The sequence below is a fragment of the Anarhichas minor genome, unplaced genomic scaffold, assembly GCF_050575085.1.
Source record: "Anarhichas minor isolate MPS153535 unplaced genomic scaffold, ASM5057508v1 ptg000010l, whole genome shotgun sequence".
NCBI lineage: Eukaryota > Metazoa > Chordata > Actinopteri > Perciformes > Anarhichadidae > Anarhichas > Anarhichas minor.
In genome coordinates this window covers 16,930,587-16,996,211 of record NW_027466456.1, presented here as the reverse complement: position 1 = coordinate 16,996,211, position 65,625 = coordinate 16,930,587, and the positions used below count along the sequence as shown (strand labels likewise).

The following is a 65,625-nucleotide window of genomic DNA, read 5'->3' as shown; positions in this document are numbered from 1 at the left end:
CAAGGTTATTGTTACCAGTGTTTATGTGAAACGTTTCCTCATTCATGATGAGAGTGCAGTGTTTCCTGGCAGCTCCTCCTCCAGTTACAGAGCATGGAAATTATTGACACCTGTTTGAAACCTCTTTGACAGATCAGATTGCTTGGTTTGAGCTTCCTACTGTGCACATTCACTGCACATCTTCAGTTCTTGAGGATATTGTTCAGGGATTATAGAGTGAAAATGGTTCCTCATGTTGACCCAAGAGTTTGACAATAATAATGATAAAGATGCAGAAGAAGGGAGTAAATCTAAAATCTAAGCCTCTGTGTTTAATCAAAAAACCTTTTTGTTCAAACACCTGGAGCAATCAAGGTAATTCTGATAATTTTGAGATATTGGTTGTAGATCACCGCAACACAGTGGAGTACAACGACATTTGATATGTTATGCTCAAATTATCGAAAGACTCTTTCCAGATTTGAAGAAACAACGAAGGTGAACTACCAGTTGACGTTGTGTTGAAACAATTCTACCAGCATAACCGTGAACCGCTGTCTTTAAACTTCAACATGAAGCTTCTATTGGGCAACTCTAGCCCTTTGAATGTTTGCCACGTTGATTTTGTGAGCTGTTCCATTCGGGAGCTGCTTTTCAAAGAACTAAATTAAGAGAAAACACAGAGAATATAGATTACATCAGGAGATTCATCTCATTCCCGTCACCCCACCATTTATCATGTGTGAATGCATTATCATTGATAATGTTAGCTGAAGATCCTTCACAAAACGGTTAATTTACACACTCTGTTTTACATACCTCTTTAACATGTTCAATGATGGTTCCATTGCTAACCTCTCCAAAGACAGTTATCTTCATCTGAAGGGCCAGCAATACAAAGCCTGTAGGTATTAAAAAACATTGCATGTAGAGATTAATTTTCTACTTAGCTTATAAAACTTTACACAATTTATTTTTCTCAAATTAGTTTTAATATGTGTTAACAGTCTATCCCCAAAGCCTCTTTCCATATACATCCAAAGACAAGGCAGTAACTAAGTAACGATTAGCATGGTGAATGGCAACTGTAAAATACCACACTGTAGATTTAAAGGGCTGTCAACCCTGGAACACTTTACCAAATGAAATAAAATTAATACCAGATAAAAAAATATTTTACAACAAAGGTTCATTGCTAGCAAAAGGAAAACCAAGGCTGTACCCAATTCTAGCTGATTGAAATGTTATTAACCTTGGTGTGTGTTATATGCATTTGTCTACTGTGGTATGTGAAATGTGTGATCTGAGTTACTGTATCTCCGTATTTGTATTGTAGTATTGTTTTAATGATAGTGAAGCTTTATGTTTTAGATACACTTTACTTGTAAAAGCCCAACTAGATATCTGAAGATTACTTACGCGGCATAGTTGTTGGAGTCACAGTTGGGGCAGCTGTTGTGGGAGCAGCAGTTGTGGGAGCCGCAGTTGTGAGAGCCGCAGTTGTTGGAGCCGCAGTTGTTGGAGCTGCAGTTGTTGGCGAGGCTGTTGTGAGAGCCGCAGTTGTCGGAGCCACAGTTGTTGGGGCCGCAGTTGTGGGAGCAACAGTTGTAGGGGCAGCTGTTGTAGGAGTCACAGTTGTGGGGGCCGCAGTCGTTGGAGCCACCGTTGTTGGAGCTGTAGTTGTGGGAGCCGCAGTTGTGAGAGCAACAGTTGTTGGGGCAGCTGTTGTGGGAGTCGCAGTTGTTTGGGCGGCAGTTGTTGGAGCTGTAGTTGTGGGGGCAGCAGTTGTGGGAGCTGCAGTTGTTGGAGCCACAGTTGTGGGAGCAACAGTTGTTAGAGCCACAGTTGTGGGAGCAACAGTTGTGGGACCCAGAGTTGTGAGAGCCGGATTTGTTGGAACCACAGTTGTTGAGGCAGCTGTTGTGGGAGTCGCAGTTGTTGGGGAGGCTGTTGTGAGAGCCGCAGTTGTTGGAGCCGCAGTTGTTGGGGCCGTAGTTGTTGGAGCTGCAGTTGTGGGAGCAACAGTTGTTTGGGCCGCAGTCGTTGGAGCTACAGTTGTGGGGGCAGCAGTTGTGGGAGCAACAGTTGTGGGAGCAACAGTTGTGGGAGCAACAGTTGTGGGAGCCGGAATTGTTGGGGAGGCTGTTGTGAGAGGCACAGTTGTTGGGGCCACAGTTGTTGGAGCTGTAGTTGTGGGGGCAGCAGTTGTGGGAGCCGCAGTTGTTGGAGCCGCAGTTGTTGGAGCCGCAGTTGTTGGGGCCGCAGTTGTGGGAGCAACAGTTGTCAGGGCAGCTGTTGTGGGAGTCGCAGTTGTTGGGGAGGCTGTTGTGAGAGCCGCAGTTGTTGGGGCCGCAGTCGTTGGAGCCACCATTGTTGGAGCTGTAGTTGTGGGGGCAGCAGTTGTTGGAGCCACAGTTGTGGGAGCAACAGTTGTTAGAGCCACAGTTGTGGGAGCAACAGTTGTGGGACCCACAGTTGTGAGAGCCGAACTTGTCGGAGCCACAGTTGTTGGGGCCGCAGTTGTGGGAGCAACAGTTGTAGGGGCAGCTGTTGTGGGAGTCACAGTTGTGGGGGCCGCAGTCGTTGGAGCCACCGTTGTTGGAGCTGTAGTTGTGGGAGCCGCAGTTGTGAGAGCAACAGTTGTTGGGGCAGCTGTTGTGGGAGTCGCAGTTGTTTGGGCGGCAGTTGTTGGAGCTGTAGTTGTGGGGGCAGCAGTTGTGGGAGCTGCAGTTGTTGGAGCCACAGTTGTGGGAGCAACAGTTGTTAGAGCCACAGTTGTGGGAGCAACAGTTGTGGGACCCAGAGTTGTGAGAGCCGGATTTGTTGGAACCACAGTTGTTGAGGCAGCTGTTGTGGGAGTCGCAGTTGTTGGGGAGGCTGTTGTGAGAGCCGCAGTTGTTGGAGCCGCAGTTGTTGGGGCCGTAGTTGTTGGAGCTGCAGTTGTGGGAGCAACAGTTGTTTGGGCCGCAGTCGTTGGAGCTACAGTTGTGGGGGCAGCAGTTGTGGGAGCAACAGTTGTGGGAGCAACAGTTGTGGGAGCAACAGTTGTGGGAGCCGGAATTGTTGGGGAGGCTGTTGTGAGAGGCACAGTTGTTGGGGCCACAGTTGTTGGAGCTGTAGTTGTGGGGGCAGCAGTTGTGGGAGCCGCAGTTGTTGGAGCCGCAGTTGTTGGGGCCGCAGTTGTGGGAGCAACAGTTGTCAGGGCAGCTGTTGTGGGAGTCGCAGTTGTTGGGGAGGCTGTTGTGAGAGCCGCAGTTGTTGGGGCCGCAGTCGTTGGAGCCACCGTTGTTGGAGCTGTAGTTGTGGGGGCAGCAGTTGTTGGAGCCACAGTTGTGGGAGCAACAGTTGTTAGAGCCACAGTTGTGGGAGCAACAGTTGTGGGACCCACAGTTGTGAGAGCCGAACTTGTTGGAACCACAGTTGTTGGGGCAGCTGTTGTGGGAGTCGCAGTTGTTGGGGAGGCTGTTGTGAGAGCCGCAGTTGTTGGAGCCGCAGTTGTTGGGGCCGTAGTTGTTGGAGCTGCAGTTGTGGGAGCAACAGTTGTTTGGGCCGCAGTCGTTGGAGCCACCGTTGTTGGAGCTGCAGTTGTGGGGGCAGCAGTTGTGGGAGCAACAGTTGTGGGAGCCGCAGTTGTGAGAGCCGGAATTGTTGGGGAGGCTGTTGTGAGAGGCACAGTTGTTGGGGCCACAGTTGTTGGAGCTGTAGTTGTGGGAGCAACAGTTGTGGGAGCAACAGTTGTTAGAGCCACAGTTGTGGGAGCAACAGTTGTGGGACCCACAGTTGTGAGAGCCGAACTTGTTGGAACCACAGTTGTTGGGGCAGCTGTTGTGGGAGTCGAAGTTGTTGGGGAGGCTGTTATGAGAGCCGCAGTTGTTGGAGCCGCAGTTGTTGGGGCCGTAGTTGTTGGAGCTGCAGTTGTGGGAGCAACAGTTGTTTGGGCCGCAGTCGTTGGAGCCACCGTTGTTGGAGCTGCAGTTGTGGGGGCAGCAGTTGTGGGAGCAACAGTTGTGGGAGCCGCAGTTGTGAGAGCCGGAATTGTTGGGGAGGCTGTTGTGAGAGGCACAGTTGTTGGGGCCACAGTTGTTGGAGCTGTAGTTGTGGGGGCAGCAGTTGTGGGAGCCGCAGTTGTTGGAGCCACAGTTGTGGGAGCAACAGTTGTTAGAGCCACAGTTGTGGGAGCAACAGTTGTGGGACCCACAGTTGTGAGAGCCGGAGTTGTTGGAACCACAGTTGTTGGGGCAGCTGTTGTGGGAGTCGCAGTTGTTGGGGAGGCTGTTGTGAGAGCCGCAGTTGTTGGAGCCGCAGTTGTTGGGGCCGTAGTTGTTGGAGCTGCAGTTGTGGGAGCAACAGTTGTTTGGGCTGCAGTCGTTGGAGCCACCGTTGTTGGAGCTGCAGTTGTTGGGGCAGCAGTTGTGGGAGCAACAGTTGTGGGAGCAGCAGTTGTGGGAGCCGCAGTTGTGAGAGCCGGAATTGTTGGGGAGGCTGTTGTGAGAGGCACAGTTGTTGGAGCCACCGTTGTTGGAGCTGCAGTTGTGGGGGCAGCAGTTGTGGGAGCAACAGTTGTGGGACCCACAGTTGTGAGAGCCGAACTTGTTGGAACCACAGTTGTTGGGGCAGCTGTTGTGGGAGTCGCAGTTCTTGGGGAGGCTGTTGTGAGAGCCGCAGTTGTTGGAGCCGCAGTTGTTGGGGCCGTAGTTGTTGGAGCTGCAGTTGTGGGAGCAACAGTTGTTTGGGCCGCAGTCGTTGGAGCCACCGTTGTTGGAGCTGCAGTTGTGGGGGCAGCAGTTGTGGGAGCAACAGTTGTGGGAGCAACAGTTGTGGGAGCCGCAGTTGTGAGAGCCGGAATTGTTGGGGAGGCTGTTGTGAGAGGCACAGTTGTTGGAGCCACCGTTGTTGGAGCTGTAGTTGTGGGAGCAACAGTTGTTTGGGCCGCAGTTGTTGGAGCCACCGTTGTTGGAGCTGCAGTTGTGGGGGCAGCAGTTGTGGGAGCAACAGTTGTGGGAGCCGGAATTGTTGGGGAGGCTGTTGTGAGAGGCACAGTTGTTGGGGCCACAGTTGTTGGAGCTGTAGTTGTGGGGGCAGCAGTTGTGGGAGCTGCAGTTGTTGGAGCCACAGTTGTGGGAGCAACAGTTGTTAGAGCCACAGTTGTGGGAGCCACAGTTGTGGGACCCACAGTTGTGGGAGCCGGAATTGTTGGGGAGGCTGTTGTGAGAGGCACAGTTGTTGGGGCCACAGTTGTTGGAGCTGTAGTTGTGGGGGCAGCAGTTGTGGGAGCCGGAATTGTTGGGGAGGCTGTTGTGAGAGGCACAGTTGTTGGGGCCACAGTTGTTGGAGCTGTAGTTGTGGGAGCAACAGTTGTTTGGGCCGCAGTTGTTGGAGCCACCGTTGTTGGAGCTGCAGTTGTGGGGGCAGCAGTTGTGGGAGCAACAGTTGTGGGAGCCGGAATTGTTGGGGAGGCTGTTGTGAGAGGCACAGTTGTTGGTGCCACAGTTGTTGGAGCTGTAGTTGTGGGGGCAGCAGTTGTGGGAGCCGGAATTGTTGGGGAGGCTGTTGTGAGAGGCACAGTTGTTGGGGCCACAGTTGTTGGAGCCGCAGTTGTTGGGGAGGCTGTTGTGAGAGCCGCAGTTGTGAGAGCCGGAGTTGTTGGAACCACAGTTGTTGGGGCAGCTGTTGTGGGAGTCGCAGTTGTTGGGGAGGCTGTTGTGAGAGCCGCAGTTGTTGGAGCCGCAGTTGTTGGGGCCGTAGTTGTTGGAGCTGCAGTTGTGGGAGCAACAGTTGTTTGGGCCGCAGTCGTTGGAGCCACCGTTGTTGGAGCTGCAGTTGTGGGGGCAGCAGTTGTGGGAGCAACAGTTGTGGGAGCAACAGTTGTGGGAGCCACAGTTGTGAGAGCCGGAATTGTTGGGGAGGCTGTTGTGAGAGGCACAGTTGTTGGAGCCACCGTTGTTGGAGCTGTAGTTGTGGGGGCAGCAGTTGTTGGAGCCACAGTTGTGGGAGCAACAGTTGTTAGAGCCACAGTTGTGGGAGCAACAGTTGTGGGACCCACAGTTGTGAGAGCCGGAGTTATTGGAACCACAGTTGTCGGGGCAGCTGTTGTGGGAGCAGCAGTTGTTGGGGGGGCTGTTGTGAGAGTCGCAGTTGTGGGGGCAACAGTTGTTGGGGCCGCAGTTGTTTGGGCCGTAGTTGTTGGGGCCGCAGTTGTTGGGGAGGCTGTTGTGAGAGTCGCAGTTGTGGGGGCAACAGTTGTTGGGGCCGCAGTTGTGGGTGCAGCAGTTGTTGGAGCTGCAGTTGTTTGGGCAGCTGTTGTGGGTGCAGCAGTTGTTGGGGCAGCAGTTGTTGGGGCAGCAGTTGTGGGAGCTGCCGTTGTTGGAGCCGCAGATGTGAGAGCATTTGTTGTTGAGCCTGCAGTTGTGGTTGATCATTTTGTATGAGTAATATTAAGAATTTCCAAAAACCATATCAAATTAAATACCTCAGTAATTCATATATTATGTCATGTTCAACTTGTAAGGAATGGATAATGGGATCTGTTGTTTGTCAGGTTGTTAGTTTGTACAACTGTTATCAAACATCTGAGGAAGTATTTGCATAAATTACTGTGTGAACATCCATATTGTCAACAAGAAGATCCTAGTGTTTTAGTTGAAACTACCACCTTTTCTTGACCACGGACCATCAGGCCAAACCTTATATAAGTTGTCTGTCTTCTTCATAATTCAATACTGTCTTCAAATGCAGTGTCTAACTCAGAAATGGTTAAACCTTGACAGAGGGTAATGAGTGCTTCATTATTATATATGTGCTTTTTTAATGCAGCTTTAATTTGGAATGAATGTTTTTTGGGGTTAAATGTTAATCACAATCACATATAATGTTTTGCAATATCAAAATTCCAATGTAGCAATGCTATTAATACAATACTGCTCTAAAGTACAGATAACTTTTAACCATGTTTTTAAATTTTTTTTTACTAACATTTAAAAAGTGAGACAGCGGCACCTGATTCTTTCTGCTAGCCAGGATTTATGTGGATGCTCTTGTTTTTATTCTTCAACGTCCTTGACAGAAGACCATTCAGGCAGTAAATGTCATCTTGGAAGTTAATCAGCTACAAAACAGCATTTTAATTACAAAACTACTAATGTTATTCTTATATTTGAAGACTATTCAGTCAAACTAAACAATATATAATTTGAACAGTTACCTTGTGCAGAGGATGCATGTAAATATCCAAACAAAAATATCCAACAAAGGATGTGTCTTTCCATGATGACTGAGACAAGTGTTTTGTCTGTGATCGCATGTTGCGCTTAGTTTGTGAATTACTCCTCCCTCAGCTATGGAGGAGGAGACAAGGCATTGGAGACAGAGGCTACTTTCATACAACCTGAAAAACCAGGTAAGTCACAGACACACATGTTTACAAAATAGTGCCCACTCCAAACTAAATCACAAATTACATCATACAATGACCTTACACCATGCTGCATTAAGCTGACAATCCAGATTTTTAAAAGAAAATGTTTTGATTAGTTTAACTACTGTATTAATCAGTTTCTAGTGGGTCATGATTTGCATATTTGGGTTTTTGTTTGAATGTTTTTCATCAGTGGAATTACTCTTTTCACAAAGGATGACAATTCACATTCTAAGCAAGCCGAGTCCCTTATTAGGGGTCCAAATGGCGGAAACCCTATTGTTTGGTGCTGATGAACCTTCATTATTATTGCTATTATTAATTGTTGCTATTATTATTATTATTATTAATAATGATAGTATTAATAATGATAATTATAGTATTATTAATAATAATAATAATAATAATGACTGTATTAATAATAATAATAATGTATTTTTATAAAGCTTCTACATCAGAAATCTTGATTGGAAGTTGTGTGCAAATGCTGCTCAACAAATATGCCCTCAATCGTCCAGATGGTGGCACTGCCTCTCTCCATTCATAAACTATTTTGTTAATCTTGGTGGAAGTAATTTTATAAATTAAATCATGGCCTCATATCTCATCAAGTTAAACACACATATTTCATACTTTCTCTCTTTGTTTCCAGCTTTAGAAGTTATTCTCTCCTTTTCTGAGATTTCCTCTAGTTACCTTCCATCTTTGAACTTTTGGACTTTTTAACTAATTCCTAGTTATTTACTTCATGACTGCGATTCTGTGTGTTCTGGGGAGGATTTTCCTACTGATTTTCTATTCAGAAATCCTTATATCCTTGTATTTTTTGACAGAGTTTTTGATTACCTTTGATTTTTAATCACAGAATTAAGAATGAACGTAGTCCTTTCAATTGTACATAATCCTTTTTGTCTTTTCAGTGTTTTATGGATATTGGTATGGATTCTCTCTCGATTGAAAGCCACTTTGCTTCTGCTCTGTCCTTCAACCATATCCTACTGTAAATGTATTTGTTGCATTAAAATAGCTCTGCAGGTTAGGAATGGCTGACAACACATTTTTTTTGCTTTGGTTAATTTTCCTTTCATTGTTTTATATAGAGTTCATTGTTAAGATATTCATCTGTTTAAAATTATCACAGCCCATGTATTTCAGAGGGCTCGTCCTCTAATAGGAATAGCTTCTGCTATCAGTGTATGAATGTGTGTGTGAATGTTGACATGTATGTTTCAGCGCTTTGAGTGGTTGGACGGCTAGAAAAAAACGCTATATAAATGCCATATCCATAACCGTTACAAACAAAACACACTAGTCCCTATTTATTATATTTGGCATTATTTCTTTTGACCTCACTGCTAATATTAAAGAATTTTTCATATTGCAATATTCGTGTGTATGATGAACACTCAGTTAAATCCTTGCCTTATTTAGGGATGACTGTGATTACTGATGAGAGGTCGGTGCCCAGGTTCCCAAATCTAATGCAAAATTCTTTGGTGCCAGTATTACATTGAACCTGGAAATATTAGTTTGTATACCCATAATTCCCTGGAGTCTTACCATTTTTAAGTTTCTTTATTTGTCTTGACATTCCGACTATTGATTACGTTTTTATGAAGGACACGTTCTGATGTGAGGAGGCTTGCTTTAGTTTAAGTAAGTTTGGTACCCGTAGTAATGTTTAATTTTTTTTAAATGTAAATGATCTCTCTATTTCTGCTGATAACAATCTTTTTAAGATGTTTTAAGTCTTTTTAAGTTGTGTGGCAATTGAGGTATTTTAAGGCTGTGCTTATCCTCCAGTTTAATATGTAATTCAAGCTCATTTTTAACTTGCATTTTTTTTTCAGATGCATTAGCTATTATTTATCTTCTTGATACAGCTTCTGCTCCTTCACATTAGGTGATCTCAGTGATTTCCCCTGTGTTGTTCAATTCAAAGTAGTTGTTTAGGCTTTGTTTATAACTTAATTTCACATTTAGGGTATTGGTTTACTATTTACGAGTACATTGTTTGCATCTTGTAATAAATATTGATATGTTCTTCATCACTTTATGTTTTGTCAATTTGCCTTTTCTGTTGAGAAGATAACTGAGACTTTTGTGGGTTTTGAGGCACTGATGGCCTTTCAATGTAATTAATAAATGCTTTGTAAGGCATAGATAGTCCTCACTTTAGATGAGGTAACACAAAACACTTTACTAACGAGTAGTAACTACCTGAATTAATCATGAACTAACCATGAATTGCAGTATTAATACGCGTTTATAAAGCATATATTAACATATTCCCTAACCATTAGCGCATATCTAAATCATTATATAAATGAATGGATGAATAATGTACATCTAAATACGTTCTTAAAATGTACTTACAGTTTATAAATGGTCTTATTAATCATCTACAACTCCTTAACCTCTTAGACCCTAGCCCTATTTTTAGCCCTCTCCTCGAAAATTGCATACACATACCCATAGAGAGTCCAAGCTCTAACTACAAGGTCTATTTTAATAATTTTTATGCTAGAATACTGGTAACACTTGTGAGATGTGTTAAATTGTGTAAATATTGTGTATATGTTACTGGTTAATAACTGATGTGACTTATGGCACAGCTCAAATGGAAAAAGTTCCAAGTTCGCCTGGAAAAAAGCACTTGCATTGAACCTGTGTTTTTAAAATAAGGCCTTGGCTGGCCTAAAACCATGCTAAAGTCATAGAACAACACGTGTTACATGTCCCCACAACATATTTTACTTCGATTGAGTGAAGCAGGCCAGCATAAATGGTCATAAAAATCCAAATTATGATTTTCGGAACCAGCTGTTGCATTGCTGTATACTCATTTTATATACTATATAACTACATATTAACTATATATTCACTTTTCTTATCACTAAGAGTGTTCAATAATCCTAATTGGTTTGTAATATATATAATACTTAATTTACAAATGGGGAATCCATCATTTATAAAGTATGAAAACACAATAATGAAACACATAATAAACGAGTTTATTAATCCAGAATAAAACATTTATAACTGTTATGAATTGCAAACTAATGAGAGTTAATGTAGGAACAATGCTTTATTAAGGATGAATTAAGTGTTTACTCATACTTAACTAATACTTCATAGTGAGTAGTTATTATAAAGTGTTACTGTAGTTCTTTATGTCGTTGTGGAGGTTGTAGATGCTGTGGTATTTGCGGGTGTCGTGGTTATTGGAGGTGGAATTAAAGTTGTGGTAGTTGCAGATATGGCCGGGCCGGCAGTCGTTGTCGTTGGGCCGGCAGTCGTCGTTGGGGCGGCAGGCGATGTTGTTGGGGCTGCAGTTGTTGGGGCCGCAGTTGTTGGGGCCGCAGTTGTTGGGGCCATAGTTGTGGGGGCCGCAGTTAATGGAGCCCCTGTTGTGGGAGCCGCAGTTGTTGGAACCGCAGTTGTGGGGGTAGCTGTTATTGCAGCAGCAGTTGTGGGAGCTGCAGTTGTTGGAGCCGCAGTTGTTGGGGCCGCAGTTGTTGGGGCCACAATCGTTTGGGCCGCAGTCGTTGGAGCCACAGTTGTTGGAGCCCCTGTTGTGGGAGCCGCAGTTGTTGGAGCCGCAGTTGTTCGGGATGCTGTTGTGGGAGCCACAGTTGTTGGGGCCGCAGTTATTGGGGACACAATTGTTTGGGCCGCAGTCGTTGGAGCCGCAGTTGTGGGAGCTGCAGTTGTGGGAGCTGCAGTTGTGGGAGCAGCAGTTGTGGGGGCTGCAGTTGTTGGGGCAGCTGTTGTGGGAGCCATGGTTGTTAGGGCTGCAGTTGTTGGGGCAGCTGTTGTGGGAGCTGCAGTTGTGGGAGCTGCAGTTGTTGGGGCAGCTGTTGTGGGAGCAACAGTTGTGGAAGCTGCAGTTGTTGGAACCACAGTTGTTGGAACTACAGTTGTTGGAGGAACAGTTATTGGAGCCGCAGTTGTGGGGGCAGCAGTTGTGGGAGCTGCCGTCGTTGGAGCCCCTGTTGTGGGAGCCGCAGTGGTTGGAGCCGCAGTTGTGGGGGCAGCTGTTGTTGGGGAGACTGTTGTGGGAGCCGCAGTTGTTGAGGCCGCAGATGTTGGGGCCACTGTCGTTGGGGCCGCAGTCGTTGGAGCCATAGTTGTTGGAGCCGCAGTTGTGGGGGCTGTAGTTGTGGGAGTCGCAGTTGTTGGAGCCGCAGTTGTTGGGGAGACTGTTGTGGGAGCCGCAGTTGTTGGGGCCGCAGATGTTGGGGCCACAGTTATTGGGGCCGCAGTCGTTGGAGCCACAGTTGTTGGAGCCGCAGTTGTGGGAGCTGCAGTAGTGGGAGCAACAGTTGTGGGGGCAGCTGTCATTGGGGCGGCACTTGTGGTCGTCGGGGCTGCACTTGTTGTCGTCGGGGCGGCACTTGTTGTCGTCGGGGCGGCACTTGTTGTCGTTGGGGCGGCACTTGTCGTTAGGGCTGCACTTGTCGTTGGGGCTGCACTTGTTGGCGTTGGGGCGGTACTTGTTGTCGTTGGGGCGGCACTTGTTGTCGTTGGGGCTGCACTTGTCGTTGGGGCTGCACTTGTTGTCGTTGGGGCGGCACTTGTTGTCGTTGGGGCGGCACTTGTTGTCGTTGGGGCTGCACTTGTTGTCGTTGGGGCGGCACTTGTTGTCGTTGGGGCTGCACTTGTTGTCGTTGGGGCTGCACTTGTCGTTGGGGCTGCACTTGTTGTCGTTGGGGCTGCACTTGTTGTCGTTGGGGCTGCACTTGTTGTCGTCGGGGCTGCACTTGTTGTCGTCGGGGCTGCACTTGTTGTCGTTGGGGCGGCACTTGTCGTTGGGGCGGCACTTGTCGTTGGGGCTGCACTTGTTGTCGTTGGGGCTGCACTTGTTGTCGTCGGGGCTGCACTTGTTGTCGTCGGGGCTGCACTTGTTGTCGTCGGGGCGGCACTTGTTGTCGTTGGGGCGGCACTTGTCGTTAGGGCTGCACTTGTCGTTGGGGCTGCACTTGTTGGCGTTGGGGCGGCACTTGTTGTCGTTGGGGCGGCACTTGTCGTTGGGGCTGCACTTGTCGTTGGGGCTGCACTTGTTGTCGTTGGGGCTGCACTTGTTGTCGTTGGGGCGGCACTTGTCGTTGGGGCTGCACTTGTTGTCGTTGGGGCTGCACTTGTTGTCGTTGGGGCGGCACTTGTCGTTGGGGCGGCACTTGTTGTCGTTGGGGCGGCACTTGTTGTCGTTGGGGCTGCACTTGTTGGCGTTGGGGCGGCACTTGTTGGCGTTGGGGCGGCACTTGTTGGCGTTGGGGCGGCACTTGTTGTCGTTGGGGCTGCACTTGTTGTCGTTGGGGCGGCACTTGTTGTCGTTGGGGCGGCACTTGTTGTCGTTGGGGCGGCACTTGTTGTCATTGGGGCGGCACTTGTTGTCGTTGGGGCGGCACTTGTTGTCGTTGGGGCTGCACTTGTTGTCGTTGGGGCTGCACTTGTCGTTGGGGCTGCACTTGTTGTCGTTGGGGCTGCACTTGTTGTCGTTGGGGCTGCACTTGTTGTCGTCGGGGCTGCACTTGTTGTCGTTGGGGCTGCACTTGTTGTCGTCGGGGCTGCACTTGTTGTCGTCGGGGCTGCACTTGTTGTCGTCGGGGCGGCACTTGTTGTCGTTGGGGCGGCACTTGTCGTTAGGGCTGCACTTGTCGTTGGGGCTGCACTTGTTGTCGTTGGGGCTGCACTTGTCGTTGGGGCTGCACTTGTTGTCGTTGGGGCTGCACTTGTTGTCGTTGGGGCGGCACTTGTCGTTGGGGCTGCACTTGTCGTTGGGGCTGCACTTGTCGTTGGGGCTGCACTTGTTGTCGTTGGGGCTGCACTTGTTGTCGTTGGGGCGGCACTTGTCGTTGGGGCTGCACTTGTTGTCGTTGGGGCTGCACTTGTTGTCGTTGGGGCGGCACTTGTTGTCGTTGGGGCGGCACTTGTTGTCGTTGGGGCGGCACTTGTTGTCGTTGGGGCGGCACTTGTTGTCGTTGGGGCGGCACTTGTCGTTGGGGCTGCACTTGTTGTCGTTGGGGCTGCACTTGTTGGCGTTGGGGCGGCACTTGTTGTCGTTGGGGCGGCACTTGTTGTCGTTGGGGCGGCACTTGTTGTCGTTGGGGCTGCACTTGTTGTCGTTGGGGCTGCACTTGTTGTCGTCGGGGCTGCACTTGTTGTCGTTGGGGCGGCACTTGTTGTCGTTGGGGCGGCACTTGTCGTTGGGGCTGCACTTGTCGTTGGGGCTGCACTTGTCGTTGGGGCTGCACTTGTTGTCGTTGGGGCTGCACTTGTCGTCGTTGGGGCTGCACTTGTTGTCGTTGGGGCTGCACTTGTCGTTGGGGCTGCACTTGTTGTCGTTGGGGCTGCACTTGTTGTCGTTGGGGCTGCACTTGTTGTCGTTGGGGCGTCACTTGTCGTTAGGGCTGCACTTGTCGTTGGGGCTGCACTTGTTGTCGTTGGGGCTGCACTTGTCGTTGGGGCTGCACTTGTTGTCGTTGGGGCTGCACTTGTTGTCGTTGGGGCTGCACTTGTTGTCGTTGGGGCTGCACTTGTTGTCGTCGGGGCTGCACTTGTTGTCGTTGGGGCGGCACTTGTTGTCGTTGGGGCGGCACTTGTCGTTAGGGCTGCACTTGTCGTTGGGGCTGCACTTGTCGTTGGGGCTGCACTTGTCGTTGGGGCTGCACTTGTTGTCGTTGGGGCTGCACTTGTTGTCGTTGGGGCGGCACTTGTCGTTGGGGCTGCACTTGTTGTCGTTGGGGCTGCACTTGTTGTCGTTGGGGCGGCACTTGTTGTCGTTGGGGCGGCACTTGTCGTTGGGGCTGCACTTGTCGTTGGGGCTGCACTTGTCGTTGGGGCTGCACTTGTTGTCGTTGGGGCTGCACTTGTTGTCGTTGGGGCGGCACTTGTCGTTGGGGCTGCACTTGTCGTCGTCGGGGCTGCACTTGTCGTCGTCGGGGCGGCACTTGTCGTCGTCGGGGCTGCACTTGTTGTCGTCGGGGCTGCACTTGTTGTCGTCGGGGCGGCACTTGTTGTCGTCGGGGCGGCACTTGTTGTCGTTGGGGCGGCACTTGTCGTTGGTGCGGCACTTGTTGTCGTTGGGGCGGCACTTGTTGTCGTTGGGGCGGCACTTGTTGTCGTTGGGGCGGCACTTGTCGTTGGGGCGGCACTTGTCGTTGGGGCGGCACTTGTTGTCGTTGGGGCTGCACTTGTTGGCGTTGGGGCGGCACTTGTTGGCGTTGGGGCGGCACTTGTTGGCGTTGGGGCGGCACTTGTTGTCGTTGGGGCTGCACTTGTTGTCGTTGGGGCGGCACTTGTTGTCGTTGGGGCGGCACTTGTTGTCGTTGGGGCGGCACTTGTTGTCGTTGGGGCGGCACTTGTTGTCATTGGGGCGGCACTTGTTGTCGTTGGGGCGGCACTTGTTGTCGTTGGGGCTGCACTTGTTGTCGTTGGGGCTGCACTTGTCGTTGGGGCTGCACTTGTTGTCGTTGGGGCTGCACTTGTTGTCGTCGGGGCTGCACTTGTTGTCGTCGGGGCTGCACTTGTTGTCGTCGGGGCTGCACTTGTTGTCGTCGGGGCTGCACTTGTTGTCGTCGGGGCTGCACTTGTTGTCGTCGGGGCGGCACTTGTTGTCGTTGGGGCGGCACTTGTCGTTAGGGCTGCACTTGTCGTTGGGGCTGCACTTGTTGTCGTTGGGGCTGCACTTGTCGTTGGGGCTGCACTTGTTGTCGTTGGGGCTGCACTTGTTGTCGTTGGGGCTGCACTTGTTGTCGTCGGGGCTGCACTTGTTGTCGTCGGGGCTGCACTTGTTGTCGTCGGGGCGGCACTTGTTGTCGTTGGGGCGGCACTTGTTGTTGGGGCTGCACTTGTCGTTGGGGCTGCACTTGTCGTTGGGGCTGCACTTGTTGTCGTTGGGGCTGCACTTGTTGTCGTTGGGGCGGCACTTGTCGTTGGGGCTGCACTTGTTGTCGTTGGGGCTGCACTTGTTGTCGTTGGGGCGGCACTTGTTGTCGTTGGGGCGGCACTTGTTGTCGTTGGGGCTGCACTTGTCGTCGTCGGGGCTGCACTTGTCGTCGTCGGGGCTGCACTTGTCGTCGTCGGGGCGGCACTTGTCGTCGTCGGGGCTGCACTTGTCGTCGTCGGGGCTGCACTTGTCGTCGTCGGGGCTGCACTTGTCGTCGTCGGGGCGGCACTTGTCGTCGTCGGGGCTGCACTTGTCGTCGTCGGGGCTGCACTTGTCGTCGTCGGGGCGGCACTTGTCGTCGTCGGGGCGGCACTTGTCGTCGTCGTCGGGGCTGCACTTGTCGTCGTCGGGGCTGCACTTGTCGTCGTCGGGGCTGCACTTGTCGTCGTCGGGGCTGCACTTGTCGTCGTCGGGGCTGCACTTGTCGTCGTCGGGGCTGCACTTGTTGTCGTCGGGGCGGCACTTGTTGTCGTCGGGGCTGCACTTGTTGTCGTCGGGGCTGCACTTGTTGTCGTCGGGGCGGCACTTGTTGTCATCGGGGCGGCACTTGTTGTCGTCGGGGCTGCACTTGTTGTCGTCGGGGCGGCACTTGTTGTCGTCGGGTCGGCACTTGTTGTCGTCGGGGCGGCACTTGTTGTCGTCGGGGCTGCACTTGTTGGCGTCGGGGCGGCACTTGTTGTCGTCGGGGCGGCACTTGTTGTCGTCGGGGCGGCACTTGTTGTCGTCGGGGCGGCACTTGTCGTTGGGGCGGCACTTGTCGTTGGGGCGGCACTTGTCGTTGGTGCGGCACTTGTTGTCGTTGGGGTTGCACTTGTTGTCGTTGGGGCGGCACTTGTTGTCGTTGGGGCGGCACTTGTCGTTGGGGCGGCACTTGTCGTTGGGGCGGCACTTGTTGTCGTTGGGGCTGCACTTGTTGTCGTTGGGGCGGCACTTGTTGTCGTTGGGGCGGCACTTGTCGTCGTTGGGGCTGCACTTGTCGTCGTTGGGGCTGCACTTGTCGTCGTTGGGGCTGCACTTGTCGTCGTTGGGGCGGCACTTGTCGTCGTTGGGGCTGCACTTGTCGTCGTTGGGGCTGCACTTGTCGTCGTTGGGGCTGCACTTGTCGTCGTTGGGGCTGCACTTGTCGTCGTTGGGGCGGCACTTGTCGTCGTTGGGGCTGCACTTGTCGTCGTTGGGGCTGCACTTGTTGGCGTTGGGGCGGCACTTGTTGTCGTTGGGGCGGCACTTGTTGTCGTTGGGGCGGCACTTGTTGTCGTTGGGGCGGCACTTGTCGTTGGGGCGGCACTTGTCGTTGGGGCGGCACTTGTTGTCGTTGGGGCTGCACTTGTTGTCGTTGGGGCGGCACTTGTTGTCGTTGGGGCGGCACTTGTCGTTGGGGCGGCACTTGTCGTTGGGGCTGCACTTGTTGGCGTTGGGGCGGCACTTGTCGTCGTTGGGGCTGCACTTGTCGTCGTTGGGGCTGCACTTGTCGTCGTTGGGGCGGCACTTGTCGTCGTTGGGGCGGCACTTGTCGTCGTTGGGGCTGCACTTGTCGTCGTTGGGGCGGCACTTGTCGTCGTTGGGGCGGCACTTGTCGTCGTTGGGGCGGCACTTGTCGTCGTTGGGGCTGCACTTGTCGTCGTTGGGGCGGCACTTGTCATCGTTGGGGCTGCACTTGTCGTCGTTGGGGCGGCACTTGTCGTCGTTGGGGCTGCACTTGTCGTCGTTGGGGCTGCACTTGTTGTCGTTGGGGCGGCAGTTGTCGGGGTTGTTGTTGTCGGGAGTTTTGTTGTCGTCGGGGTTGTTGTTGGGGGAGCAGTAGTTGTCGTTGGGGCGGCAGTTGTTGTCGTTGGGGCCGCAGTTGTTGTCATTTGAGCCGCAGTTGTTGTCATTTGAACCGCAGTTGACGTTGGAGGAATGGTTGTTGTCGTTGGCGCAGCAGTTATCGGTATTGTGGTTGTTGTTTGGGCTGCAGTTGTTGTCATTTGGGCCATTGTTTTCATTTGGGCCGTTGTTGTCATTTGGGCAGCAGTTGTTGATGTTGGGGCCCCAGTTGTTGTCATTTGGGCTGCCGTTGTCGTTGGGGCGGCAGTTATTGATGTTAAGGCAGCAGTTGCTGTTATTTGAGCCGCAGTTGTTTGGGCGGCAGTTGTCGTTGGAAAAATGGTTGCCGTTGTGGGAGCCGCAGTTGTTGGGGCCGTAGTTGTGATTGTTACTGTGTTAGTTCCAAGCTTTTGGATCTTTTTCACACTGACTGTTCCATTCAGGAGCTGTTGTCTAAAAATCTAAATGGAGAGAAAACTGAAATTTGTATGTTGTGTATGCATTGCCGTTGAGAATGTTAGCTGTAGAGCCTTCAAGAAATAGCCATTTTACACAATCTATTTTACATACCTGTTCCACATGTTTAATGATTGTTTTATTGCTGAACTCTCCAAAGACGGTTATCTTCATCTGTAGATATACCAAGCCTGTAGGGATAAAAAACAGTAAATCTGGAAATGAATAAAAGACAAACAATTTACAAAATGTGACTTGAACTTTTAAAGATAATTATGTGAATCATTGATAATCTCTTTTGGTTAATTTTATTTACAACTAGCCTTGGGGTCAGTTAGTTGTAAATACAATTTAAAAAAATTCAGGATTGATTTTGTCTTCAGTCCAATACAATTAATTGAAATAAACCTTTCTTTGACCATTACAATATCACTTGAATTCTAATGTCCTAGTTCAACGTCTAAGGTATTTTTTTCCTGCCATATCTTACCTATATAGATATCTGTCCATAACCAGATTGTATTGCTTCCATTTTTGGCTGTTCATTACATTTGGTAGAAGATTTTTGCAGTCATGTATTTTAAAATGTTGAACCAAACTATCCAATTGGCCGAAAGCAAATCTTGGAACCCATCAGCTATCGTCTGACTATTTACTTTTTTATTAGCTGAAAATTAACCTTTCCACTGACTACGTGTACAATAACATATATTTCGAAAACATTAGAGGCGAGAAAAAGGCAAAGCAGTCACAGAATCTTGATTCATATTTGACCCGCACTGCCTCGATTGACTTTTTGATCGGAGTTCACGAACAGTGATTGACACTGTGTTCTTAACTCATCAGTGCTGATCTTTTATTGCCAGCTCGGTGGTATCTTGTGTAATGTCATGAGAGGTCAATATGGCCGGCTAGGGTAGGGCGGTGCAAGGAAATTCGCAAAAACATCAAGATTCCCATGAAAAAGGTCACGCTTTATTCTGTTGTTACAGGCAACTCAGGTACTTCTCTTTATCAAACTCAAAAAAGTCCAAAATAAACAAAAAGCATCCAAGAGGAGATAAAGCTTTGTTCCACAGAACGGTATAACACAAACTCAATTTAGGGAGTCCTCGGTTTCACCAGGTCTTCTTCCTTTCAATCCTCCTCAGTCTGGCTCTGTCCTTTTCTTTACGCCGTTCTCCAGTCCATGTTCGTTTTGGCTCTCCTTCCAACCATGTACTCTCTCTCCCCTCTCCTCCTGCAGCTCTTGAGTCCCGTCTCAATCAGGTGGCTTAAACACCCACACCTGGGTGAGTGGTGAGGCCTTCTTGGATCTGTAGTTTGTGCATTGGCGGCCATCTTGTGGTGTGGCTGCTGATTATTAAAGGGGAAGTAGCACCCATCTACCACCTGGCCCCTGGTGATGCCACATTTGACATGCCATTAGAACACTAGGAGGAAACCGAGGAACCTGACTTTTTCACAGATTATCGGTTTCATGCACTACTGTCAGGATATAGTGAAAGTTTCAGCAAATATAACAAAAAGTAATTTTGTATACAAGTTACACACCGAACCTTGAAGCTCACCTCAATCCCAAACCCAACCATTAGCTATTTGTTCCAAGATTGGGGTGAGCTTAATTTATCCCTCACTTATTGCTTCCATCTCCGTTTGTGGTGGTTGAAGCTTCCATTACGGTCATTGGGGCTGCAGCTATTGTGGTTGGGACAGCAGTTATGCTTGTGCGTGTAGTTGTAGTAGAAGTTGTAGTTGTTGTTGTTGGGGTTTCAGTTGTGGTAGTTGTAGCTGCAGCTGCTATAGGGTTATTAAAACCCTCTGGTTTTAATAACATTTTTTTCCCCTCAATACTGAGTTCACTTTTTCAAAACATATCACAGTCAGCACAACAGAAGTCAATGTGGACTAAACGTGGATAACTTTTCATTGTGCTGACACAAAATGCATTCAACAACCAAATCTTTCAAAATGTATGAACTGTTTTATCACTCAAAATCAAACACTACCAAAACGTTGTGTATACTCGATGATCAAAACCATACATACAACATAACACAAACTCATTGTAAATTAAACTGCAATTTGTTTACATTTTGCTACATCTGCATGTAATAAATAAAATGCATAAACTCCTAATTGGGACATCCAACACAGGGTGCCTCATTTCTTTTCTTAATGACCTCTATGAAAGACTTTTATGCCGGATGACGTTTCACTGTTCTGTTCTGGAGGATCGTCACTTTTCCTTACACCTCTCTATTCCTCAACTCAATAGAGGAATTATTTCCCTTATGAAGGTGGAGAGTTTATGATCGTCAGCCATGTGATCCAATGGTCCTCTAACATGAAATGAATGATGGATGTCTGAACATATCTTGAGAAGATTGCCATGGATGTATCAGGCATGCAAAACCATTCGAAACCAGAGCCTTCAACCAAGAATGGACCGACTCTTAAATGTTCATTCTTCCCACGGGCAGTAAAACCAGTATCTCATTTGTTCAGAGACCGTGACAATTATTAAAAGCAGCAATGTGAAGCACCACTACGAGACAAAGCACACATCTTTTGAGCAAATGCACCCACTCAAATCCAAAATAAAGGCACAGAAAATATACAATCGTAAAGCTCAATATGATCAGAATCCTAACACATTCATTCACTGCCCAACAATGATGTTAACAGAGAGGAATAGAGCTGAAACAAGTGGTTTCAATAACCACAGATAAAGTCCCTGCAGTAGCGCCATATATACGGTATATACTGATCCCTGGAGTGGTATGCCACTTCTTTTCCACCGGCATATACCGTTTCCTGAAGGCAGGTGCCGCTTGAAAGTGGAAGTCCATTATCAGACAGACATACCAGTGAAGCTCTTGAAGCAAATGTAATGCAAATTGGTCTGATTCATGAACAGTGATGCCTTAAATGTATTTTTCTGAATTTATTGACAAAGTAGCGCAACACAGCATCTTAAAGGTTAGGTAAAGTTAGAAAGATATTGACAGATTCGGACTTCCCGGTTCAATAAATCGTTAACGAAATGTTGCTAAAATACAAACGATACCTCCTTGTAACCGTAGTGAGGTAGACAACAAGCTACAACCTTAATTTAATTAAAACGGGCCGCCTTACGGGTTCCTCCGGGCTGGACAATCGGCATTGGTCTCAATGAGCGGCCGGCTACGAGACGAGTGCGCAGGGACCGTCTACAAAGTGCAATGCGGAAAATACCTACTACAACGATATTCAATAGCTTCACTGTCATGCAATGTAATGTAACCAAAATCACTTCACACATCAATTGGCTCCTCATTGTTGTACTACAAGTGTTATTTTGAAAAAATATGATTTAGATTAATTTTAGTGAATATTTATTGAAAATAATAATCAATAGCTTTACTGTTGATAAGTGTAGCATGACCAAAATCACTTCACACATCAATGGGCTCCTCCTTATTGTACTACAAGTGCTATTTTGAAAAGAAATGATTTTGATAATTTTTAGTGAATATTTATTGAAAATAACAATCAATCATGCTACACTTATCAACAGTAAAGCTATTTATTATTTTCAATAAATATTCACTAAAAATTATCAAAATCATTTTTTCAAAATAGCAGTTGTAGTACAACAAAGAGGAGCCCATTGATGTGTGAAGTGATTTTGGCCATGCTACACTTATCAACAGTAAAGCTATTGATTATTATTTTCAATAAATATTCACTAAAATTAATCTAAATCATATTTTTTTCAAAATAGCACTTGTAGTACAACAAGGAGGAGCCCATTGATGTATGAAGTGATTTTGGTCATGCTACACTTATCAATAGTAAAGCTATTGATTATTATTTTAATAAATATTCACAAAAAATTATCAAAATCATTTCTTTTCAAAATAACACTTGTAGTACAACAAGGAGGAGCCCATTGATGTGTGAAGTGATTTTGCTTACATTACATTGCATGACAGTGAAGCTATTGAATATTGTTGTAGTAGGTATTTTCCGCATTGCACTTTGTAGACGGTCCCTGCGCACTCGTCTCGCAGCCGGCCGCTCATTGAGACCAATGCCGATTGTCCAGCTCGGAGGAACCCGTAAGGCGGCCCGTTTTAATTAAATTAAGGTTGTAGCTTAATTTGCAACGTTTCGTTAACGATTTATTGAACCGGGAAGTCCGAATCTGTCAATATCTTTCTAACTTTACCTAAGTCATCTTAAATAAAATAAAGAAATGTATCGTATCCCGTGCGTTAACCTTAAGTGGTTGACATGATCAAAGAACCACCGTGGTGAGATTTTGTCGGAATGGCAAGATTGCCCACTTCACCGTGTCACCACCCAAACACAACCACTCATACAAGCAATGACGAAGACCAGATGAGCAAGTTTTGGGCATTGTACAACATCTTTGTCGCACCAAAGTCAAGTTATTTTAAGTCAGAACATACCAAAATCCGGACCAAAGTAAAATACAAACAATCAAAGCCATAATAGTATCACTAGAATATGTACCTTGTCCAGAGGATGCATGTAAATATCCAAACAAAAATATCAAACAAAGGATTTTTCTCTCCATGATGAGTTACAGGTGCAGACAAGTGCTTAGTCAATGAGTTGTTGTTGCATAGTGTGGATTACTCCTCCCTCAGCTAAGGAGTGGCATGGTATTGATGACGGAAGATACTTTCATATAACTTGAGAAACTAAGTGATGCCTACAACACCTAACAATTTAAATGCCATTGCTCCAAACAAAGCCATTACTGGAAACCCTCATCAAAGTTGTCAAACAGGTTTCATGCAATTCCTTTCTTCATCTTCTCTCTCCATTTTATGTGAATTCAAACTCTACTATTCTATATTAGTACTTTATATCCATGGTCTTGGTGAATACTCGATTCTCATTGGCTGCAGGGTGTACATTAATTCCTGATAATCTCTTTATACTGATGGACACTAGTTCCTGTTAAACTGTCTGTTCACCAGTCTAAATGAATGCGCTGGTAAGATTAGATTAATAAATATATACATTTAAATATCTCATTTACAACACTTTACACTGCCCCACTGAACCTGAACTTAGTGACACATATCGAAAATCGTCTCACATCCCATTCGCTATTCAACTTGCTACTTCAGGCTGCGGCAGACAAATCATATGGCCTCTCATTTCTTCTTGAAAAAATAATATTGATTTATTGATTTAGAGAGAAGTTGGTGTGACTGTAGCTGTCATAGTTACAGCCAGAGTTGTGGTGGCTGCAGTTGTGGTTGTTGTAGGCGAATTTGTGGTCGTTGCAATTGTGGTGTTCCTTGCAGGTGGGGTAGTTTGAGCCACAGTGGCTTCAGCTGTGTGTGTTAGAACTACAGTCGTGGTGGCTGCAGTTGTGGATGTTAAAGCCAGAGTTTTGGTCGCTGCAGTTTTTGTAGTTACAGCTGGAGTCGTGGTGGCTGTAATTGTGGTGGTTGGAACTACAGATGTGGTTGCTGCAGTTGTGGTGGTTCTAAATGTGATAGTTTGAGCAATAGCTGTGGTGGCTGCAAGTTTGGTAGCCGCCGTTGTCTGGGCTGTAGATGTTCAGGGGCGCAGTTTTTAGAGGCCATGGATGTGGGGCCACGGTTGTCAGGGCTGCAGTTGTGATAGTTTGAGCAATAGCTGTGGAGGCTGTCACATCAGACAAATTTCCTCCACTGGCAGCCAGGATGATCCTCTGTCCTACTTCCAGATCAGGGACTTCATCGGAAGTTAGCATCTTATTAAACAACCACCTCTGTGCTGACTTTCTCTGACAGCCAGACCATAGGCGGGTTTTCTCTCAAGCTGTTACAAGGCTTTAATTCTCACCAGGTTGACTTTTGAATCTTGAAATCAAAACAACAGGGTCGTTGGAGAGAAAAGTTATAGCTGGCTCAATATTTGCTGCAACACAATTTTATTTTATCTGACATTACAGTGCATTTGTTAAATTAAATGGCGGAGGATAAAATGATTGCCATTGTAATAACTTATAAGAATTGTTCAGTGCTTCCTCAAAGTATTATATACCACTGTTATGTACAACTACCGGTAAAGTAGAGATTGTTTCAGGTATTATCTACATTTTGAGTCAATTGTATCTTTAGAGTTAGTATTTTGTGGAAACATTACATTATAAGTACTAGAGCAGGGGATTCAATTAATATTCAACGAGGTCCAGTTAGAGATTATATCCTCACACAAAGGTCTGGAACATCACAATAATGTCTAACTTGTGTTTTATTTAGTGCCCTGATTATGAAAGTAGCTTAGCAGTTGTATTAACGTCAATATTTTTTAAGGAATAATAATAATTTTTAGGAATAATGTCAATTCAATATTATTTAAAATCAAACGGTAAGCATTTTTTTGTGGTCGAATTTCACAATTAGGAAGATTAGAGATAAACTTTAATGTCATATTCACCTCGCCTTGAATTTTCCAGGACGCGAGCATGTCAGGTGTGCGGCTGCCGAGGGGAGCAGCAGGGGCTGCAGACCTGTTGACGCTGCTGAGCAGAGCCGTGCGTGAAGGCCTTGGCTTCACACATTTCCAGACAGAGGGAGATGGAGAGGGTGGCTGCATAGTTTATGAAGTGGATGGATTATTGAGGTCCTGCTGAAATTGACTTTGTGGAGCTCAAAGATTTCTGTAAACTACGAACGATGTGACTGTAAAGAAAGCCAAGCATAGGTGCTGGTCTGTGAACAGTTGGTCACTATAACTCACCCGACCTGATTAGTAAGCCTAGATCAATGTTTGTATGTTGAAGGCTTTATTCATTCAGAGTTAGGCGTATAATAGCAGCTGTTCACATTCTTTCATTTGTTTTGTTTCATGGGAAAATTGTCTTTCAGAAGAACAGGAAGGAATGGTTTGTGAGTTTTGGCTGTTGATCAGATATGATGAATTGTGTCAACATACTGTACTCAGTTGTTGACACAGAAAAAGGAAACTCCATAGATGAATTCTTCAAGTTAAGACTGTCATCAATGTTTTGTTTTAATCTTTAAGATAAAGATTGCACCACACTGCATCTTTTGACATCTTACAAATAGCTAGTTTCTTGCCTTGTCTCTCTGCTGATATTTATACATTGATATATTGAGGAAATGTTTTACAAAGTTAATGGCAATTAATTAAAAACATTATGTTATTTTTGTATTTTCACATAATGTTTTGAAGCAGATCTGGACAATGGATGTGTATTTATAATCATATTTGCTTTAAAATCAATGGTTTTGTTAGGGCTGGTTATGCTGGACCCATGACCTGACACAGAGATGGCAGAGTAGGTGAAGGAATGGGTTTTGATAGGTAATTGTTGGCGGGGAAAAAGGGAGGCAGATGATAGCTGGAGGACCAGCTGGCTGAGGAACAGGCTGGTGACTCGTAGAGCAGGGGGAGAATGCAGGAGGTGGTGGCTGGGCTGCGACGTAAGCACGGAGATCTTTTTTTAAAATATTACCGATACCATTAATGCACATTCTTGACTTTGCTTCTTCACCAGATTCTCTGTGCTTTCTCGCCTCACAGGTTCTTGTGGATCTGGGTTATACCTGGAGCTGGTCTTGCCTCCTGGCGTGGTTCTGTCATATACATTGAATGTGTTGTAATTCTGTTATGCTGTTTATTTTGTACACATGACATCTACTGCACTTCTGTCCATCATGGGAGAGGTATCCCTCCTCTGTTGCTCTCCCACAGGTCTCTTCCTCTTTTCTCCCCGTTTTTCCTGTTCCGGGACAGAGGATGTCATATGTTTACAGATTGTAAAGTCATCTGAGACAAATTTGTGATTTTGGGCTGTACAAAAATAAATTGAATTGAATTGAATCTTAGACAAAGGAAAAAGATGTTAATCATAAGTTCAAAAATAGAAAGCGCAAGAAAATACTCTAGTCAGTACAAGACACAGAGCAGCCAACGTTCTAGCTGAGCTGACAAAACAATCTGGCGATGAGTGGGAAGATAGCCGGGATACTTGAACTGCATGAGCTTGATGATCTGATTGCAGGGAGGTGCGGAGATGAGCCCAGGTGCCGGAAGACACACACACACACACACACACACACACACACACACACACACACACACACACACACACACACACACACACACACACACACACACACAGAGGGAAGACACAAGGAACACAGGGAAACACCAAAAAAGGGCTGGAGTCACAGGAGAGGCGTGACAGGTTTAACAGGTTTCTTTTTGAAGGATTTATTAAAAAATACAAAGAAAAAGTACTTCAAATAGATGTCTCTTCATTCATTTCTTTAATAATGCAACATGAAATAATGCCAATCTTGTCTTATAAATCTAGTGTTACATCAAAGCAAAACCAGAAAGTCTGTAATGCCTATATAGCCTTAAATGAAAGTAAAGGGCAACAAAATGTACACAAATAAAATAAAATATTTATATTTAACTTAATATATTAATATTTATGATTTTTTTTGCTGCAAACACTTGCAGTGCATTCACATTCTGGTTAGGAAGATACATTCTATAAGCTTGAAAAATAAGTTATTGTTGGCACAAGGCAAATAGGTTCATATTCCTCGAACATGTGCATTTTGTCAGCAACATCTGATGGTTTGTCTTCATTTATTCCTTTTCACGATTTTCACTTTTTTTGCTGCAGTGCAGTCACATTCTGGTTAGGAAGATGCATTCTATAAGCTTGAAAAATAAGTTATTGTTGGCACAATGACAGACCATTAATTTTTTCCTTTTCACGGTTCAATCGTCATCAAACACTTAATGAGAAACTCACCAAGGTTATTGTTGCCAGTGTTTATGTGAAACGTTTCCTCATTCATGATGAGAGTGCAGTGTTTCCTGGCAGCTCCTCCTCCAGTTACAGAGCATGGGAATTATTGACACCTGTTTAAAAACCTCTTTGACAGATCAGATTGCTTGGTTTGAGCTTCCCATTCTACTGTGCACATTTACTGCACATCTTCAGTTCTTGGGGATATTGTTCAGAGATTATAGAGTGAAAATAGGTCCTAATGTTGACTCAAGAGTTTGACTAAACCTCTGTGTTTAGTCAAAAAAACGTTTTGTTCAAACACCTGGAGCAATCAAGATACTTCTGGTCATTTTGAGATGTTGGTTGTAGATCACCGCAACACAATGGAGTACAACGACATTTGATATGTTATGCTCAAATTGTCGAAAGACTCCTTAAAGATTTGAAGAAACAACTAAGGTGAACTACCAGTTGACATTGTGTTGAAACAATTCTACCAGCATAACTGTGAACCGCTGTCTTTAAACATCAACATGAAGCTTCTATTGGGCAACTCTAGCCCTTTGAATTTTTGCCACGTTGATTTTGTGAGCTGTTCCATTCGGGAGCTGCTTTTCAAAGAACTAAATTGAGAGAAAACACAGAGAATATACATCAGGAGATTCATCTCATTCCCGTCACCCCACCCTTTATCATGTGTGATGCATTATCATTAATAATGTTAGCTGAAGATCCTTCACAAAACGGTTAATTTACACATTCTGTTTTACATACCTCTTTAACATGTTCAATGATGGTTCCATTGCTAACCTTTCCAAAGACAGTTATCCTCATCTGAAGGGCCAGCAATACAAAGCCTGTAGGTAATAAAAAACATTGCATGTCGAGATTAATTTTTCTACTTAGCTTGTAAAACTTTACTCAATTTATATTTCTCAAATTAGTTTTAATATGTGTTAACAGTCTATCCCCAAAGCCTCTTTCCATATACATCCAAAGACAAGGCAGTAACTAAGTAACGATTAGCATGGTGAATGGCAACTGTAAAATACCACACTGTAGATTTAAAGGGCTGTCAACCCTGGAACACTTTACCAAATGAAATAAAATTAATTCAAAAAATATTTCACTACAAAGATTCATTGCTAGCAAAAGGAAAACCAAGGCGTTACCCAATTTTAGCTAATTGAAATGTTATTAACTTTGGTGTGTGTTATATGCATTTGTGTACTGTGGTATGTGAAAAGTGTGATCTGATTTACAGTATCTCCGTATTTGTATTGTATTATTGTTTTAATGATAGTGAAGCTTTATGTTTTAATTACATTTTACTTGTAAAAGCCCAACTAGATATCTGAAGATTAGCTACAGATGACTTATGCAGCGTATTAGTTTCTGAATTGACTATATTATATGTTCCTATGAATTTCTTATGTTAATTGACATTGTTTTCAGTTTCAGTACCCAATCAAAGGAGTAGAGCTATCCTTGGGGTCAAAATAAATACTATGATATTTCTTTGTCAGTGTGAGCTCAACCCATCACTTATTTCTTTGATACATATTTTATTTATACGCAGTAGAGTAAATTCCTATATTATTGAAAGTGTGGAAGGAAAGGTGAAGATAGAAATGGAAAAATCATAGAGTCACAAGCCTTGGTTTGGAGCTATAGTTGTGGGGTCTGCAATTGTGAGAGCTGCAGGTGTTGATGTTGGGGCTGCAGTAGTCGTTGGAGAAATAGTTGTTGTCTTCGGAGCAGCAGTTGTTGTTACCGGTATTGCGGTTGTTGTTGGAAATGCAGTTGTTGATGTTGGGGGAGCAGTTGTTGTTGGGGCTGCAGTTGCTGTTGGGGGAGCAGTTGTTGGGGCTGCAGTTGTTGTTGGGGGAGCAGTTGTTGTTGGGGCTGCAGTTGTTGTTGGGGGAGCAGTTGTTGTTGGGGCTGCAGTTGTTGTTGGGGCTGCAGTTGTTGGGGGAGCAGTTGTTGTTGGGGGAGCAGTTGTTATTGGAGCTGCAGTTGTTGTTGGGGCTGCAGTTGTTGTTGGGGCTGCAGTTGTTGTTAGGGGAGCAGTTGTTGTTGGGGCTGCAGTTGTTGGGGGAGCAGTTGTTGTTGGGGCTGCAGGTGTTGGGGGAGCAGTTGTTGTTGGGGCTGCAGGTGTTGGGGGAGCAGTTGTTGTTGGAGCTGCAGTTGTTGGGGGAGCAGTTGTTGTTGGGGGAGCAGTTGTTGTTGGGGCTGCAGTTGTTGTTGGGGGAACAGTTGTTGTTGGGGCTGCAGTTGTTGTTGGGGCTGCAGTTGTTGGGGGAGCAGTTGTTATTGGAGCTGCAGTTGTTGTTGGGGCTGCAGTTGTTGTTAGGGGAGCAGTTGTTGTTGGGGCTGCAGTTGTTGTTAGAGCTGCAGTTGTTGTTGGGGGAGCAGTTGTTGTTGGGGCTGCAGTTGTTGGGGGAGCAGTTGTTGTTGGGGGAGCAGTTGTTGGGGGAGCAGTTGTTGTTGGGGCTGCAGGTGTTGGGGGAGCAGTTGTTGTTGGGGCTGCAGGTGTTGGGGGAGCAGTTGTTGTTGGAGCTGCAGTTGTTGGGGGAGCAGTTGTTGTTGGGGGAGCAGTTGTTGTTGGGGCTGCAGTTGTTGTTGGGGGAACAGTTGTTGTTGGGGCTGCAGTTGTTGGGGCTGCAGTTGTTGTTGGGGGAGCAGTTGCTGTTGGGGGAGCAGTTGTTGTTGGGGGAGCAGTTGTTGTTGGGGCTGCAGTTGTTGTTGGGGGAGCAGTTGTTGTTGGGACAGCAGTTGTTGTTGGGGGAGCAGTTGTTGTTGGGGCTGCAGTTGTTGTTGGGCGAGCAGTTGTTGTTGGGGCTGCAGTTGTTGTTGGGGGAGCAGTTGTTGGAGCTGCAGTTGTTGTTGGGGGAGCAGTTGTTGTTAGGCGAACAGTTGTTGTTGGGGCTGCAGTTGTTGGGGGAGCAGTTGTTGTTGGGGCTGCAGGTGTTGGGGGAGCAGTTGTTGTTGGGGCTGCAGGTGTTGGGGGAGCAGTTGTTGTTGGAGCTGCAGTTGTTGGGGGAGCAGTTGTTGTTGGGGGAGCAGTTGTTGTTGGGGCTGCAGTTGTTGTTGGGGGAACAGTTGTTGTTGGGGCTGCAGTTGTTGGGGGAGCAGTTGTTGTTGGGGGAGCAGTTGTTATTGGAGCTGCAGTTGTTGTTGGGGCTGCAGTTGTTGTTGGGGCTGCAGTTGTTGTTAGGGGAGCAGTTGTTGTTGGGGCTGCAGTTGTTGGGGGAGCAGTTGTTGTTGGGGCTGCAGGTGTTGGGGGAGCAGTTGTTGTTGGGGCTGCAGGTGTTGGGGGAGCAGTTGTTGTTGGAGCTGCAGTTGTTGGGGGAGCAGTTGTTGTTGGGGGAGCAGTTGTTGTTGGGGCTGCAGTTGTTGTTGGGGGAACAGTTGTTGTTGGGGCTGCAGTTGTTGTTGGGGCTGCAGTTGTTGGGGGAGCAGTTGTTGTTGGGGGAGCAGTTGTTATTGGAGCTGCAGTTGTTGTTGGGGCTGCAGTTGTTGGGGCTGCAGTTGTTGTTAGGGGAGCAGTTGTTGTTGGGGCTGCAGTTGTTGTTGGGGCTGCAGTTGTTGTTGGGGGATCAGTTGTTGTTGGGGCTGCAGTTGTTGTTGGGGCTGCAGTTGTTGGGGGAGCAGTTGTTGTTGGGGGAGCAGTTGTTATTGGAGCTGCAGTTGTTGTTGGGGCTGCAGTTGTTGTTGGGGCTGCAGTTGTTGTTAGGGGAGCAGTTGTTGTTGGGGGAGCAGTTATTGTTGGGGCTGCAGTTGTTGGGGGAGCAGTTGTTGTTGGGGGAGCAGTTGTTATTGGAGCTGCAGTTGTTGTTGGGGCAGCAGTTGTTGGAGCTGCAGTTGTTGTTTGGGCAGTTGTTGTTGGGGGAGCAGTTATTGTTGGAGATGCAGTTGATGTTGGGGGAGCAGTTGTTGTTAGAGCTGCAGTTGTTGTTGGGGGAGCAGTTGTTGTTGGGGGAGCAGTTGTTGTTGGAGCTGCAGTTGTTGTTGGGGCTGCAGTTGTTGTTGGGGCTGCAGTTGTTGTTGGGGGAGCAGTTGTTGTTGGGGCTGCAGTTGTTGGGGGAGCAGTTGTTGTTGGGGCTGCAGTTGTTGGGGGAGCAGTTGTTGTTGGAGCTGCAGTTGTTGTTGGGGGAGCAGTTGTTGTTGGGGCTGCAGTTGTTGTTGGGGGAGCAGTTGTTGTTGGGGCTGCAGTTGTTGTTGGGGGAGCAGTTGCTGTTGGGGGAGCAGTTGTTGTTGGGGGAGCAGTTGTTGTTGGGGGAGCAGTTGTTGTTGGGGCTGCAGTTGTTGTCTGGGCTGTAGTTGTTGTCATTTGGGCCGCAGTTGTCGTTGGGGCTGGAGTTGTTGTTTGGGCTGCAGTTGTCATTAGGGCAGCAGTTGTTGATGTTTGGGCACCAGTTGTTGTTGGAGCTGCAGTTGTTGGGGGAGCAGTTGTTGTTGGAGCTGCAGTTGTTGGGGGAGCAGTTGTTGTTGGGGGAGCAGTTGTTGTTGGGGCTGCAGTTGTTGTTGGGGCTGCAGTTGTTGTTGGGGCTGCAGTTGTTGTTAGGGGAGCAGTTGTTGTTGGGGCTGCAGTTGTTGGGGGAGCAGTTGTTGTTGGGGCTGCAGGTGTTGGGGGAGCAGTTGTTGTTGGGGCTGCAGGTGTTGGGGGAGCAGTTGTTGTTGGAGCTGCAGTTGTTGGGGGAGCAGTTGTTGTTGGGGCTGCAGTTGTTGTTGGGGGAACAGTTGTTGTTGGGGCTGCAGTTGTTGTTGGGGCTGCAGTTGTTGGGGGAGCAGTTGTTGTTGGGGGAGCAGTTGTTATTGGAGCTGCAGTTGTTGTTGGTGCTGCAGTTGTTGGGGCTGCAGTTGTTGTTAGGGGAGCAGTTGTTGTTGGGGCTGCAGTTGTTGTTGGGGCTGCAGTTGTTGTTGGGGGATCAGTTGTTGTTGGGGCTGCAGTTGTTGTTGGGGCTGCAGTTGTTGGGGGAGCAGTTGTTGTTGGGGGAGCAGTTGTTATTGGAGCTGCAGTTGTTGTTGGGGCTGCAGTTGTTGTTGGGGCTGCAGTTGTTGTTAGGGGAGCAGTTGTTGTTGGGGGAGCAGTTATTGTTGGGGCTGCAGTTGTTGGGGGAGCAGTTGTTGTTGGGGGAGCAGTTGTTATTGGAGCTGCAGTTGTTGTTGGGGCAGCAGTTGTTGGAGCTGCAGTTGTTGTTTGGGCAGTTGTTGTTGGGGGAGCAGTTATTGTTGGAGATGCAGTTGATGTTGGGGGAGCAGTTGTTGTTAGAGCTGCAGTTGTTGTTGGGGGAGCAGTTGTTGTTGGGGCTGCAGTTGTTGTTGGGGGAGCAGTTGTTGTTGGGGGAGCAGTTGTTGTTGGAGCTGCAGTTGTTGTTGGGGCAGCAGTTGTTGTTGGGGCTGCAGTTGTTGTTGGGGGAGCAGTTGTTGTTGGGGCTGCAGTTGTTGGGGGAGCAGTTGTTGTTGGGGGAGCAGTTGTTGTTGGAGCTGCAGTTGTTGTTGGGGCAGCAGTTGTTGTTGGGGCTGCAGTTGTTGTTGGGGGAGCAGTTGTTGTTGGGGCTGCAGTTGTTGGGGGAGCAGTTGTTGTTGGGGCTGCAGTTGTTGGGGGAGCAGTTGTTGTTGGAGCTGCAGTTGTTGTTGGGGGAGCAGTTGTTGTTGGGGCTGCAGTTGTTGTTGGGGGAGCAGTTGTTGTTGGGGCTGCAGTTGTTGTTGGGGGAGCAGTTGCTGTTGGGGGAGCAGTTGTTGTTGGGGGAGCAGTTGTTGTTGGGGGAGCAGTTGTTGTTGGGGCTGCAGTTGTTGTTGGGGGAGCAGTTGTTGTTGGGGCAGCAGTTGTTATTGGGGCTGCAGTTGTTGTCTGGGCTGTAGTTGTTGTCATTTGGGCCGCAGTTGTCGTTGGGGCTGGAGTTGTTGTTTGGGCTGCAGTTGTCATTAGGGCAGCAGTTGTTGATGTTTGGGCACCAGTTGTTGTTGGAGCTGCAGTTGTTGTTGGGGGAGCAGTTGTTGTTGGGGCTGCAGTTGTTGTTGGGGCTGCAGTTGTTGTTGGGGGAGCAGTTGTTGTTGGGGCTGCAGTTGTTGTTGGGGGAGCAGTTGTTGTTGGAGCTGCAGTTGTTGTTGGGGCAGCAGTTGTTGTTGGGGCTGCAGTTGTTGTTGGGGGAGCAGTTGTTGTTGGGGCTGCAGTTGTTGTTGGGCGAGCAGTTGTTGTTGGGGATGCAGTTGTTGTTGGGGGAGCAGATGTTGGAGCTGCAGTTGTTGTTTGGGCAGTTGTTGTTGGGGCAGCAGTTGTTGTGGCTGCAGTTGTTATTGGGGGAGCAGTTGTTGTTGGGGCTGCAGTTGTTGATGGGGGAGCCAAAGTTGTTGGGGCAGCTGTTGTTGGAGCCACAGTTGTTTGAGCTGCAGTTGTTGGGGCTGCAGTTGTTGTGGCCGCAGTTGTGGGAGCAACAGTTGTTGGGGCAGCTGTTGTTGGAGCTGCAGTTGTGGGAGCAACATTTGTGGGGGCAGCTGTTATGGGAGCAATGGTTGTTAGGGCTGCAGTTGTTGGGGCAGCTGTTGTGGGAGCTGCAGTTGTTGGAGCAACAGTTGTTGGGGCAGCTGTTGTTGCAGCCGCAGTTGTGGGAGCCGCAGTCGTGGGAGTCGCAGTTGTTGGGGCCGCAGTTGTTGCGGCCACAGTTGTGGGGGCAGCCGTTGTGGGATCTGCAGTTGTTGTAGCTGCAATTGTGGTTGATCATTTAGTATGAGTAATATTAAGAATTTCCAAAAAATTATCAAATAAAATACCTCAGTATTTCAATACATCATGTCATGTTCAACTTGTAAGGAATGGATAATGGGATCTGTTGTCCGTCAGGTTGTTCGTTTGTACAACTGTTATCAAATATCTCAGGAAGTATTTGCACAAATTACTGTTTGAACATCAATATTGTCAACAAGAAGATGCTAGTGTTTTAGTTGAAACTACCACCTTTTCTTGAGCACCGACCATCAGGCCAAACCTTGTATAAGTTGTCTGTCTTCTTCATAGTTCTATACTGTCTTCAAATGCAGTGTCTAACTCAGAAATGGTTAAACATTGACAGAGGGTAATGAGTGCTTTATTGTTATAAATGTGCATTTTTTAATGCAGCTTTAATTTGGAATGAATGTTTTTGAGGGTTTAATGTTAAGACTTGTTTGCATGTTTGTAATTTATATTTGTATTACAATTTCTTGCAACAAATAAATTGATTGTCACTCCAATATTTTTTGGTTAATAAGGAGAGATAATAATAATAATATGAATACACAATTCACAAAGTGCTTCATCAGAATAAAATATGATAAAAGTAAAAGTATAAAATTAAATAAAAACCATAAAACAATCAAAACGATAGTAGGCGATATTCAGTATTGCATTAAACCTGGAAAAATGTGTTTGCATATCCATAATTCCCTGGATTCTTACCCTTTTTAAGTTTCTTTATTCGTCTTGATATTCTAACTACTGCTAACGTTTTTATGAGGGACACGTTCTGATGTGAGGAGGCTTGTTTTAGTTTAAGTGAGTTTGGTACCCCGTGGTAATGTTTTAATTTTTTTTATATGTAAATTATCCCTCTATTTCTTCTGATAACAATGTATATAGTTCTGAGCCTTTCTTTTTAAGTTGTGTGGTAATGGTGCTTATCCTCCAGTTTAATATGTAATTCAAGCTCATTTTTAACCTGCATATTTTCTCTTTGCAAATGCATTAGCTATTAAATAAAAAATGTAACATGTACCAATCTACTGTATGTAGAATGCTTACCTGGGTAATATGTATAATCTTTAGTTGTTGGATGCAGTGTTCTCCATACATCTATTATTCCTATCTTTGCACATGTACTCCTAAGTATTGAAGCTGCTTTTTCTGCCTTATATGTTCAAACTTTTGAGTCTACATTGGGTTTAAGGCTTCGGTTAAAGTCCCCACCAATGATAATTGTTCCTTTCCCTTGTGTCATTATTAACTCTTTTATTTGAGTTATGGATTTAGGCAATAAAACCGGGGGATAGCATACATTCATCAGAGATGCTTCAGTTGTCTCTATTTTTCCCACAACCAATACATAACATAACATATATGCAGTAGGCGGCCTATAACGGCAACCCCCAAGTATAGGTTTAGTTTGTGGCAGGTGAACCTGTAGCCACAGTGCCTCCATGTCACACACCAATAAACCACCTCTTATATTTACTGGAACGTTATTCTGGACATAAAAAGCTACGCCTCCACCATATATATTTCGGTGTATATCCATCAACCCCTAATTCTGTATTTTCAAATGAAGGATCTAAATGTGTCTCAGATATTGCAAGTATATGGATATTGTTTGGTTGCATCATACAACTTAATTCATAGATCTTGTGTCTTAAGCTACAAATGTTTACATGAGCTATCAGCAGGCCTTTGCCTGGGATATTAAGAGTTTTTGAGCCCATATTAAAATAACACCAACTAGTAAATAGTTAGATGGCAAGAGTAGGGCTTAATGACCCAACTCACGGTTCCGCTGGCACCATCCTATAAAGTCCTGGTTCAGTTCCCTGTATTCCCTGTCATCACCGGCGGAAATGAGGCCAACGATTGCAGAGTCATCAGAGAACTTTTGCAGGTGGCAGTTTGCAGAGTTGTATTTGAAGTCTGAGGTGTAGATGGTGAAGAGGAATGGAACTAGAACGGTTCCTTGTGGGGCCCTTGTGCTGCAGGACACCAGGTCGGACTCAGACTCCCGTACCCGCACATACTGTGGACGGTTGGTGAGGTGGAGGTGTTGTTGTGGCACTCAGAGATGTTGTAATTGCAGATGTGGTGGGTGTTATTGTGCTAGTTTGGGTTGTACTGGTGCTTGGTGGTGTTGTAGTTGGTGGTGTAATAGTGGTGCTTGATGTCATTGTGGAGGTGGTGCTGTGGTATTTGCTGGTGTCGTTGTGGTTATTGGAGGTGTTGTTGTGGCACACATAGGTCTCACTCTGAGTGCATTGCTCTCTCTCGCTTGTTGAGCCGGGGAGGACAGGGCAACTTTGAATGGTTTGTTTGAAAACAACAACCGACAATGGTGCATGGATATACCTTTAAATCAATCTCTGTCTCTGTATCTCTGCTTTTAGCCTCTCTTCCATGATAGCGAGTTAGATCCTTCGTCAATCGTGACGATATTATACAGTTAGCTCAATAATGGAAATTCACCACCATCAACTTATTGTGAGTTTTTTTTCCATATGATCCGCGATATAATCCTATATCCTATTCCATCCTTACTGGAGACAGTCATAATATTAAGTTATTTAAAACGATTTTTTGTATTTTTCTCTGTTTTTTATATTTGCCAAAAGTTTTCATGGCCACTAGCCTGCCATGACTCCCGGTGCCGTGGTTTGTGCTGGCTGAATTCCCTTTGTTTCAACCACTAACTGAGGGTCTGCTAGAGTAACTTGGCATAATTGAGGAATTTGATGAGTTTACTGTTTATCAAACCGGAAATGAGACAAGAATTAGCTAGCTAGCACACCCCATGTTCCATCAACCTCACACCCCGGCGCTGTAGGAGAGCAGACGGCAACTCTGGGGACAGACCTTCAGTCAGCAGAATTTAGCCAGAACAAACCACAGTGGTGTCCATGAAAAACGTTTTCTTAGAAATCTGTCCTAATAACTTTGTTAATTCAGAAATTTTCAATGAATTATCTCAGAATTCTGATATATTATTCTCATTGATACAGAGAAAACAGGGCACACTTTTTTTTCTGAAATGAATGTAGGCCTACTATGCTTCTGTACTTTTGAAACAATTTTTAATTGTAGTCTAATGAAATAAGCTTGTTTAGCCAGATGGTCAATGCTCATGTAAAGATGGTAGAGCCACCTAAATTGCTAAAGAACAAGGATGTTCACACAAAGACTCATGCCAATCAGGAAAATAGTTGTTGAGATGTTTGGTGAGAGTTGTACAAACTGACATCCAGACAGACAATAGATCCAATTATTTCATCTCCTTGGTGAAATTCCTCGTATAAAATGAACGTGAGAAGAGGTCTGGAAATACTGAGGTATTTGAAATGATTGTTTTTTCAGAAATTATTTTATATTAACAATACGCAATGATCAACCACAACTGCAGCTGGAACTGTAAATATTGTCACGAGTGACTTCAAAAAGCTATCTAACTCGCTATCATGTTAGAGAGACCCAGACGTTGTTGAATCTGGAACTTGGACCAACAACCGATAGATAATTGAGAATTATTTAATTTTGACTATTTTAACAGGCACAGCTTTACTAGCCTTTACATTCAGCGGTCTGGGAAACACATCAACCCATTACATGCGTTGTAAATCATCTCACGTAATGCTACTCAGTCAATCCAATATGTGTATTCCGATTAGCATCGCAATGCCAGTGAGATTTATACACACAGAAGAAACGGGGAGAGAAGCCCAACAGGAGAAGTATGTAAATCAGAGAAGTTATTTCACGTGGCGTTCATCAAAAAGAGAAATGTGGACAGCGAAACCAGAGCCTTCAACCAAGAATGGACCGACTCTTAAAAGTGTATTCTTCCCACGGGCAGTAAAACCAGTATCTCATTTGTTCAGAGACCGTGACAATTATTAAAAGCAGCAATGTGAAGCTCCACTACGAGACAAAGGACAAATCTTTTGAGCAAACGCACCCACTCAAATCCAAAAGGCACAGAAAATATACAATCGTAAAGCTCAATATGATCAGAATCCTAACACATTCATTCACTGCCCAACAATGATGTTAACGGAGAGGAATAGAGCTGAAACAAGTGGTTTCAATAACCACAGATAAAGTCCCTGCAGTAGCGCCATATATACGGTATATACTGATCCCGGAGTGGTATGCCACTTCTTTTCCAACGGCATATACCGTTTCCTGAAGGCAGGTGCCGCTTGAAAGTGGAAGTCCATTATCAGACAGACATACCAGTGAAGCTCTTGAAGCAAATTTTATGCAAATTGGTCTGATTCATGAAGTGATGCCATAAATGTATCTTTTTCAGATTTTGTAGTAATGGCAAGATTATCCACTTGACCGTGTCACCACCCAAACACAAACACTCACACAAGCAAGTGCGAAGACCAGATGAGCAAATTTTTGGCATTGTCAAGTTATTTTTAGTCCGAAAATACCAAAATCCGGACCAAAGTAAAATACAAACAATCAAAGCCACAATAGTATCACTATAATGTTTACCTTGTCCAGAGGATGCATGTAAACATCCAAACAAAAATATCAAACAAAGGATTTTTCTTTCCATGATGAGTTACAGGTTCAGACAAGTGCTTTGTCAATGAGTTGCTGTTGCATAGTGTGGATTACTCCTCCCTCAGCTAAGGAGTGACATGGCATTGATGACGGAGGATACTTTCATATAACTTGAGAAACCAGTTGATGCCTACAATACTCCATTGAGGAACTCCTTGGTTTTAAAAGCTGGTGTCAAGTAACTATCAATTAAATGGAGATAAAATGATCTCAATAAACATGAGTTAAACAATTAAAATGCCATTGCTCTTAACAAAGCCATTACTGGAAATCAAGGTTGTCAAACAGGTTTGTTATTCATGTCATGCAATTCCTTTCTACATCTTCTGTCTGCGTTTTAACTTGCTCAGCAATAACTTGTGCCGTGATTGGTCAGTGGGCTAGCGTGACTGTTGTAAAGCAGAAGCTGAAGCTAAAATATACATCATTTACAACACTTTACACTGCCCCACTGAACCTGAACTGGGTGACACATATCAGAAATCGTCTCACATCCCATTCGCTATTCAACTTGCTACTTCAGGCTGCTGCTGACAAATCACGCGGCTGACAAATCACATGGCCTCTCATTTCTTCTTATAAAAATAATATTGATTTAGGGACAAGTTGGTGTGACTGTAGCTGTCATAGTTACAGCCAGAGTTGTGGTGGCTGCAGTTGTGGTTGTCGGCGATTTTGTGGTCTTTGCAATTGTGGTGTTCCTTGCAGGTGGGGTAGTTTGAGCCACAGTGGCTTCAGCTGTGGGTGTTAGAACTACAGTCGTGGTGGCTGCAGTTGTGGATGTGACAGCCAGAGTTTTAGTCGCTGCAGTTTTTGTAGTTACAGCTGGAGTCGTGATGGCTGTAATTGTGGTGGTTGGAACTACAGATGTGGTTGCTGCAGTTGTGGTCGTTCCAAATGTGATAGTTTGAGCAATAGCTGTGGTGGCTGCAGGTTTGGTAGCCGCAGTTCTCTAGGCTGTATATGTTCAGGGGCGCAGTTGTTGGAGCTGTAGTCGTGGGGGTGCTTTTGTGGGGGCCACAGTTGTGGAGGCCATGGATGTGGGGCCACGGTTGTCAGTGCTGCAGTTGTGATAGTTTGAGCAATATAGCTGTGGATGCTGCAGGTTTTGGGGGTACAGTTTTCGGGGGTTTGGAGTTGTGGGGGCTGCAGTTGTGGTGTTTAGAAGCGCAATGGTCACGGTTTCAGTTGTCGGGCTAACAGTTGTCGGGGATGTAGTTGTGGATCCTGTAATTGTTGGGGTACACTTGTAGTAGCTGCAGTCATGGTCGTTGTAATTGTTGGGTTGTTAGTTGTGGGGTCCGCAGTTGTGGGAGTTGTATTTGAAAAATCAAATACTTCAGTGTGCCAATATTTTTATTTGAGTAAAAATTTGAATGTAGGACTTTTACTCGTAACAGAGTATTTTTACACTATAGTATTACTAGTTTTATATAAGTAAAATATCTGAGTACTTTTTTCTCCATTGGCTCATAAAGGCTGTGTATGACTAAATTGTGGTAGGCTGTTTTACTTTTAACATAATTGCTGTAAGAGGAGTTACTTTGGAATACAATTTAGATTTGATTTTGAATATAGCTTAATTAGAATTCAACACATTTGTAAGCTATTATGTTGAGCTCTCTAGGAAGCAGTGTTCATGTGTATGTTTCTGGTGCTTTTATTGTGGAGGATGAGACGGAAAGAGTTGGAGATGAAAGAGGTTCTGGCAAAGTGTGTGTGAGAAGTGAATAAAGTTGCTGACATCTTGGCGCAGAATACGGAGCCCCGTGTTTATTATTTTATTATTATCCTAAAGTATAGGCGTAACATTAACCCTTGGCTACACATTTAAAAAATGTATTAATGTTTTGATTGTCCACTTTAGTTCCTAGGTGGGATTTGTTTCTCCCGACGGTTTCAGTGTAACACACCTTGCGCATGCTCACTCGTCCATGTGTGATAGTCATGGACGATGTAGGAGAAAAGAAGAGTCGAGACTTGTTGGAATTGAAATGATAGTTGTGTTTATGCGTTTTAGGAAACAGAGGTACTTTACATGTGTAAGACTATTGGAATATTGTTCATTACGAAGATAATTTCAACTTGCTAGTGTTTTAGCATGACTAACTAGCGTTTGTTTTGGTGGCTAGCTAAACGACGCAGAGCAACGCTGTTATCTAGCTAACTCGCATCCATTAACGTTAACGTGTATTTAATGGACCTTTTACATTTTACAATCCGAGTTGGCGCACACATCTGTTGAATAGACGTGCCTATTGATGGGGGAAAACATCATGTCTCCACCGCGATACAAGTAACACGTTTGCTAGATTTAGCTAAAACGTTTCAACCATAGTCAGCGGCACTCAATGGCTACTAGCTATATCTTTTGACTTGTAGAATAATGTGACTGCAGTCCTGTGAAAACAGAATGGACAGAGACTTGTTGAGGCAGTGTCTGACCTATCACGGAGAATCGTTTTTCAACAAACTGAAATGTGAACAAACGGAAAACCCAGACTTCCAAGCTGTGGTGTCTGACCTGTGCAAGGTCTCGTGTGAAAGGTATTTTAGTTTATTTTTGTTTGTATGATTTGTTTTAATGAAGATTCTCGTTTACATGTGAGCTTTGACGAATTGTTGTCAAATCACTTGTCTTGCATTGCCCATATAATCTTTTACTTTGTATGATATGGATCTTGATAAATTGTTGGTCTCACTTAAGGCTGCAATTAACAAGTATTTTCATTGTGGTCAATAAACCTTAAAATAGTGAAAAGTGCACAATTGAATTCAGTCCCAATTTCCATAAGTCCAAGATGACGGCTTCAAATGACTTGTTTTGTCTGACCAGCAGTTTAAAGCCCAATTCATCGATTTGTTTTACTATTATCAGAGAAAGGCAGAACAACTTTAAACTGGCTAGAATGAAGGAATTTGGCCCTTTTGCTTCAAAAAGACAGAACCTGTTAATTCATTATCAACATTAGTTGTTGATTGATTTTTGTTGTTTGCCTAATAATTAACTACTGATCTATTGTTTCAGCTCTAGTCATTATTATTAGTAATAGATCGTGTCTGAGGTGTTGGAGATTAGACGCCCCTTTTTATTGGTGGTTTTAGAAAAAAGATGTTCTTTCATATTGTGAATTTCATGCGTGATGAAGGTCCATTACTGAAAAGTTGTATCTCTAATAAACTCGGCACGAATAGTGTGCGAGAATTCAGCTGTTTGTTTTGCCTGATCTCCTCTTCCTATGCGCCTGTTTGCCAGGCGTGCGCTACACAACGCTTAGTTTCACAAAAGGTTATTCTCCCAAGAGCCTCGCCGAGCATGTGTGTTTTGTGTGCAGCAAGAGTGATGGGCAGGACAGCCCCCTTGTGGAGCAGTTCATTGCCCGGAAGGCTGACATCCTGTTCTGTCCAGCATGGAAGACCACCACTCATCAGGAAGAGGAACATGAGGAGGACGACGACGCCGCAGGTGTGTGTTGGCTTTTACTACATCTCACAGGCTCGGTCCACACTAGGTCATCAAACATGTTAATTTTGTAAAGACCAGACTTATGTCATTGAGTTTTCCCCACTAAACAATAAAATGCTGAACTGGCATCTTAAGATGTATCCACTCTGGAGAGAGTTTTGGAGAAGGCTCCATTTTTGGGTGAGAAACAAATTCCAGCTTAGTGAATATGGAGGGCCAAAACAGAGAGGAAAGTGTGTTTTTAAATCTAACCGGCCTAATGTGGATCTACCCTAATATAGAGAAATCTATCTTCAGATGCAACATGTTTGACTCAGTTTTGATTCTACTTTCCCAGAGCCGTATGCCATCATGCCACCAGTGGAGTTATTCATGGAGGTGTCCTATGAAGAAAGAAGAGCCATGCTGTACAGGGACTTGGAAAAAGGAGACATTTTGGTGGGGAGGATCAACAACATCAGAGAGTACGGCTTCTTTCTCACTCTGCTTTGCACGGCAGGAGGACTGAAGAGAGACGTAGAGGACCTAGAGCTGTCGGTATGTCAACAAGCTAAATCAATTGAATGCCCTTGAGCCATGTCATAAACCTGGTAACGGATCGAAACCAATCAGTCAGCCATTGTAGATGCAGAAGATTTTGATTGTCTTGTCCAGCTGGACCAGTACTAATGCCGACTTAAATGACCACCGCACAAGTTGAGGTCTTATGTCATGACACATTTGTGTACCTATAATTACTGTAGTAAATCGTGCAACTCCACACCTGGTGGAATTTCCTTTCCCTTCTATGTACAGGCTCTTTGTCACATCAGAGAAATTCCCTCCACTGGCAGCCATGATGATCCTCTGTCCTACTTCCAGACCGGAGACTTCATCAGAGGTTAGCGTCTTAGTTGCTTTCTCTTAAACAACCACCTCTGTGCAGACTTTCTCTGACAGCCAGACCATAGGCGGGTTTTCTCTAAAGCTGTTACAAGGCTTTAATTCTCACCAGGTTGACTTTTGACTCTTGAAATCAAAACAACAGGGCCGTTGGAGAGAAAAGTTATAGCTGGCTCAATATTTGCTGCAACACAATGTGTATTTTATCTGACGTTACAGTGCATTTGTTAAATTAAATGGCGGAGGATAAAATGATTGCCATTGTGATAACTTATAAGAATTGTTCAGTGCTTCCTCAAAGTATTATATACCACTGTTATATACAACTACAGGTAAAGTAAAGATTGTTTCAGGTATTATCTACATTTTGAGTCAATTGTGTCTTTAGAGTTTGTGGAAACCTGACATCATAAGTACTAGACAATCAAGCTCTATTCTTCAGCTCTCTATCATGATAGCGAGTTCGATGGCTTTTTGAAGTCACTCGTGACAATATTTACAGTTATCCTGAAAATAAGTTACCTCAATCCATTTATTGAGTGTTTTTACCTTGATCATATCGTTTGTTGGAACCCGAGTTGTGGTTGTGGCAGCCATAGTTATGTTGGTTGGAACGTAATTTGTAGTATTTACAGCTGCAGCTGCAGTTGTGGTTGATCATTCCGTGTTGTTAATATAAAACAGGGGTATTCAATTAATATTCAACGAGGTCCAGTTAGAGATAATAGTCGTGGTGCTTCACATTGCTTATTTTAATAATCTCACGTGCCTCTGAACATATGAGACATACTGGTTATGAACTGCCCTTTAGAAGAATGAAGATACACGAGTCTGTCCGTTCTGGGTTTCGCTGTCCACATTCCTCTCTTTGGAGAACGACATGTGAAATAGCTTCTCTGACTCACGTACTATTCCACTGTGTTATTCAATTATAATACACTATGATCCTTGCAAAAAACAATTATGCAATCATGAACTATTATGATACTTGAATTTAATATATTATATACACGAGTGTTTATAACTATCACTATTTAGTGCTATGAGCAGATTGTAATGCATTATAGACATGGGCGTCAGAAAAGGTGTCAACATTTGGTCACCCCAGAGAAATATTTTTCAAATCTTCTGAGTTCTCAACATTGTCGTTCTGTAGCTGCAGTGAAAGACATCGACCGCTACCAGGAGAAAATCACCGTCTCCCTCCAACAGGCCTCTCTCTCTCCCAACCTGGAGCACATCAAACTGGGTGTCGTTCCTCGGGAGGAGCTGCCCATACACTACAGGTAAATACACAACATGACCTGATAAAATACTATAAAATATACAACTCTGAACTTACAAAACCAACACTTATTTAAAAAAAAAAAAAAAAAAAAAACTATCTAAAATGAATTAAAATATGCTTGAAATGTTTGTCGTGTGAGTAACACTAAAGCTTTCTTTACTGAACACTAATTGAAACATTTGTATTGAATTTGTTTCAAGATGACTGGATACAGGATGTAGATTAATCAAGAAGTATATCAAACTGGTATATCTGTTTAAAATAACTAGTCTGTTGCTGCGCTTCATTATTTAACACAGGTAAACCGAGTTCACCACTCATTCAAACGTTATCATTTTCTTTGTTATCACCAGAGAATACAAATAAGCCTTCCGAGCACATCTAATCGTACCATGGAATAATCTGTTTCGTGTTTTTCTTGTACATCAAGTTAGGCTACGTTCAGACTGTATGCAAAACATCATTGCATCATCATTTCACACTCCAAACAATCGCGCTGTCAAGCCGCCGCGGTGCAGAACTGAAGGCTGGCAAACATTGCGACGCTCCCCGTTGCAGTCACGGAGAGATACAAAGTGCCAGCAGACGATTTATTTCAAAGTCTGAACACGGACTGTTGTTCTCCATTGTGCTCTGCTAGTAGCGAGTGACACAAAAAAAGACACTTTGAGATCTGATTTGAGCGGCCAGTGTCTGGTAATCATATCTGTAGAAATCCGATTAGAATTGCATTTGAAACCAGCTCCAAATGTGGTTTGGATCCAATTTGCAAAAAGTGTTTTTGCTGTGCCGACTTCATAAAATCGATCTGGATACAGTCTAGATATGCCTCATAAATGTGTGTATGCCAAAAGACGGAATAGGGCTGGCAGCCTGAACAAAGCCGAAGTGTTCAGTTTTAGCATGCGACGCTGACTCCTCTCGCCTCCTCTCCCCTTTTCTTAGCCGTAGCGTTTGTGCAGCCGCTGACTCCACTAAGACGTACGAGTGTATACTGAAGAGCTGCCACGGCTACCACAACCCCTCTGTCGTGGCCTACCTGCTGGAAAAGGTGGGAGTCAGTGACACCCACCCACCATCAATGATGAGAGGACTACAAAGGTAATAAGCATGGCCACTGGCTGACTAACTGATTACTTTAAGCACCGCCATATTTTATTGGATAATTCTCCAGCAGCCGTATGATAGCAGAGAACTCTGCAGAGAGAGTAACACAGTGTCCTTACAACAAGCGCTATTTAGCGTCAACAAACTACATGCCTATCAGCTGTGTGCTGTAGTTCAGATTGGAGACGAGACCACTTAAAGGATGGGTGAATAGTACTAACCATCTTCTGACATTTGTACTTTTTTAGCAGAAAAAAAGGAAGCCTACAATGCTGAGAGACGACCGCTCTGAGGGTCAATAGAGTTCTTACGTGTGCCTCTTTTCTCCACAGTAAACTTTTTCAAGAGGAAGATTTTGCCTCTGCAATCAGGAAGAAACAGTCTGCATCATGGGCTTTGAAGTGGTAATGATAAAATATGTCATTGGTCTATCATATTCATCACAGTACAAAGTGAACAACATCCCCCTTTTTATAGAGTCTTTCTTCCTCTGGCTTCGTCTCACTTGATGTTCCCATTTCCTGTTCCATGTCCGTCTTTGTTGTTCCAGCGTCCGTGCAGGTGTGGGCTACTTCAAACACGGTCACCACGTTGAAGCCATGAATGAATACAACAAGGCCTTGGACATCGACACTAATAATGTAGAAGCACTGGTGGCTCGTGGAGCTCTGTGAGTCGATTTCTTATTTCATGTCCTGTAACCTACTTTGGATGTGTTAACACTGTAGAACTTCTTTACTGCCTTACATGGGGCCTTACATTGATTTTAATAAGAAATGGTTGATGTAATTTTCTTCTAAAACGTATGTAAAATTAACAGAGTATGCATCAGTTCATTTGAAATGTTATTCATATTTTCTTACAGAAACCACACCCGTCCCTGTCATAACTTGTCTATGTTGCAATAAAAAGCTGTCGTTCACTTGGTGCCAGAGATAACAGAAAGGGAACTCATTTATCAACTACATAACAGATAAATGATGCAGAAAATGGCAGTAATGTTCAAATGCCTTTGTACATATTCACATAATTCTCTTTTACACATTTAGACTGCAACTTAGACTTTATAATCTCTCCTGTTCAATAGTAATGTGTTCAAAAATCATAAAAAAAAGAACATGGAAATGAATCCTTGTCGGAGCATTATTGTATCTCAGTTGTGATAGTCCCTGTAGATAGAAGGATTGAATTCTCTTTTTAAGATGTTTTTTTCTTTCTCTGCGTTTCCTTCATTGGATATTCTCAGGTATGCTAACAAAGGCAGCATCATGAAGTCTATAACAGACTTTGAACTGGCCCTGAAGACCTGTCCAGATCACCGCAACGCCAAGAAGTACCTCTGCCAGACGCTGGTGGAGAGAGGAAAACAGTAAGCACTGATAATAGTTCAGAGGTGTCAGAGCTTCCAAAGTAATAGCAATCAAGCAGTATTAATGTATTCATGTGTATTCATCTGTCCTGGTTGTTTAGGGGAATAAAGAAACATGCTGACATTGCTAATATAGTCTCCACAATGAAGGGTGCTTTTGTGCTCCTGCCGTTTCTTGCCTCTGTGCTGCAGGCAAAAGCAGCATTTTCCTGCTGACATTACTTGTGTTATTAATTAATTAATCTTTGACCTTATTTACTCAGCGGTCTCTTGTGTGTGTGTGTGTGTGTGTCGCTAGGCTTGAGGAACAGGAGAAACTAGTAACAGCAGAGGGATTGTACAGGAGAGCTCTATCTCTGGATGACTCAAACCCTGAGGCGCAAGAGGCCCTGCGCAAGATCACAGACACTATACAGGTGAGCAGGCCACCACACACACACACACACACAAACTTAAGGGGTTGGGGAAAAGTTGGCGGGTATGCACTGTGTTAAGTCTACATATCAATGAAGTATGACTTGAAAAAATGACACACACAATTCACGACTAGCTGGTGAACATAGTGAAGTATTTAGCAACTAAAGAGACGGATGTCTCAGAATAGAGGTCAAGTTCATTTTTATACATGCATGGCCTGTCAAACTGCTTCCCTGTTGGCCACTGCACACTCTGATCATTCACCAATCATGGGAATAAGATGTCTGTGATTCAAACAGAAAGGACTGAAACTTCCGTGTGTCTGCTAATGGTTGACCTGCTTAATGTTAGTTAAATATTAATATTAAAACATTAAACATTCCTGGTTTGTTTATACACAGGATCACACAGCTATAAACTGGTTGGGGTCATACATCCACCTGAAAAATGTAAATCTATTTCATTTCATCAGCAAAACAAATCTTTACTTATAATATTTTTTTTATTATTTTCATGCAGATTACTAAATCTACAACTTTAAAAAGTTTTTTTCTACAAGTTTTTTCGGGGTTGTTATTACTAGCATCTAAAATAGGTGAAAAAAAAAAAAAGAATATACTGGTTCTACTCCGCTGTCTCTCTCCGTCGTTTCCTCGGTGCTATTTATTAATAGCTTGCTGAACGAGTTTGTCGGTGGGCAACATTTGAATATGGCCACTGGGGATACACGCATGCATCCTTCAAAATCCTCTGGACGAAGGACTCAGTCTTTGGTAGAATTCAAAGGATCCTCAACATTGGAACACTTCCTTGACATTAAGAAACACACAAAGTCTGTAAACGCCTACACCTTCTAATAAAGTTCAACCAGTCAAAGAGGTGAAAACATCTGTGGGGGTACCGGGGGGGTGGAGGGACTTAACAATATCTGGACCAGAGCACCGTGGAGTGCTGTCCATGGTGCCGAATCTAGTCTGAAAGCGTTTACAAGGGCATGTTATGTTATTAAAACGTTCGTATTTCAAGTACAGCACACAACGTCCTCTTGCACTGAATTTTGTGCACAAACGCAGACATGTTGCCGACACCGTTTGGTTTGTAATACTGATGAAGTGCTTTGGTGTATGTGTGTGTGTGTCTGCGACCCTGGGACTCTGCCCTTTGACCCTCCAACTGCCATGGTCTTGTCACCTGCCTTGCTGGTGTGAAAATAAATAAACGGCACAACGACAACGACTCCACCACTGGACACATGTGTGTGCCGTGCCCCTGACCCAAATACGGTAACGTTGAAACCTTCTCTGTCTCAATGGGGAACAAATGATGTTTGTTTTCTCTGCACATCTCTGCCTGTACCTCTGTCCATCCATCTATTTCTCTGCCAACTACTGTTCTCTTGGATCACACCACTTTTTCTTGTGGTAAATATGTGACTCTCTGTATATTTCTCGATCGTTCTGTCATCTGGTGTGTGATCGTTAACGCTCTTCTGTCCTTTTCAAACCTTTGACTTGCCGCCTCCTCCTCATACTTTTTTTTTACTCCGCTACTAATAAATGAATGAATGGCTGAATACCGATCAATTTCGGGGTCTCCGTTGCATGTCTTGGGGCGTTGCGTGTTTGATTGTGTCTCTGTGGACTTTTGCTTTGCCCGGCGACGATAAAGAAATCGATTCGCCTGCGAGAAGAAGCGGTGGCTAAGGAGCAGGACAAAGCTACGAGCAGCCAGATCAGTGCCGAGAAATTGCGTAAGATCTTAAAAGAGGAGAAGAGGTGAGTCGACTCTGATCTTTAGAAAGTGTGGCAGGTAAATATACTGCAGATGAAGCCATGCAAGTCATTTCGTAACTTCAAAGCATCAGTTGTTTAATGAGGATAAAATGTTCAGTGAATGTCTTTTTCTTTTTTACAGGATGAAGAAAAAACGGAAGAGATCGGCTTCTTCCTCTTCGTCCTCCAACACTTCTTCCAGGAACTCCTCTCCATCGTCATCGTCTTCCTCCTCTCGCAGGAGGTCCAAGAAGAAGAAAAAGAAGAGGAGGAGGTCTGAGCGGGAAAGTAAGCGCCATCGCAGGATCTCCTCACGGGAGAGCAGCAGGAGGAGTGAGGAGGGTAAGAGCGAGAAAGACAGGAAGGTGAAAGAGGAGGAAGAGGTGGAGTGGTACCCCGCTCCTCCCAACACCGCCGCCACCTTTCTCAACCAGAAGGGAGGCCCGGGTTTTGGAGAGGAGGAGGAGGAGGAGGAGGTAATGGTGAAGGATGCTGACGATAGACGTATCTCTCAGCTGTACTCCTTGTCTGCAGCTTCAGAGGATGAAGAGTCTGACTCCTCACGCAGAGAAAATAAGAGAAGGGCCAGAGAGGAGAGAAGGAAAAACAGTCTGAGCAGAAGCCCAGAAAGAGAGGAGAGGGGGAGTAGAGAGAGTCTGGATAAGAGCAGGGAGAGAGGTAGGGAGGATAACAGGAAAGACAGGCGAGACAGTGACTCCAAGAGGAGAAGTAGCTCGGACGAGAACAGACAGCGAAAGGTATCCTGCTCGTCCGCGGAGTCCGAGTATTCACGGAAATCCAGTTTCAAATCTGAATATTTAGGGAACTCGGGTTCCGCATCAAAGCGCGTAGAGAGAGGGATGAGACAGGACTCTTCCAAGAGGAACTCCTTCGATGGCGGCAGGTATGAGAGCAGAGGGCGGGAGGAAATTCAAGAGGTAGAAGAGGCCGGGAGGGAGAAGGACAACAGAAAGGGGAAAGTAGTGGACGGCAGCAGAAGGTCAGATGTTGGGAACGGTAAAAGACCAGAAGGTGCTGGAAATCACAACAGACAGAGTAGTGTGACCTCAGTGCCAGAAGGAAGGGCTACAAAAGACCTCCCATCCAACCTATTGAGTATTTTCAATCAGATCGCCCAGTTTGAGAAGCAGAAAGGAGCCGGGCCAAAATAACAACTCGAAACCAAAAGTCCAAAAGGTGCCCGAATATTAGTGAAACAAGGCTGTGAAATGTGGATGTTTGTACCATGACGCCATTATTTCTGGACTGTGTATCAAGCTGATTGAATGTTCCCAGATGTTGTACCTTTTATTGTTGGAAAAAAAACGCCGTTTTACTTTGAAATGTTTTAGTCCTCGTAGTAGATTTAAGGCCTGTGAGCAACTGTTGTGTTCACAATGTGGTGAAATGTTCATCTGCATTGGTTGAAGCTATAATTTGAGTAAATACTTTCACTAATTATGTGATGGCATGTTCTTATTGTAACTGGTGATTATTAGGGTATTTCATTAGAAGAACGTTCTCCACTTATTGAAAGATCTACATCTGTCACATGCAGATATTATATAATTCGTCATCATTGCTTCATCTGTTATTCCGTTATCCAGCACGTCTGATGTCGCATCAGTTGCTCCAGGCTTTGATGGCTCTTTTGTGTTCTTAAGTTGAGACCTGTTATCTGTTGGAGGAGATACTGCCTTATGTTTACTGCCTTGTGCCATTTTGTGCATTCTCTCTGTGGCTCGTTAAATCTCAACCAACCTGACTGTTAGTGCTGCGGTATTTTTTTTTTCAAGCTATCACACAATGCCGATGTTCCAGCTGTTTCCCCGACACATTTTCTCTGTAGTAGAACAAAACTCTGTTGAATCAATAAAAGCATTTAAAATGTCAAAACTACACGCCGTGTCACTTTGTCCTTTGCGAGGGCGCTGTGCTTTGTGTAAAACAGCGGCGGTGGATAAGAGGCTGCGGACAGAGCAGATTAAAATACCGCTTTCTTACCGCTCTGTCTCCACTGCAGCCTCTCTGATCTGCTGGTTGCAGACTTTGCTGCGTGGGTGTGTGTGGAGGAGCTCCTCCACAGAGCAGGGGAGTTTCAATGCGATAATAAATACTACGGTCCTTGTCCCCGGGGCCCGTTTAATACTGGGTTTTGGTAACCATCCCTAAAATGCAATGATTTTTCTTATTTCAGCCAATTTGTTTGCAATGTCTTTATTGCTGTGTTCATATCGCGATGACGATGAAAATGCAATTAATCAGTTGTTGACACAGTAAGTCCTGACAGTGAGCCAGCATGCAGAATATTATTTTCACAAACTCGTCATTTCCTACGTCGCAAAACACCAGATTTACGATGGAGGACAGCACCTAATGTCAAATGAAGAAGAAGAAGATTAGAATAGAAATATAGTTTATTCATCCCAAAGGGGAAATGTGTCTGTGGCAGCAGCAAACAAGGTTACACAATAAAATAAAAACATTAAGTTTGGAAAATGCACAATATAATAAAATAACAGAGCAGGACCTATTAAATTTAAGAAAATAAAGTAATACAAATGCACAGTATATACACTAAATAGAATCTTATTAAATTAACTAAGTAGGAAAAAATAAACAGTAGTGCACAAGATCGCCAACAGCAGCAACAACAGTAGCAGTGTTATAGTCTTGTTTGATTTGGCCAGAGGTGATTTATTATAGAGTCTAATGGCAGAGGGCAGGAATGTTTTCCTGTGTCGGTCCTTGGACATGGCGCCGCTAAAAGAGTCGGTTTTAACTTGACGTTTGCATATTCAAGGCCACAGTCCATGATGATGTAAATGCAGCGGTGCAGAAAACCTCCAGTCAAACTTTCTGGTGGAAATATTCAGCTTTGGGGCTGTGGATGAGCTCCACACCTGCTAGAGAGAGAAATACCACTTTATTTTGCAGAGGCATGCTACCCCTTCTGGCTCAGTAATATGTGTCAAAGAGGATTCATTTTCCAGCAGCGTATTGATCCTAAACATGCATGGAAGCTGCTGTATACCAGGCCCGTTTGAAGTCCGAGGAAGAGCAAGCACTGCTGGCTTGTGTGGCTTTCCTTCCTCACCAGACCTAAAGTTTACTGACAAAAAGTGGAAAAGTCCAAAAGTGGAAAGAGGCTTCACAAGCCTCTAATCTGGGATCCTGTCAAAGGGTTTGTTCACTCAAATGACAAAATCAGTACATTGTCACATGCGGTATCCAGCCGTGCACATAGTTATGGTTTTATTTGCCCTTGTTGGAGATGTTACACTATTTCACTCTATTGTAACACTGTTGAAATGAAGTATTCTTTTGGTAAGAGGTAGTTCATAGTCTGTTATTTTGAGCCGTTTAAGGACCTTGAGAGGAGATTTTTTTTGCTTTTTGTTTTGATTTGGGTAAACTGACCTTGAGTAGAGCTGGACAAATGTTGAAGATATGATGAAGGCAGAAGCCAAACATTAGGAAATGTTCACCTTTTGTTAAATATTAACAAAAAATAGATTTTCATCTTAACCTGTATTGATGCCCAGAGTGGAAGTGATGCCATATAACAGTGCACAATACAGTAATATAGCACAGAATATCAAAAATAATTATAGTATGACCTCAGGGGACACCAGAGAGAGAGAGAGAGAGAGAGAGAGAGTGTGTGTGTGTGTGTGTGTGTGTGTGTGTGTGTGTGTTTTTGTAGCCGCCTGTATATTTTCATATTTCCATTCTGTCATGTTATTCTTGTCGCTACTGAAGCAACATTGCCCTAACATGAGATGGCCTAAACACATCTGGTTGTCTTTCATCCTTCAACTAAGCAAATTAAACCCAAAGTGGCATTATGTCTTATTAGTGCTTTAAGCTACTTGGTGTCACATATTTGATTAAATAACTGGACACACACACACACACACCAGTGGTTGTGCGACCAGCCGTGCGTCGCCCCGTGCCAAAGTAGCTTACTTCAGGCTTAGCTGCCAACCTCTCGCTTTCCTCCTCCATCATTACTGGTTCCATCATCAGCGATGCAGCCGAGGGGCTACAGTCTATCTTGTTAGAGCAGATTAACCACTAATATACAGGCAGTAAAGCAGCCCCTTCATCTAATACTGTACACACAGGCTCCTGATCCTGTGCTTTCTGTCTCAGACGCCTGACATCTTAATCTTTATAAATACTGACGACAGGAGATCCTGCAGCCGTTCCTCTGGCCTCACTGAGTGCTCGCTCCGTGGGTCATCATTAGTCCTATAAAGAGCCACTGGTGGAGTTTTTGGTCCTGAGCAAGACGCATCACTGAGCACATGGATTATTCTGATGCCATTATGCGTCCTGAAAATGACTGGGGATCGCAGTTTGAGTTCGCGCCACACTTTCAATTATAGTTCTCAAATACTGGATGAAAAGAAATTTTAAAAACATGCAGTGAAATCTAATGACAGATGATATAATGGTAATAATGTTTTGTTCATCCATATTTTCCACTCATGAATTCTAATTATTTATCTCCTCCTCACCCGCAAACCTCGACCAATTAAATGTAACATAGTATATGTAGATATAAGAACCAAGAACTTTGTGTTTGAGGCTTGACAGAAATAGTGCAAGTCTGATGTTAATTATTTTTGCGTACCCTAATTCACAACAAATCCAACTTTAGTAATGAAAAAATAATGTTTATTCACTGTTATCACTGGAACTGTTACCAAATGGAGTATCTGATGAAAAATGTATATATTTTTTCTGTATTTGTTTATGTTTGGTTAGTTAACATGAAAGAAATGTGCAAGCTCTCTATATCCAGAGGTCTCCAGTTTAACATCGTGATGCATTAGAGGTCTTGATAACGTGCCACCAGAGATGTATGTTGACACTGTAGTTAGAATCTGAGCAAACATGTCCTCCAGAGACACACTGACTCACCTGCTGCTGGACAATTCAGCCTCCTCCTACCCATGAGTGAACACTTTAATGCTTCTCAAATTCCAATTGGCATAATACAAGAAACAAATTCAAATGCATCAAATCTGCAGTTCTGCAGCGTTCCACTGGAGGGCAGTGGTACACTGTGTCTGTGGACAACAACTGGAAATGGAACAGATCACATTAGTCTCCTCTACATCCATACTGATGGAGGTGTCTGCTTTTGTTTTTCATAAGAAAGTGCGTTTTACATGGATTTATGTTTCGATCCATCTGTGAGTGAATCTGAAACAGACATTCTGGTTCATTGTAGTGGTTTTAATAAAGATGCAGCCTTTGTGGTTGTTGTTAACAGGAGTGCTGCTGGAAATGCTGGGTCCCTGAAACATGCATCACTTTTGACCCTGAATCATAAATATATTAATAAGATATCCTAAATCTTTGATATATTGCCCGGCCCTCTTTATTCATGTTAAGTTTCATCTCCAGTGAAAAACCTCACACCTCATAAGATTTGTTTTGGTAACTCTTGGCAGCAACAAAAACTGCAAAATTTAGGGAATACGGGTTTGTGATTTTGATTGTACAACCTAAACAAAAGCAACAACACTGTTGTCCTGAAATACATTTTCCATCCATTACGATTAAAGCAATAATGAGAATAAAATTAGGAATAAACAAGACTAAAAAAATGTAAATCCTTCAAATATTGTTTACGGCAAACAATGTACCAAGGAAGAGATGAAAGAACACAATAATAGAAAGAGAGAAAGAAAGAAGAAGAAAGACTGAAACACATTTTTATGTCTTGCTTAATCAATTAATCGTTTTGTCGGTAAAATGTCAAGAGCATTTTGAAAATACTACTGATACCCATTTTTTAAAATCATCCCATTTGAGAGGCTGGAGCCAGATCAAATGGTGAAAACACACAAAACAGAACAGTGATCGGTAGAAAGCATGCATTCAATTGATGCACCTTTAAGGCATGCGTAACGACGAATGTGTTTCTTATATATGATATTACTATATAGTAAATTATGAGGATATAGTGAACGTTTTGTGTTTACCACTCCATCGCTTATCCTTTGAAAAACACATGTTCCAACCCGGTCTCACTCATAACCAGTCAAACACCGATGCTTGGTCAGTGCCCCTCTGCGTCTGACTACGATGCACCGGGCTTTTAACTAACTCCAACTTAAACCCACCAGCGTCATTATTAAACAGTCAGAGCAGTTTGTCACTCGATATTCACTTGAGTCGTAAATCACTCGGTAGTTATGCCAGTCGAGTTTCCTTTTCATAAATCTAATTAAATGGTTTCGTTGCCTAAACGTTACTTCCTGTGAAGATAGAAGTTTATTTTGAAATGTCCCCATGTAACAAGTGGTAACTGACACGCCGTCTCTGACAGGTGGGTAACTGATGCCAGAGGGTAACCCAGAGAGTCGGGGTTCGAAGCTTAGGGCCACTGAGCGTCAGTATTTGACGAGTTGGGAGTGAGAATGTGTTGCATGTTCATGTATACTGTATTTCAGGCACAGAGACACCTCATCACTGTCCTTTTCTGCAGACCTGAAGGACTTTATTTCTCTGGGGGGGGGGGTTTAAGTCCTGACCCTGCTCTGTTGCAATAAGCTGAGAGTGAAAAAGTGTGAGAGAAAGAAAAGAAAGAGGGAGGGAGGGAGAGCAGTGTGGCCACTGGAGGGAAAAGAATAGGAGGACCTTCGGTCCTTGAAGGTGTGGGTCTCTCCACTGGTTGGGAAGGTCAGCAGCAGCAGCTGTCCTGCTTGACCGACTCTGATGAAGCTGCAGATTCTCGCCTTCACGAATCATCCCGCTCCATTCTCCTCCTCTGCTCCCACCTGGACTCCTTTTCACAAAGAGAGGGGATTCCTCCTCTTAGGCCTCTTTCTTCAGCACTGAGGCAATCAGACTGTTGAACACGCAGAAGGAGATGAGACATTTTAAATTAGTGTCAGGAGAGGGGGAGAGAGGGAGAAGGGGAAAATGACATTTTTCATTTTCTACAATAAAAGGTACTACATTGAATTCTCGGAGCATGACAATACGGAGGAGTAAGTAATGGAATAGGAGCAGACGTGGTGCCTGTGTGTTAGTGGATAATGAGGAATTTAAAGATGTACGGTCCTCTGCTGCCATTCAATCAGACTCTCACCCCGTCGCTGTCACTGGCCCTCGTCTCAGCGCTGTCACAATACTGCACGGACACTCAAACTTCTTCTTTTTCTGTAGTCGTCTGGAACTGGTCCTAAGGGGGTTTTGGGCATTATGTACCCCTTTAATATCATGCTAAGCCACTCGACCACTGTATTTCAAATTGTACAGTACGATAACAAGGGCACGATCACCAACCAGGCACAGGTTGACCATCAAGGGCACCCAAAGTTCACATATTGATTAGCATATTGGCTGTAAAATCAGACAATATTGTTTCTGGAAATTATGTTTTCAGCCTTAATGTTTTCAGGCTTTCACAATTTGGTTTAAGTGCATTTATAGATGTCTAAAATCAGAGCAACATGTCTTCCTATTGCACACTTTCTTCAACAGTGTTGCCCAAATGCTTTCCAAACATTATTAAAACAGGTAAAACACCAGTAAGAGAAACAAGACAACCAGCCATCATTCCATCAATGGACACTGGCTCAGGGTCGGAGTTGATCGCTTCAAGTACTGAATCTGCTTAATGAATTGGAATCTTTTTGATTTGATTTGTTTGATCATTCTTATTATTGCTCCTCTCTAGTCTGCATGATGGATTCATGTTAGTTGAGTACAAGTTTCCACATACTTTCACATCTATAATAGCTATATTATGTTATATTATGTTATATTATGTTATATTATTTTAAGTGCTTTATAGTTGCCACAATGTTAGTCAGTCATGTCATTACATTAACTATGAGGTTTACAGGAGCGTTTATATGGTTTTAGGGCTGGGTGATAATTCAAAATGATAATTTATCATCTTTCAATGGAATCATATGGTGATGAAATGATAGATTGAGATATGATACATAATTAGGTTGTCTAAATTGATAATAACAACCGCATACTAACTCAAATTTCTCAGAAAATCTGATCAAATTCAGTTAAATCAAGCTATTGCCATAATCTGATTACTCTGTATCTGTATACATGGGTGTAAACATAATAAGTGTAGAGCTGGAAATATATATTTATATTTTTTTGACCTAAATTGAAATAACCCCTATGTGGTTTTTAATGATCTACCGTAGCAATGAGAGAAAAGACTAAGGTCCTCTATACTTATTAAGGACATTTTGGGGATTTTTAACGGCCTGAGGAGCAGTTTACAATCTACACTTACCAGACAAATACACATAGTTATACTTTAAGGCAGATTCATACACTTTACATCGTCCAAAAAACATGAATTAGAACAAAGGTGATTGTTCATATTTCTTCACTAAAATTGTGTTCTTGACATTGTGGGGAAGGCATGAAATAGCATTTTCTTTCATCTTTTCAAAATTTGCAGAATATATATTTTGAAATAATATACAAAACACGAAAAAAAATATATATCAGCCCTTTTCTGCTGGCCAGTCAAGGTTTCATAGTGAGGTGGGGGTTGCATTACGTGGGTATTTGGACTCTCAGCCACGGCATTTCTAAAATCCTGGCTACTGCCGTGTAATTACACCCAAAAAATTTCGTTTCTGTCTATACATGTTTTGACTTCATCATCCGCTTGTGGATTTAGATCCTTAAATCTGGTTTTGAGATAGATCACTCATGTAAAATGAACTAATTTGTAGGTTGCTAAAATACTAATCCTGATTTACCGGTTTGCAAAGAGAATATAGGCTGCTGTATGTGTATATAAATATATTATTCCTTCTTAAACTATATACTGCAGGCATCAAATGGTGAAGTGTGCCAACACAATTGCACAGGGTTTTTCTTCAGTCCTCAGACTCTTTGATAATAATAATAATAACCATAGTATTTGTAAACTGCACTATATCATTTAGAAACATTATGTAGTGACATCATCACAAAGCGCCATAGTAATTTCAACTTCAGCTCTCGGGCATAAAGAAAACCTGTCAAGCACAGGAGAGAAGGATTCTTTACCGTTCCAACTATAAACACTGTTTTGACATAATTGCTGCTCTGAGAGTGCATGAAGTTGAGAGTGAACCTCATTTATTAGAGTCTTAACATCCCCCAGAGGTCGTTTCCCCCCCAGCGAGCAGTCATTAGAAAGCACACACACAGCAGGAAGCCCCAAGTCAATATGCAAACAAGTCCGCACATCATTGTTCAGTGTGTCCTCTGAATTATTTCTCACAGCCTAATGGCATAACGTTTCTTTAATTTCTTTCATTCAGGGGCATCCAGTGTTCAACATGCCTTACTATGTGTCTAACATACTTTTTCTTTTAAATATAAAATGCGCAAAGCTTAAAACATTGTTTTTGCCGTGCAGTTTTGACAGCGTCATTGTCAGCAGGTGAACACCTCGCTGCCAGGCAGTTTTTAATTCCACACAATGTCAGGATGTCACATTTGAGTGTTCAATTCAGTTTCCAGTTTAGATTTTTTTCGCCTAATGAGTTCCAGTTTGGATGTTTTTATTTATTTTTCCTCCACTCATTGTTGAATCACAGCGATGAAGAGGCAGGAGTTCAGGTTGAGGAGAGAGGCTGTGCAGCCAGCCATCAGAACATCCTTCAGCTTGCGTGGATAAAAAGGATGAATGTTCTGGAAGTGTTCAAGGCCAAAGTGAGAGATGAGAGGAATCTGTTGATTTGCTAATGGAGCAGAGGTGGTGGAGAATATACAGCACACTGTGCACAAAAACACTCCTGTTCTGACCTCTTTTTTTACTTTTTTTTTTACCCTTTCTACACCTGGCCTATGTTCTCTCCCCTCCTTCCCCCTCCTCCCCCCCTTTCTGTGCATGCATAGATAAATATTCTAGTCACCACTTATGACTGATATTTTCCAAGCCTTCAGCATTCAATTGTTACATCCTCAGCTACTCTGCAGATGCAGGGACAAGCACATTGTACACCCAAAGGAAATTTCCTTCCAACAACAAAATTACACTCCGATACAAAACAAGCATGCATGCTCAAGTGTACAAATGTACTCTGCAACACACACACACACACACATGCGCACTCACAGGTGCACAAATGCATATTAGCATACGCATACACGCAAGAAAGACCCACATACAAATAGATGTTTTCACCAAAAGCTTGCAAATTCCATTACACTTCAAACCCCCCCCCCCCCCCCCCCCCCCCCCAAAAAAAAGGATTTGGGTTAATTTAGTAAACACAGGGTCAGAGCTGCCATAAAAGCTGAGAGGAGGTGAGGTATGTGTGCACAAGCTTCAGTCTGTGCGTGTGATTGCATATGTGCCCGTTTGTGTGTGTGTGTGTGTGTGTGTGTGTGTGTGTGTGTGAGGAAGAAACGCTGACTGTGTGAAGCAGAGAGGCCTGGCAGCAGCAGCAGTCTAAACCCAGCCACTCTTTCCAGAGATAGCGCTTCTTTCTCATTTGCACTGGCCCTATTTTAATAATAGCTGTGCATAAGTAATTTCTAAAAGGCCAGGCAGGCACATGGGCGTGGGTGGGGGGGGGGGAAATTAAACTCATTTTATCTGTGAGCAGGTGGATTCCTATTTATCATTAACATGCATAGAATTTGCACAATGTTATTTCTTGCTGCTGCTACTGATGGAACGTCATCCAAATAATGTCGGAGGAGGGTCTGCCTTTTTTTTTTTTTTTTGCTTATGCTGGAGTGGAATTCATAGATAAAAGTACTAGGGTTTTTTTTTTTTCTCGCAATTTTCTGCAAACGGAAACTAATTCTGGGGAAGCTTCTTATTACAGTGCAGGCTCATTTGGTTTGCATTAAAAGAGGGACAGGAGCGACATTAGGATTTCTGCCAGATTTTCAGGAGATGCTCCAACATTCGCTCTTATATCATTAGTGACGCCCCTCTCCCTCCTCTACTTACAGCAGCCCCGTTCCTCTTTTGACTGGCATTAAACAATCTCTGCTCATTATTGGCCCAATAATAAAACTGGAATATATTTGACTTCCTGATTTAGATCCTATCAAAATATTGGAATGTAAATGTGTAATTTTGAACGCATGATATGGAAGTTAATAATTGCTGGATATTCCTTGTGTTATTTTAGCAAAATTCAACAGCCGGATTATTAGTCATTTAAAAAAATATGAATTATGCTTTTTAATTTGTTTTGGACGGTTAATCTTTTTACGTTACAGCATGATGGGAGCTGCTTCCAGTTTATTCAATTCTGTCCTCAAAACCCACTGAAATGTATTATTAGTCTTACATTTTTTTTATATATTCTTCTGTTCGGGCTGTAACTGACAATTATTTTCACATCTCAACTTACTTGTTTGATCTAAAAATGTCAGAAAACAATGAAAAACGTCCACCACATGTTTCCAGAGTCCACGGTGACGTTTACAAATGTCTTGTTTCGTCTGACCAACAGTCCAAAACCCAAAGATATTAAGTTTACTGTGATATAAAACAAATACAAATGTCAGAACTTCACTCGAGCAGCAGCTGGAACCACAAAAAGTGCCTTAATTGCTTAAAATGAACTAAACAGTTAATCAATTATCAGAATAGTTGCAGAATAGCTGACTATTTGCTGTAGCTCTAATACGGTATTTATTATCCTTTTTTATCTATATCTATAAATCACCTTTTAAACTTTAAATGCAAAGATGAAACCACTTCTAACTGCCACTTTGATATCCTTCATGTCATCGCTGCATCCACGTCCATGTTGCTGTAGTGGAACAACATCACACACCGCACTCTGCAGAGGGGGATCATGGGAGATCCGTCTGCAGGCGGGATTAGACTCGCCGTTACAGGCGATGAGGAGCGAGATGATGATGTGTGTCTCTGTCTCCATTTCTCTCCCCTGACAAATAACAGCATGGCAGCTCATGGCAGCCCCACAGCTCCTGACAGCCATCCAAGCAGCCAAGCAGGCAGGCAGTCAGCCATTGTTTTGTAATGTGTTTCACTCTGCCAGCGCTGATCCTTGCTAAGGTACTTACCACGCCATTGTTGTCTAAGTATGCTATTTTCTGGCTGGGCACCTCCACTATAGAATAGGGTGCTCCCCCCCCCCCCTTTCTTTCTTTCCTCTATTTTTTTATTTATTTTTTTTCAAAGAGAGGTTTGTTACAGTCACCGTCATGCTAATCCCGGTGTGTGATATGTATATGTGTCAACACGGAGAAAGAGAGAGGGAGAGAAGGGAGTCTTAACCCAACAGACAAATGGTGTGAATGGCTGAGAGGCAGATAGACAGACAAGTCCCATTCACTCCGTACTGTCCTCCGTGACACCAAATTACTGTTTATCAAAATAAGACGAGCAGTATAATAAGGATACTTTAGGAGTGTGTCATCTAATGCGTCTTGAATGTGTACAGGCCTTATGGTATTTCTGCAGAAACATTCACCCGGCAGTCAGATTAACGGAGCAGGTCAGAGGAGGACGTTTAGCTGCTGCAATGATTGATTATTCATTTATACACAGTGATCTCGAGGTAAAGTCAGATTATTTTTTGGGAATATAATGTTTATTGCACATTTAGAATTAGGCAAACTATAGTTTGACATTTTGGGACATTTTCTCATCTAACTCTCTTTCATGCTGAGACTTAGATGAGAAGATTGATGCCACTCTCATGGTTGTACGGTGAATATGGAGCTACAGCTATAGAAGCCGGTTAGCGTAGCTTAACATAATGACGGGGGAACAGCTAGCCTTGCTCTTTCTAAAGAAATATGCCATCCAGCATCTCTGGAGCGCCTGGCCAAGAAATTGTCCTACTGGCGAGTTTTGTCATGAGAGTGCATCACTCCTCTCAGCTAACCCGACGAGAAGGAAACAGGCTGGTAACTCATGCTGTGCAGCCAAACATTGTTCAAACCCACAGAACTTTATTCTTTTTATTCCTTTCGAAAGCCGAAAGTTACCAAAATATAAAAAATGTCAGGACAGCTAGAGTATTTCCACTTGATGTTCTGCCGCAGGCAAAACAAATGATGAACACTTGGGTTTGAATATTTCACTTAATGCAAACATATAGATTCAACAAAGAGTCGGAATAACCAAACACAGATTACATATGATACTGTTGGAAAAAAAGAGGGAAATTGTATGTTAAGAAATTAACCACCATGTTGATGAAAACAACAGAAACCTGCTTGTTTCCCGTTTGATCGGGTCTGTAGCTGTGATTTTAGAAATGATAAGGTACGACTCACCCATCGCAACTCCGCCTTCTTCAGAGAAATTGTCGACTAGCCTCCTAGAACATTTTATATTAATTTGACTCTGCGTGATGAGCCGCATGCTATTTCAAAGGCCTCTTCACAGTGCCAGGTTCTAATCATGGGGCAGAAACACAAAATCTCTTTATTTTTAAAAGTATGAATAATATTGACTTGAAATACAAGCTTTAATAAACTCATCATGTGTAATTTATGTAAAATAGTAGAATGTAACCTCCCCAGGTAGTTAAAGCCCTCCCCATTATCAGAGACACTACAGAGGATATGTCCTCAGTGTGCTCACTGGTTGTGTTTGATGCAGCATCGACAGCACTTTCTCTCTGCTGGGTGATGTATCACCGCACAATCACAATCACTTTAATTAATCATCACTCTGAGACCTTTTATTTTCCCATTTCTGGTTAAGTGTGCATATTTCACTCGCCCACTGCGACGGTGGAACAGAAAATCTGTGGGAGCATTAATAAGCCTAATATAGAAACATATTTGAACCCTGGTCCTCCACTAAGTAGATTATAAACATTTATTATAGCATGTTATCATAATATCCGGCACAGCATATTGCAAAACTTCTGTGGGCCAGTTTTTCTCCCGGTGCAGTGGAAGATCATAGTTAATTCAGCAGCGTTATGGTAATGTAGAGGTCCTATCGGTCCCGGCATCACACATACTAACAAGCTTAGGATAAGCCCAGCCTGGAATGGTATGAGGTTTGAATTTCTGGAACCAACGCGGTCTCTGCAGCCAAATCTCACTTCAGCAGAAACCAGTGGGGTGATTCCTCTGCTTAAAAAATTAGTGCTAGTGCATATATATTTTTCTGCAAGGAAAGGAGGTTTGGTACCTTGCGAGGAGAAAAATGCACTGTATGTAAAAAAAATATATATTTTGAGGATGGCAAAAATCGTCTTGAGAGGGCTAATCAGCTGGCAACTCTGAAAAGCCTGTAATGTGCATTAAGAGATTTATACACAGTGCAGAGGTAAAGCCTCGCAACATTGTTGACTCATTTGAAGATGCCAACATCTCAACTTTGTGCACTGTTAACAAATGCACACATGTTAAGTTGGTGTACTCTGCACTTCTCCTGTCTCTGTAAATCGCAGTGTATCTGCCATAAGCATGTTATGCCCCCAGGGCTCATCAGCACCATGTGATCCTAGGCAGGGCTGCCACTGTGAGACAACATGATAAATCCTGTTTGTGAGACTCGGCTGCTCTCAGCTCTTAGCTCTAATCTAACCACCCTCAACCTCGAGCACAGGAGAGGAGCGTCTGTCAATCCGAGCAGAGAGGGGAGAGGGGAGGAAGGAGGGCGCCGGGCCGTATACGTTACTGTAAATTCAGATTGCCCGGTTAATAAACAGGGTTGTTTGCAAATGAAAAGTGCAAAGGAAGTTTGCTTCTCATGCATCCGTCGGTCAAGGCAACATACTTGAATTGGTAAACTGCAACTATGAGCAGGATGTTTTTTTATTTTTTATCGACCTGTAGTACATTTATAAGAGTTTGGTAACTCAGGTTGTGTCTTGCCGGAAATTGACTCAATAGACAAAAGTCCTTTACACTGACAAAAATAGCAAAGAGTGACTTTTTCCTCCATGAAAGTGACCATGAGGCTGATTGTGTAGCCAACAGATCGATATGGCAGCTGCAGTGCTTTATATATAAGGACAGCGGGAAGGTTTGCCATTTCTGATTGAAAAATGACAAATGATCAGTAATCCAAATCATTGCTGAATAACTTTTTTGTCGATCGACAATCGATTAATCAACCAACTGTTTAAGCTCTTTTCAAATTACTATTGATATGAATTTATTCATTACTAATTCTGCTTTTAACATCTCACATAGCAGGCAGAAGAAATAACAGACTATTGAAAAAGGTAAATCATCCTGCATCAAGTTTTTCTTTGGAGCAAGTCAACAACATCACCGAATTGTATTTATTGTTGCAAATAGTTAAATGATGCTGTAAAACAATAAGTAACTCTAGAGCAGAACTGAGTATACATGGTAGTTTTCTTTAAAAAAATAAAGTGGACCTTAAACAGTATCTGAAATATTGTGCGGCAGTGATACTCAACCCACGGCCCATGGGCCATATATGGCCAGCGATAGGGTGCCGAGGGGCCCACCGAACATTTTCTTATGCCCAAGAAAAATAAACTGATTCACAATGGGAATTTTTTTGTACTTTGAATGTAAATAAGGTGCCAGAGTACATAAAACATCATTAAAATAGACTCCTAGAGTTTGTTTATCAAATGCCAGGGGAGAAACCCCGAACCCCCCGAATAAGTCCGGGCTTGAATGTCTTTGAATCCTCGATAGAGATGAGTTACGGACCCTTTAATGTTCATTCATTTGATCTGATAATTATTTTTAATGTAATTTTGCAAAGGTGGCCCCCGGGCAAATCAAAGTGAGTATCCCTGTTGCAGAGTAAAATGTTCCTTCCTTTTATTCATTATGTATGGGGAGTGTACTAAATGACTCAATTTACTTTAAGTTTTCTGTATCTCCCACAAAGTTTGTTTTTATTCAAGACGCCAAACATGAAATAATAAATTTACTTGAAGTAAATTTATTCGTAGTGACATGACAGCACAAACAGCTCAAAACAGACAAAGAAGAAGATGAAGAGAAATTGAAGCAGAGTGGAAGTTTGCAATTTGCCTCAATTTTCTCTTCTGTCACTGATTCAGCAACTGTCTGCCTGTCTGTCTGTCTGTCTGCCTGTCTGTCTGCCTGCCTGCCTGCCTGCCTGTCTGTCTGCCTGCCTGCCTGTCTGTCTGTCTGTCTGCCTGCCTGTCTGCCTGCCTGCCTGTCTGCCTGTCTGTCTGCCTGTCTGTCTGCCTGCCCTACTGTCCGTCTGCCTGTCTGTCTGACTGTCTGTCTGCCTGCCTGCCTGCCTGTCTGTCTGTCTGTCTGCCTGCCTGTCTGTCTGTCTGTCTGCCTGTCTGTCTGTCTGTCTGTCTGCCTGCCTGTCTGTCTGTCTGTCTGCCTGTCTGTCTGTCTGTCTGCCTGCCTGTCTGTCTGTCTGTCTGTCTGCCTGTCTGCCTGTCTGTCTGCCTGTCTGCCTGTCTGTCTGTCTGCCTGTCTGTCCGTCTTTTCTTTCTCTCTAAATGATAATTCAGAACATCACCGATTTGGCACTTGTAGCAGGTCTCGCAGAAAAATTAATTAATGCAAACTCCAAGTGCTATCAAAATTATACATTTGGAGCGAGCGCAGATACAGATACAGAGAGAAAGAGATGTGAGGACGTTCTAGTCTCATTAAGAGAGCAGGCAGAGTGGAATTAGTCTGAATATAATGACAGGCCACACTATCTCATGTAAAAACAGCCCTGTTTTCCTCTCTCATTCATTGGCACTAGTAATTAGTTTTGGCCCTAAAACTGTCACCCTTTACTCTAGAAAAGGCAGATGTGATTTGAGGTGCAATTTAATCTTGCTTTAATGAAGAACTAATGGACGCATTGCAAATTACTCACCCCCCCCCCCCCCCCCCCTGTGTGATTGAACACAGGGGCTTGGGAAAAAAAATCTATTTCCTGCTTTTGAAAAGATCAAGAGTATCTTTGATAATGGTGAGAGCGTCACCGGCAGCTTCATTGCATCGAGCCAACAAGCTCTTTTACCCGAATCACAATTCAGTGGAGAGGAGGCCACAATTAGTGACAAAGCAGAGAAAGCGCTGCGGGGCCTGGGCATGCAGAAAGCCTCTCGGTGCTCCAGGCTCCTTGTTAGGAAGAGGCCCTGGAGGTGACACACAGGAACAATGAAGCCTGATAAATTACCCCCCCCCCCCCCCCCCCCCCAATAAAAAAAAAAAGCAGAAAAGATGTTCTATTAATTTTCAATTACACCTATAATGCATTCCCAATTGGAGAGAGAATTTGGACATGTGTGGAGGAGAACAAACAGTCATAGGCTCAAAACACCTCCATCCAGAGTGTATTAGCAATAGATTACATGATGTTTAATATAGCAGTTCGCTGGTGCTTTTACTCCACAGAGATAGAAAAAGAGAAAGCGAGAGAGACAGAGAAGGGGAATGAATATTTGTGCCAAATGATGTCTCCTCATTACATTTACATTTTTTTTTTTCAGAGGATAATCGTAGCCAAAAAGACCAAATTGCATTCTTATCTAATTTAGCCTAATTTCACAAAATTATGTTTTTGTTTGGAAAAAGAACATTTGTACGGCCCTTTTTTCGGAAGAGAGACAAGAGGAGGAGAGAGTTTTAAGTGTGTGTGTGTGTGTGTGTGTGTGGGCGAACTGCCTGTCTGCAGCTCTCTAAACCACTTAAGAGACA

General features: G+C 44.1%; 1 protein-coding gene across 3 annotated transcripts; it reads left to right on the top strand.

Moving 5' to 3' along the window:
* Positions 1-39,626: 39,626 nt before the first annotated feature.
* Positions 39,627-49,899, top strand: ttc14 (tetratricopeptide repeat domain 14). 3 transcript variants are annotated; one of them, XM_076088434.1, is made up of 13 exons: positions 39,640-39,728; positions 40,098-40,246; positions 41,035-41,165; positions 41,503-41,702; positions 41,961-42,045; positions 43,204-43,333; positions 44,281-44,436; positions 44,775-44,846; positions 44,993-45,112; positions 45,689-45,811; positions 46,110-46,227; positions 47,897-48,003; positions 48,143-49,899. In XM_076088434.1, the coding sequence occupies exons 2-13, from the start codon at positions 40,113-40,115 to the stop codon at positions 49,170-49,172; spliced, it is 2,406 nt and encodes an 801-aa protein (XP_075944549.1). In that variant the 5' UTR covers positions 39,640-39,728; positions 40,098-40,112; the 3' UTR covers positions 49,173-49,899. The 3 variants fall into 3 exon arrangements, with proteins under 3 accessions (XP_075944550.1, XP_075944548.1, XP_075944549.1); XM_076088435.1 differs by having other exon boundaries at positions 39,627-40,246; positions 48,119-49,899; XM_076088433.1 differs by having other exon boundaries at positions 39,628-40,246.
* The last annotated feature ends 15,726 nt before the right edge of the window (positions 49,900-65,625 follow it).

Bases quoted from the DNA above. Each gene is read 5' to 3' on its own strand.
- ttc14 (XM_076088435.1), top strand. From the start codon at position 40,113: ATGGACAGAGACTTGTTGAGGCAGTGTCTGACCTATCACGGAGAATCG. The intron at 40,247-41,034 runs GTATTTTAGTTT...TTTTGTGTGCAG, and splicing joins TGCAAGGTCTCGTGTGAAAG to CAAGAGTGATGGGCAGGACA. The intron at 45,113-45,688 runs GTGAGTCGATTT...GGATATTCTCAG, and splicing joins CTGGTGGCTCGTGGAGCTCT to GTATGCTAACAAAGGCAGCA.